This window comes from Bos mutus, chromosome X (assembly GCF_027580195.1).
Source record: "Bos mutus isolate GX-2022 chromosome X, NWIPB_WYAK_1.1, whole genome shotgun sequence".
In the NCBI taxonomy this organism is placed as follows: Eukaryota; Metazoa; Chordata; class Mammalia; order Artiodactyla; family Bovidae; genus Bos; species Bos mutus.
The window spans coordinates 26027112-26099200 of NC_091646.1; the positions used below are offsets into that span (position 1 = coordinate 26027112).

Here is a 72089-nt window from a genome sequence, read left to right on the forward strand (position 1 = left end):
TAGATAACATACTTTAAAAATCTAACGGAAACCGATTTCGTAAAACTGTTAGTAAAAAAAGATTAATTATATACAACTGAGTAAACTGATGAATATGGTTATAATTTTTTGGTTTTGCCTGAAATATTACTGGCTTTTAATCTGTGTTTTTCCAGATGTAAGGAAATCCTCCCCACTAAGTATAGTTATGACACAGAAAGTTAAAATTAATAAATAGGTATGGGAACTGGATTCCCAGGTGACACAGTGGTAAAGAATCCGCCTGCCAATGCAGGAGACTCAAGCGACGCAGGTTCGATCTCTAAGACGAGAAAATTCCCTGGAGGAGGCAGTGTCAACGCATTCCAGTATTCATGCCTGGGAAATCCCATAGACAGAGCAACCTGGTGGGCTACGGTACATAGGGTCACAAAGTGTTGGACATTACTGAGCAGGCACTCACAAGCACATCATGGGAACTGGAAGCAAAAACATATAAGCCCAATTACAAATTAGGTAGTAGTTAAGTATAGAAGGTTTCATCCAGTTCAAATAATTGTAGATAAAGAAAGAAAGAGAATTGTGCTATGTACTAAAGATTCTAAGGAATATTCACTGCCCAAGGCTGATCAATTCCTTTCTACAATCGCCTTTTATCACCCTGTTCAGCAGAAAGTAACCAGAGCTATCCCTTTCCCACAAGACTGTAGAGTGGACATTGACAGTGGGGAATTGTAATAGGCAATAACAAATCTAACTCCATATTGGATTTGTTTCTTTTACTTTATCCTTTGTATTCTATTGCTTTTGCTACCAGTTGATCACTAAAGGGACATTGCCTATCGTTTAAAGAATACATGATGGGCCATCTCAGAGAACTCTCCCCCATGCTTAAATGTTAAACAAAAATATCTCTGTTCAGTTCACAAGGAACATTCTGACCTAACCCACCAGTGAATGGCTGTTTTACAAAGTTGTTTCTTGCATTAACAAATGTGTGACTGAGCCTCTGATAAAATGACATATAGTCCCATATGAGATAAATGATTGTAATAGTGTAACTCTAGATATGGGAATAAGCAACAAGAGGGAATACTGACTTTCCTGGACCATAAGAAACTAGTAAGACAAGAGGTCCAGAGACTTTTGGCACTGTTAATAAGTCCTAGTCCAGTGATAGCACATTGAGTAGCCTATCAGTGCAATATTCGCCAGACCTGGGAATGAGCATTCCTAGCACATGGGATGAAATGCCCTCAAAGCCATGGTCAAATTTATGATGAAAGGGCTCTGCCAACTAAACATTGGCACTTGCCATCTACCTCTACAAGGGTTAAATCATGAGCCACTGCTCCTGCTAACTTTGAACACCCCCTGAAAGGAGTTCAGGGTGGAGATCAGGAATCAGGTACTCTATACTCTGGGAACAACTGGCAGAGCAGGCTTTCAGATTGTAAGATATGTTCAGAAGATTTTCTGAGCTCAAATTATTGCATTTTCTCAAGGATATGAAATCTAGGAAAGCATTAAAACCAGTAACGGTGACATTTCGTTTGGCCACTGAGGAGAGAAATGCGTTTGGAAGCAAAAATGGAGTAACTGTCAGACTCTGATGCCACCAGCCATTTTCAAAGCGGTGTCTGCTGGAATTGTATCTGACCGGGACCCTATGGGCACCTCTGTCAAGTTTATGATTGGTCTACTTATCTGAACTTTTATTCTTTTTCTTGTTCACACCTTGTTTCCTCAAGACTGAGGAGTATAAAGATGAGGGGGGATTTGTAACCAAGCAGGACCCAAGGAGGCTTCCTGGACAGAGTTCTCCCCCATACCCTCTGCTTTAGCTCCTCTCTGAAGTACCTGGATAACAGTATTTGATGCACATTTCTTGACTTGTTTTGCAGATGGTAAAAAACTCCCCCTCCCCAATAAATGGAAGATGTTAACCACTTGACGACCATGAGCACGTAGCGCCAGGCCTCCTGGAGCCTAAGGACTGACAATGTCAACCCCTGTGACACTGCCTGTTCCCTAAGCATCAGCCAATCAGAGAATTGGGCACAAACTGATCACGTTTGTACCCTGTCCTTTAAAAATGCTTTGCCGAAACCCTTCAGGGAGCTCAGGGTTTTTTAGGGCGTGAGCCACCTGTCTCCACGCTTGGCCCTGCAATGAACCTTTCTCTGGTCCAAACTTCGATGTTTCAGTTTGGCTTCACTCTACATTGGGCACACGAACTTGCTCTAACATACCCACTCAATTTCTATACTTCTTTCAAGTCCCAAATAAATTAAAAAATTCATAAACACAATTTGTTCATCAGTTAATAAGTCAGACTACCAGAAAGAGAAAATGAGCCCCTGATATTTTGTGATCTTTTGGGGATAGATTCTAGACCAGTTTTCCTTTCCCTTCTTTGACCACAAAGTTCTAAATGGCCCTTTCTGAGTAAAATTTCCTAATAAACATTTCCTGAGTGCCTGTTCTGTGTCTGTCAGGATTTGTGCCAGGTATCGGAAATACAGGAATGATTAAGACAGTTTCCCTACCCACAGAAAGTTTGCAGTTTAAAGGACTTGAGGCAAGTAATTTTACACAATGTAAAATGAGTATTGAATAGCATAGAAATCCAGAGGAGAGGCATCTAAACCTAGTTTTTAGTAATAGAGGCACAACTATTGTGGAAAGATCTGGAGGAGGTAATACCTAAGCAGAGTCTTAAAAAATGGGTAGTAGTTAGCCAAGTGAGGAAGGCAGGAATTTCCAGAAGAAGAAACAGCATGAGCAAAGGCATCGAGGTGAGTAACATGTTATGTGCATATGCTGGAAAGGACACACAAGCTCACGAGTTTGAGGCAGAGACTGGCAAGAGATGATACTGAAAAGTTAGAAAGAAGGCATAGCACAGAAAGCCATGCACAGCGATGGGGATAATATACCTAAAGCAAGCAAATAAGCAAAGACTACATTCTTTAAAGTACCTTCTGTCTTAAATTTTATGCCTCTAAACTCTGGTGGCTCAGATGGTAAAGAATCTGCCTTCAATCTAGGAGACCCAGGTTGGATCCCTGGGTTGGGAAGATCCCCTGGTGAAGGATATGGCAACCCACTCCAGTATTCTTGCCTGGAGAATTCCATGGACAGAGGAACCTGGAGGGCTACACTCCATGGGGTCACAGAGTCAGACACGACTGAGTAACTAACACTTTAACTTTCAAACTTTCCAAGTTGTTAGAAATTTCTCTACTGTATAACAGGCAGGGAAAATTGCTGATTGTTTCCCCTGCTTACCACTTATCCCTGAAATAGATAGATTCCTAGTCTCTTAAAATTTTTCTTAAATTTTATTATTGAAGTATAGTTGCTTTACAATAGTGTGTTAGTTTCTGCTGTACAGCAAAGTGAATCAGCTATATGTATACATACATCCCCTCCCTCTTGACCCTCCTTCCCACCCTCCCATCCCATCCCTCTGTTGCTGCTGTTTAGTCACTAAGTCATGTCTGACTCTTTGCAACCCCATGAACTGTAGCCCACCAGTCTCCTCTGTCCATGGGATTCTCCAGGCAAGAAGACTGGAGTGGGTTGCCATTTCCTCCTCCAGGGGATCTTCCCAGTCCAGGGATCAAACCTGCATCTCCTGTGAATCCTGCATTGCAAGCAGATTCTTTACCCACTGAGCCATCAGAGAGACTCTCCCATCCCTCTAGGTCATCACTATTCCCATAAGTTCAGGTCAGTCACTCAGTCGTGTCTGACTTTTTGTGACTCCATGGACTGCAGCACGCCAGGCTTCCCTGTTCATCACCAACTCCAAGAGCTTGCTCAAACTCATGTCCATCAAGTCGGTGGTGTCATCCAACCCTCTCATCCTCTGTTGTCCCCTTCTCCTCTTGCCTTTAGTCTTTCCCAGCATCAGGGTCTTTTCCAATGAGTCAGTTCTTCACATCAGGTGGCCAAAGTATTGGAGTTTCAGCTTCAGCATCATTTCTTCCAAAGAAATCCCAGGGCTGATCTCCTTCAGAATGGACTGGTTGGATCTCCTTGCAGTCCAAGGGACTCTCAAGAGTCTTCTCCAACACCACAGTTCAAAAGCATCAATTCTTCAGTGCTCAGCTTTCTTTATAGTCCCACTCTCACATCCATATATGACTACTGGGAAAAACCATAGCTTTGACTGGATGGACCTTTGTCAGCAAAGTGATGTCTCTGCTTTTTAATATGCTGTCTATGTTGGTCATAGCTTTTCTTCTCTTAATTTCATGGCTGCAGTCACCATCTGCAGTGACTTTGGTTACCATCTATTTTCAGTGCTCCATGTAAACAGAAGTTTGATATGCGACTTTGATAGTTTCGTAAATGCTATTAGGTTTGCTTTTCAGGTCATCCTTTCATAAAGAGGTTTATAAGTCTTCCTTCCCCTCCTCTCTTTTATGTCTGCAACAGGTTAATACAATTCCTTCATTTTAGCCTTTAGGTCATACCAGTGGCATATAACACTAATAGGTCCACATACACGTGCATGTGCATGCTCACACAGACACAAACACACACAGACATACACACCAACCTGTGCTTCATTCAAGACAAAATTAGATGAAACTTACTGATATTTTCTCCTGACTACCTTCCCACTTCCCTTATGGACTTTCTTCTGCCTTACCTGCTCAAATTCCCCAGGGCATATTTCTATTGCAAATGGAAGATTCTTGTCAGCCGGTGGAGAGCAGAGGAGCTGGACGCTGGACCCAGGACTTGGCTCATGGCTGGTTCATCCGTGTGCAGAGATTTATACTGTGCCTCATATAACTGACACCATCTTTTGCCTGGTATGATAGAGTTTAAATCCTTTGAGTTTTCTGAAGAAAAGGTGTTACCTTGGTAAACAGCATTATAATAGTACTTTCCTCCCTGGCCCAACCAGGATGCTTCCTCATAGTTTACTTTCCAAGCCTCGCCTTTCTTGCAGAGTGGAGTCCTTTGTTAGGGTTAGAATTTCCCATAAACCTGCTCAATAATTTGTTTTTGTTTGGCCTCTTTGAAATTTACACAAAGCATTCCCTGTAAAGGGCAACACTGTCCTGAAGGCTGAGAAAGGCACTTCAGACACAGGCTCAAAGTTGCTCTTTTCAGGCAGAGCCAGCTGAGTAATCTTATCTCAACTGGCTGCTTTTCAAGGTGCCCAATTCACGAGCTTTCCTCTCTGGGAGCAGTGTTTGCCCCAGGGGATCAAGTGCTTTCTAGTGAGGGGCAAAACTTTGGGAAATCCCAGAGCCCAGGACAGTACAGTCTGTTAAGGAGAATCTTGGGGAATGGAATGAACCCCACAGACCATGTCCTTCTCTGCCTCAAGCACTGGTAGAGATCAGCACTTGGCCCCAGGACAGAGACCAGACTGAGAGGTTACAAGGAAGCAGGGAACCCAGGAAAGGAGGAGAGACTGCAAAGGCAGCTGCCAGGCTCTGAGTCAAAGGCTATCAGTCATCTCTGCTCCGACTGCTCCACTCTCTCACAGCCCAGCCCTTTCCCGGGGCCGGGGCAGGGGATTGCTACATGCCAGCTTACCTGGGGAAAAACCGGAGCCTCACTTTAGTCCCTTCCGGTAATTGACATGACAGGGCAACCAGGCGGGGGAGGAGGGAGCTTCCCTTCATAAATGGTCCCACCCCTGGGCAAGGTGGCTCACTCTGGCAGCTAGTGACTGGGGAGTGTGTATCCGTCACCAGTCAAGCTCGGCCAGACTGAGAGACAGGCAGAGCAGCCCAGGGAGCCAGTGAACCATGGACAAGTTGAAGTGTCTGAGCTTCTTCAAGTGCAGAAGGAAGGAGGTAGGAGTCTGTGAGCTGCGGACCTGTGGAGGGCTTGGGAAGGGAAAACTTAAGGAGAGGCAAATCTCAGGTTTTGCTCTCTTTGGCTATTCCGTTTACCACATTTCTGTTCAACTGCCTTCAAGTGTGACTGAGATGTCCCCATAGAGGAGAGGAAACAGGACAGCTCTTACTCTGGTAGCGAGAAGACTTATGGTCGCCTCATCTTCTGCCTTGGGTATGCCCACCACTTTCTGTGTTCTGTCCCTCTCTGAACTGTGTCCATAGGTTAGAGGGAAATAAGAAAATAACCTGACCTGAGGGAACCCTTCCCTCTTCTCTGAAGTGGAGAGAATGCTGTTCCACCTGATGGGACATGAGAATTTGTCTGAATATTATTTTGTGGCTTTCAGAAAAGCACTGGTTTTACTCTGGAAAGGAACTCAAACTTCCCTGACAGCTCCAAACACCAAAACTAGCCAGCATGAAAAAGAGTCTATGATTTTTTTTAAAAGCAGAAACTATATTTGAACCTGTTTGTCAAAGAGCTCCTCCAATTTCAAGAGTATTGATTTCACCTAATTCATCTTTAAGACATTTGTACTTGAAATTTTATTTGGCCATCTTCATTTGCCTTTTATACTGGGTGCCACATGTAACCTTTTCACTAAAATTTGGATGACATAACCCAAAGAACTAGTAAAAATATCCACCTACAGAGGTTTTTTCATTTTAAAAGCAGTCATGCACAGAGGTGTCACTAGCTCTGGAAAACGTTCTCTTTGGCTATGTTTTTCAGGGTTTGTTTCTCTCTGTCTCTGTCTGCCTGTCTCTGTATGTCTTTCTCTCTCTCACTGTCACTCTATGAATTTTTGAAATTATGCTTCTGTGTAATTTTTAATAGAAAAATAAGCTGATGATATTTTTCTTTTTCTAGAATGCTGAGGTTGCACCCGAGAATCTTCATGTTAATGAAAATGATGAGAATCAGGAGCGTGGTAACTGGTCCAAAAAATCAGATTACCTTTTATCCATGGTTGGATATGCAGTGGGACTGGGGAACGTGTGGCGGTTCCCCTATTTGACCTACAACAATGGCGGAGGTACTACCCGCTGCCCCAATTTATTTCCCCTTCAGTTTTAAGGGAGGTGCTCTATGGCCTCTGATGATATTTAAGACCTAAGGAAAGGTATATGATAATATGGGTTAGTGGGAGGATGGGAAATGAGCATACTTCATTTTATTATTAGACCATGGTTTTCTAGCTCAAGTTGGAAAGCTGGTTTCATAAGATCTTCAGATATAAACTTGATAAAAGTTGCGTATTTAGCACTTTTGATTTCTCATTTGAAATCCCAAACAATCTTCATATGACTTACTCTTCTTAATTTATACATGTTCCTATAATAATGTATTCAGACTCAAGTTGTGTTTTGCCTAATTTATTGCTGAATCTAAGTAAAAGGCAGGGAATTCTCATTCTAATAGGAAATTCAAATAAATCATTTGCTTAAATAAAATAAGGCATTACATTTTGGAAACTTAAGTTTGGAAAGAGTTGATTAAAAGGTAATTAAAGGTTTTGTACGTTAAGCTGCAATATCAGTTACATATATTCCAAATTGGATTGACCAGGTAGAAGATCCTTCTAAAATGCAATAGAATTTAATTCAAGGCTAGGTGTTTAATTTCTGTAAAACAATATGGTTTATACCTCATAGATCACTAAAGAAGACTCAATTAGAACAAGGAGAAAAAAATAACTCTGAAGTGACACCCAAAAGGAAACAGAATGAATTGCAATATCCTCTAGTAATGTTGAAACAACTTTTCACTTACACCATATTTATTTACTTGTAATTACAAGTCCTATTAGAAGTGTAGAGGTGACATTCCCTTATATTTCAAAATTGGATACCAGTGAAACTATGCCACTGTAATTATTTTTCTTGGTACAATAGGATTTTGTGTGGCGATATTTCAATCTTACATTCCTTATTAATTGGTTATATTAAAACATTCATATTGCCCTTCAAAGATTTAAGAAAGGAGCTCTGTTTATGAAACACTTTAAGTGTTGGTCCATAAATTACCAACATAAATTACCAACTAGAGCCAACAGTGTTTAATCAAGAGTTTAGTATACATTTGAGCTGGAAGATGAGTCAGGAATCATATGTCCTAAGGTCAGTGTAGTTGAGAAAAGCATTCAGGTTCCTTTTCAGCCCCTTATGTTCAGGTTTAAATTAAGAAATACCCTGGGAGTTGATGTCATAAAGGGCCAGTACTTACTATAGATTTCTAGGAACTATATCAAACTAGGTTTAATATAGAATTTTTAAACTTAGCTGAAACAAAATGGCATTATTTTATTGTATGCTATTACCTCTCTCACTGTTTCCTCTAAAAATTAGCTTATCATATTGGCTCTCATTTTTAAAAGATCACATCATTTGAGTAGTGGATGATCTACTGTCTCTCAGTTGCTTCTCTTTTTTGCCCAAGGGTAGAACAGGAACACGAAATTCAAATTTGTCAAAAGTTAATAGATTAGATTTAAACTTATGGTCAGGCTTAAAAGACTGTTGCTAAAATCTGGAATCATTTTTATCTTTAGATGCTTTTTAACACTATAAGAAAGAGAAGTATCAGACTACCTTAGGGTCTAGGTCAGTAGTGTTAACTTTGTATTGCTAATCTACCAGTTATGGTTGTTATTAATAATGAAATAATATAATGGGTGAAAAGCCATTGATAACATTGAGGAAAATTGATTTTTGTGTGTGTCTACAAACCTGTTTACACTGGGCTGGCAAAATATTGCATATTGTTTTTCAAACAGATATTTTGTATTACTTTTTCTTCATATTTACCATTGGTGGGAATTAAACTTCTATTAGTCATAGTAATGATGGTATGTACATTGCAACATCTGTAAAAACATATTTGTCCTTATGTTCTGGTGACTAGTGACTTGCATGTAACAAGTACTTTATTGTGTTCTTATTTTTAGTAAAATATATTTTTAGGGTTAGAAAAAAATGTAATGCCCAGGTATGGTGTTATAGTATCATAATGGGAAAAGTATATGAAGAAAAAAATGTACATAATCCAACCCAAAGTCTAGTTTACTCACTTATTCCACATTTTCTTATTAAACATTGTTAATTTAAGACTTCTAGAATACTTAAACAAGAAATTTAATATTCTGTACCCGCTTCTACCAAAATTCTGGTCAAAGTTTTAATGAATTGTATTCCCTAAAAGTAGACAGGATAAATGTAAAATAATAAAAGGTTTAACAACAACAACAACAAAAAAACAACCAAAAATGGGACTGAATAATCTAAATGTAGGAATATTAGTCCTTATGAAATTGAATGTTAATTCTGCGTACATCTCAAGGGTTCAAGATTGTTATACCAAAAATAATGTTTCTTTAACATTGAGTGAAGACACATGACTATTTGGAGAATAATGAACTTAACTGCAATAGCTTCTACTTTGAACCACATTTAACATTTAAACCCTAAGTCTTAAAAGCAGATTGTTTTTGTTAGTTTTTAAGGAGAGAGGCGGGAAACTAGCTTTGAACATATACTATATGCCTGCCTATTTTGTGAAGTGTTTTCACATAGGCTCTGTGATTAAATCCTTACCACAAACTGATGACTTGGCATTGCTCTTCCCATTTATGAGGAACCCAAGACTGAGAGGTTAGATAAACTGCCCCAGGTCACATAACTAGTACATGATGAAGCCAGGATATAAACCTCGGTCTATCTGTCTCCAAAGCCTATGATCATTCAACTTCTTTGAATTGCTTTTTATCGGTTATTGTTTTTAATAATCACAACAACCTCATTAGGTAATACCAGCATCCCCATTTCATGGATGAGGAATCCAAGGTTTAGAAAATCAACAACTTTCTTACAGATTTGAAGCCCAGATTCAGTTCTCTCTGACTCCACTTATCAGACTGCTTTCAAAATGTTGTGTTGGTTGTCAAAGTGCCATCAAGATCTGGGCGTATAATAGTACTTTGGTTCTTTTTCTGCCTTTTCTAGGTGCCTTCTTAATACCATATGTGATTATGCTAGCCCTGGCTGGCTTACCTCTGTTCTTCTTAGAGTGCTCCATGGGGCAGTTTTCTAGCCTAGGTCCAGTTGCAGTTTGGAGGCTTCTTCCATTGTTTCAAGGTTGGTATTAGAATGTTTTCCTTGTTATGCTTATGGGTTTGTTTCTGCGTATAGCTGTCCTCACTGTGTGGATGAAAGCATTTAACATTTGCACACGATGGCCCAGGTAGTAAAGAAACTGCCTGCAATGCAGGAAACACAGGTTTGATCCCTGGGTCAGGAAAATCCCCTGGAGGAGGAAATGGCACCCACTCCAGTATTCTTGCCTGGAGAATTCCATGGACAGAGGAGCCTGGTGGGCTATACAGTCCATGAGGCAGCAAAGAATTGGACACAACTGAGCAACTAACTTTCAAAGTCACAGACATACACTGTTTTTTTTATTTGCCACCATCAAATTTAGAAATCAAATGTTAATATGTATTTCTCTTTATCTTGGGCTGCAGATATTGTTGGGGTTAAGAAGGATATGAGGAAGTTGTTTTATTTTCACCTTTTGAATTCTCTTGGCAAACAGTCTTGTGTGTTAACTTTATGGCTCTGCCTTTTCTTCTACTCCGTATGCGGTCTCTGTGATGTTGCTTTTGCCTATCTTTTACAATGCCTCATTCAGGAAAGTTGAAGGGCAGGTCACTATTTTTTTCTTGGATGATCCTAATGGAATAGGACACTGGGAACATTTTTTTTTAAATGCTTTGATTGTTATTAAACATTAAACAGCCTTTCTGTTTGAAGATTATATATCATTTTTGGTACGTGCTAGCTGCTGAAAGCTACCTGTAAAAGTTTCAATGTAACATCAAAAATACACTTATAGTGAGGTGAAGAGACTATTATGCTGGAATATTAAGTAAGCTACCTCAAAAGTTAGTCTTAGCATAGAAGTGATATTCAGTGTGCTAAGCTGCATTTTCAAACTAGAGAGTTAAAGAAATTTCAGAAGTTTAAATTCAGATAATTACAATTTACTGAATTTTCTTTACACACCTTGTAGAAATGCTGTACATTTCCCCTTAGGAAATTCTTTCAGAGGCTTTATCTTCTACTTGTCAAAATGCTGGTGTATAGATGAAGATGGGAGTATTGGTCACTGAATCGACAGGATATGAGCTTTGAAATTTTTTTTTTTTAATAGTACCCACTCTGACAAGAATTTACAGACTTAATAAGAATGAGTAAAGAACATGGCTTTTCTTTATGTGAATTCAGTGGCTTAATATAGATCTTTAATCTTAGCACCTTTTCCTGATCAACTCAAAATCTGTCTAAAAAATCAATCATCAAAATAATTTTGAGAACCTATTCAGACAACAGTACTGTCTCCCACGCCTCCAATAAAGAGAAAACATTGAAACAGTTTTCTCAGTTTAAAATAGATTTTGTGGAAATTGAGAATGCAGCTGTATGAATTAGCAAAAGAAATTTCACTTATTTTTTTAATTTTATTTTATTTTTAAACTTTACATAATTGTATTAGTTTTGCCAAATATCAAAATGAATCCACCACAGTACTTATGTTTTTAATTGTTCTCTTTTCCAGGTGTGGGGATTACAATGGTCCTGATATCCCTTTTTGTGACAATCTATTATAATGTCATAATTGCCTATAGTCTTTACTACCTGTTTGCTTCTTTTCAACGTGAACTACCATGGTCAAAATGTTCCATCAGTTGGGCTGATGGAAACTGTAGCAGATCACCTTTCGGTAAAATTCATTTATTTATTGTTAACTCTGAATCATTCATTCTTTTATATTTTCTAACAAGATTAAAGGCCTAAATCATTTCCTAACAAATTTAGGTTCAACTTTAAGTGAGCCACAGGTTACTGATGAAATCAGAATAAGTCATGTATAATGTGAAAGTTGATTAATGCAATATGTTAATTTCTGAGGGCAGCCAGTAAAGCTAAACCACTACTTGGAGTACTTCTTGCAGACCTAGGTTGTCAGTGGTAGACAAGGAAGAAAATGGGAAAGTGGTAAGAGAGAAAATCACTGTTTATGATACATAGTAGTGTTCAGGAGATGGTGAGTATTGCTAGTCTTTGGAATAATGTAGCATCAATATTGTAGACTATTACCACTGGGATTGGCTGTGTATATTGGAGAATAAATTGATACAGATTTAACACTTCTTAGGAATTTAAAGGTGTCATTTATTTATATAGGTTAAATAAGTCCACATATGAAAATTTCCCTAGAGTACTGAATCCCAATTGAAATGACTATTACTCTATAGCTGTTGTTACTGTAAATAAACTGTAAATATAAAAATACATACTGTTTAAAAGGGCAGATATTTTCATACTCACCCTCAGCTTAGTAGTAGAGAAAATTTAAGTTGCTGAGTGTGCATGGCTTATTCCATTTGTGAAATTTCTACTCCACATTCACTAAATAAGAATTTAGACAGTACCTTAAGTATTTCACCATTTAAAATTTATTTCCAGGAAAGCACTCGTCTAAAACTAAGTACATGTCTGTGTGTATTCTTTTTTTCTAATTTTAGTGACACATTGTAATGTGAGTATAAGCATAAATGAAATCTTTCAAGCGAATAAAAGCTGGGTAGACGCCAACAATCTTACCTGCATCAATGGAACTGAAGTTTATCAGACAGGACAGCTTCCCAGTGAACAGTATTGGAAGTGAGTACAGTACATTATCTACATTATCTACATCCTACATGTTAGTAAAGTTTTTTATAAATAAAATAAAAAATTGATCAGCTCCTTAACTCGTATAAGAGCAAATTATACTTCATTTGACTCAAATGTTTATCCTGTGTGAATAGTAGTAGCCTGCAAAATTAGCGCATAGCTAATAGATTGTCATTCATAAGTTAGTTATTAAATGGGCACAAGGTCATCAGTGATGATTTATATAGTGCTTATTATCTATAAGTTAGGGCATTGCTTTGAAGAAAAATATGCAATTTTTAGACTATAATGAGCAAGTTCTAATGATAAACAGTTGGGTGATGAATAATACTAGGGGCAGAATTGCTATTTAAGGCTGAAATTCTTCATTATTCATTTTGTTTATAGTTGTCGTTATATGACAAAATAGATGTTTGGGGTTATATTTGCTTTTATTAATTTTAAATGATCTCTAATCTCCTTACTGTATACCTGCCCTTTACCCTTATATAACTTCTTTGACTACTGCTGTAATGAAATCTTCCTCATCTCCATGTTACTGCTCTGTGTGACCCTTTTAAAATTTGGCCCCTGAAATGTTCTAAACATCAAGCTAACAAGTAAAACCCTATATCTATATATGTCCCTAGTGGAAATCATGGAATTTTCCAGAAAGCCTTTGAAAAAGGTATAAATAATGGGACCATTTAGCTTTGATAATAACAACAAGTATGATGAATTAGAGCTTCCCTGGGTCAGGTGGTAAAGAATCTGCCTGCAATGCTGGAGACTTGGGTTTCATCCCTGGGTCTACGTTCAATCCCTGGGTCGGGAACATCCCTTGGAGGAGGGCATGGCAACCCACTCCAGTATTCTTGCCTGGGAAATCCCATGAACAGAGGAGTCTGGCGAGTTACAGTCCACGGGGTTGCAAAGAGTCAGACACGACTGAGTGACTAACACTATGATGAATACAAAAATATTTAATACAATTTAAAATGTCTTCTCTGTCATTTTAACTTGAGAAAAAAAAATACCATAATGAGTAAAATAATCTGATGTTAATTTTTTTCCATAGAGGAGCTTTGAAATTTTAGGGGAAAATCGGAGCTAAAGGAATGAGTGGATCTTTTATTCTATGATTTGAAATTTTGAATTGGCTGCAGTTAACCAGAAAGTTTTGAGCCTGACTTATCACTGAATTATTTTTGCCCCTCCATACAACTGTATCAGTAAAAGGCTCATATGACATTGATGTCATATTAACATTAATAAATACTAATTAATATTAGTATTAAATGAATAAATATGAATTAGTATGACTATTAGTAAAATACTCATGAAGCTTCCCCTGTATGAAAGATATTACAAAATTCAATGTATTAAGATGAATGATTGTGTGTTAATCAAAGGACATCTGTGTTTTCAGTAAAGTGGCACTCCAACGGTCAAGTGGACTGGATGAGACTGGAGTCATTGTTTGGTATTTAGCACTTTGTCTTCTTCTGGCTTGGCTCATAGTCGGAGCAGCATTATTTAAAGGAATAAAGTCTTCTGGAAAGGTAATTTAGAAAACACCTTAGACAGTGATGTTGCTGTTTTCCAATTTCATTGTAGTTCAATGCCAAGTAGTATCAAACGCATGTTCTTTTCTATCATGAGAGCCTTCGAATGTGTGAAAAGCTTTCTAAGTAGGCAGCCTCACTCTAAGAAAATACATAAGAACACTGCTATTGTTAAGAATAAAACTAGCAAAAATTAGTACTAGATGTGTGTGAGTTCTCTAAACTTGGACCCTTCTAGCTGATACAGCATTCTGGGAGTATATTTTTAAAATTTCCATCCTATTATAATAAAGAAGCATGTTGAGTGGAATTATATGTTACAATTTTTGGTTTGGAAAGTCTAGACCCCTGTTACATATGTTATATAGGGTAAGAGTGTCAGCATTCCCATTATTCCACTGAGAGAGAAAGAAAAAAATAAAGCTATACAAGTGTTCTCTTAAAGCTTGCCAAAATGGACTCAGAACCCTCTCTCAGCAGAAAGTCCTCTTCTGAAAAACATTTCCTATGTCATTGTTTTATTTTTAAACTTTCAGAGAGCACTGTGGCAATATCAGAGAACATGAAATTTTCTCTGTGAGCAGCTGTACAATACCCAGAAAAATAAACATGTGTGTGTTTGTAACTACCAGACTGAAATTTTCATAAGGACACAGAACAAGAATAACTGTGGATACTATCTTTGTGTTCCTGGTACAATATCTAGCACAGTTACTGTTACATTGTAATGGACATACTGTTAGATCACAAAAATACCAGGAACATCACAAATTCAGTGGAAATTTTCCAAAACAGTGTTGCGATTGTACATTTTTTAAACCCTTGGTTGATTTTTGATGTTAATATTGAAAAATCCATGAAATTCCATTTACCCAGGCAATTAATTTTTACTGGTCTTGGGATGGTTTGTTTAAATCATCTCCTTGGGTATATTACCAAACATAGGAAATCTATGGAGCAAAGAAATTATCCACATTAATGAAAAGCTAGCCTCAAAGGCAGTCTGTTCATCTGGAACCATGTGTTATCTAGGATACAAGCAGTTCACATGTATATATGTGTGCTCTCAAACACTTTTAATGGTAGCTTTAAGGATAATAATATCAAGTGTCCAGTACTCACTTTAAAAGCTTTCACAGGATTTGAACAACTACTAGGAGATTTTCTTTCTTCTCTGGGATTGAGCATAGACTAACTACTGCAGTTAAAAGTTTACTTTTTAAACTACTTTAAAATCATTTTCCTTCCCACCTTAATGCACTAATTTACCAAGAGGTGATTTTCACTATCAGACATTTGTTGTTTAGTCACCAAGTTGTGTCTGACTTTTTGTGACCCCATTGACTTCAGCACACCAGGTTTCCCTGTTCTTCACTATCTCCTGGAATTTGCTCAAATTCATGTCCATTGAGTCAGTGATGCCATCCACCATTTTATCCTTTGTTGCCCGCTTCACCTCCTCCCCTCAATCTTTCCCAGCATCAGGGTCTTTTCCAATGAGTTGGCTTTTTGCATCAGGTGACCAAAATATTGGAGCTTCAGCTTCAGTATCAGTTCTTCCAATGAATATTCAGGGTTGATTTCCTTTATGATTGACTGGTTTGATCTCCTTGCTGTCCAAGGGACTCTTAAAAGTCCACAATTCAAAATCATCAGTTCTTCATGTTCAGCTTTCTTTATGGTTCAACTCTCACATCCATACATGAGTACTGGAAAAACCATAGCTTTGACTATACAGACCTTTGTCAGCAAAGTGACGTCTCTGCTTTTGAATTCGCTGTCTACGTTTGTCATAGCTTTTCTTCCAAAGAGCAAACATCTTTTAATTTCATGGCTGCAGGCACCATCCACAGTGATTTTGGAGCCCAAGATGATAAAATCTGACACTGTTTCCACTTTTATCCCATCTATTTGCCATGAAGTGATGGGACTGGATGCCATGATCTTCATTTTTTGAACGTTGAGTTTTAAGCCAGCTTTTTCACACTTCTCTTTCACTTTCCTCAAGAGGCTGTTCAGTTCCTCTTCACTTTTCTGCCATTAGAGTGGTATCATCTGCATATCTGAGGTTGTTGATATTTCTTCAGTCAATCTTGATTCCAGCTTGTACTTCATCCAGCCTGGCATTTTGCATGATGTACCCTGCATAGAAGTTAAATAAGCAGAGTGACAATATACAGCCTTGATGTAGTCCTTTCCCAATTTTGAACCAGTCCGTTGTTCCATGTCTGGTGCTGTTGTTTCTTGACCTGCATACAGGTTTATCAGGAGGCAGGTAATGTGGCCTAGTATTTCATCTCTTTAAGAGTTTTCCACAATTTTATGTGATCCACACAGTCAAAGGCTTTAGTGTAGTCAGTGAAGCAGATAATTTTTCTTGAATTCCCTTGCTTTTACTATTATGCAATAGATGTTGGCAATTTTTTTCTGGTTCCTCTGCCTTTTCTAAATCCAGCTTGTACATCTGGAAGTCCTTGGTTCATGTACGGTTGAAGGATAGCTTGAAGGATTTTTAATATTACCTTGCTAGTATGTGAAATGAACGCAACCGTTTGGTAGTTTGAACTTCTAGATTTACAAGCTGAATTTGGAAAAGGCAGAGGAACCAGAGATGAAATTACCAACATTTATTAGGATACATTTAGGAAAGCACTTCATCTGGATTTCAAATAACCATTGCTGAAATAGTGTTTATTTACAACATAAACCTGGGAAACATTGCCACATACATCAGAGTGTTTTGAAAGTGGATCATTCAAAGAGTGGTAAACAGAGAAAGAGGAAATTACGCCAACTTTGGTATTAGTATTATCAGACATTAATAGGCTAAACATTTCAACTGGCTAGTAACTTTGTATATAATTATATACCATGAGTTTTAAAAATAAGAACTTTTGGTTGTTCTTGGTAGGTGGTGTATTTTACAGCTCTTTTCCCCTATGTTGTCCTACTCATCCTGGTGATTCGAGGGGCAACTCTGGAAGGCGCAGCAAAAGGCATTTCATACTATATTGGAGCACAGTCAAATTTTGCAAAACTTAAGGATGCTGAGGTAAGACAATTTGGATTTCACATTATCTAAGGAGGTAAACCTTAGATAAAGTCAATACTGAAAATCTTTGATTACCTAGAGTCTTGTAATGTAATAGCTTGTAAAAGAATATGGAGTTAAATTTATTAATGTTTCTGTCCACTAGGATGCCTGATTTTAAGTGTTTAACATGACACTAATAGGTGTCTTATTGGAAGTGAGACTGTCATTTTTAGCAACAGGATTTTCAAAGTCATTTTTTTGAAACTGATCCTATTTGACCAAAAGGATTTGGGGCTTCTTAATCTGAAAAAGCATATTTCATGCATGAATACCCACAAATTGATGACCAGGGCTTCCCAGGTGGCACTAGTGGTAATGAACCTGCCCGCCAATACAGGAGACATAAGAGACGTGAGTTCAGTCCCTGGGTAGGGAAGATCCCCTGGAGAAGGGGCAACCCACTCCAGTATTCTTGCCTGAAGAATCCCATGGACAGAGGAGCCTGGTGGGCTACAGTTCATGAGGTTGCAAAGAGTGAGACACGACTGAAGTGATTTAGCATGCATGTGACTTATCAGATAAATGTGTAGTAGATTTAAAGATTACAGTTGATGGCTTAATCGTCTAATATAAACTTTGTCTTCAAAAGTTAATATTCTGAAGTTAAAACATAAATTTGAAATGAAAAATTCCATAAACAAAACTGTTATTTGTATACAAGACACATAAACATGTGCCGTGAATATGAATTGGTAACCCCTTTTAATATTAGTCTGTCTTCAGATAATGGCTATGTGTATCATATGTACATAAAATCTTTTACAATTTTAACTGCACAGGGCATTGCCAGTAAGTACACTCCATCGACTTTCCTTCTATTGATACAGGCTAATAACACTTTCACTTTTTTAGTAGTCATGTCACATTCTTAGAATACATTAAGCTTCTGGTCAGGCAAAATCCCACAATATTATATTAAAATCAAGAAACACTATAATATCATATTAGTAGTATTAGCCAAAATGGATATTAGTTTTTAGCTTGCTATGGCATTCTTTGTGGAACTCATGCTTTCAGCAGTTGCTATGTTCTAAATACTCACAATATCGATATTTAATTATTTTTTGTAGAATGTTTCTGATAACCAAGTCAAATTTATCCATTTTTAGTCATGGAAATCCATCCTTTACCTTTTTGAAAATTGAGAGGTCAGTCTCTGGCCTTTGGTTACCTTCTGTGTGTCCAAATCATTTTCACTCAGTAGTAATCACAAAAAATCACTCTAAATCATTGATCTAGGTGGCAGATTCATGTTGATATATGCCAAAACCGATACAATATTGTACAGTTAAAAAATAAAATAAAATAAATCATTGATCTAAATTGATGACTCCAAATCATTTTAGAACTATGAACTTTTATTGTTTATGTGTTGGAGATCAACGTACTTTGATGTATCCAAAGGCCACTGTTTATTTCTTCATTTTTCTCGGGCCTCACATTTTTTAACCTTGTTTGTTAATCTCTTCCCAACTAGATGACCATTTTTGACGATGGATAAGAAACAAATAAAATGGAAGTTGGGATTCATCATCTTCTCTCTGTTAGGTTATTAAACAAGATAAAATATGTTAATATACTTTGAAATGGTAAACTGTTATATAAATGAGCACACAAGTATTTTAATTATTTCTGTTAGATAATACTAAATAATTGTAGAATGCAGCATTTTTCCTAAGAAATGGACCCTCCATTTTCTTTAAACCTCATATCTTTGAGCACAGTGGAAAAGCTCCTTTGATATTCCTCTAAGTGGCTTTTAAAGCCTCAGAAACCTAGGCTTTATAGCTCCATGAGACTATCCTGAAATTTTTATGTGACTATTTTATACTGGTCTGTGTTTTGGTGTCTCTATTATCTTTAAAACATCAGAGCTAAGCCTAAAGTTCTGTATGAAACATACAGTTTAATTCTCCTACCTCCCCATCCCAACACAAACACTGCCCTCACCCCTTCTTTGGGAGTGCTGGCAATGAAAAATTTTTCTTAGATGTTTTTTTATTCCTCTCCAATTTATATTCTAAGCATGCAATCACAAGTATGTATTTTTCCTTTTCTTTATTGATATCTCTAGGGGAGTAGAGAACCACACAAATTGATAGCTAGAGGGGTCTCCAGTGATTGTTTTACTAACTCCTTCATTTTAGAGTGATAAAAGTTGAGACCCAGGAAGATTCACATTTAGTTAAATTTACATAGCCTGTTTGTGCATCTTGAATTAAGATTTCCTAATCCCTAAACTTGGAGAAGGAAATGGCAACCCACTCCAGTATTCTTGCCTGGAGAATCCCAGGGACAGAGAAGCCTGGTGGGCTGCCATCTATGGGGTCGCACAGAGTCAGACACGACTGAAGCGACTTAGCAGCAGCAGCAGCAGCAATCCCTAAACTAATAGTCTTTTATATAGCTGTGAGATGGGTAGGTATAGAGATGATAAGTATGTTTGGAACTAGGCAGCCTAGTTATATCATTCATGGTATGCATAGCATTCTTACACAACTGAGAGCTGCCACACCACCTCCAGACCCCTTCACCCCACTCACATATGCATGCATAATGTATCAAGTCAAAGCAGCTGAGAGACTAACATAAGCATGTTGTTCATCTCTTAATATGGGTTGGCCAAAAGTTCATTTGTGTTAGCCAACCTGATATGTAAAACTCCCTAAGAAATGAGTGCATCTTATTCCTCACATGATTTTCTTATCTTGTTGTTTAGTCACTAAGTCATGTCTGACTCTGTGTGACCCCATAGACTGTAGTCCTCCAGGCTCTTCTGTCCATGGGATTTCCCAGGCAAGAATACTGGAGTGGGTTGCCATTTCCTTCTCCAGGGGATCTTCCCAACCCAGGGATGGAACCCGAGTCTCTTGCATATCCTGCACTGGCAGGCAGATTCTTTACTGCTGAGTCACCACTTAAATATAACCAATTGTTAAATGTATAAGTGAAATAACCATGATCTAGCTGTCTGTCTATGCATCTATCTACCCATCTATTTATCCATCCATTTTACTTTCTACTGGCTTCCTGCCATTATAAAAGCAATTTAGTATAATAATCATCTGCTGCTGCTACTGCTAAGTCATGTCAGTCGTATCCAACTCTGTGCGACCCCATAGACGACAGCCCACTAGGCTCCCGTCCCCTGGGATTCTCCAGGCAATAATACTGGAGTGGGTTGCCATTTTCTTCTGCAGTGCGTGAAAGTGAAGTTGCTCAGTCAAGTCCGACTCTTCACGACCCCATGGACTGTAGCCTACCAGGCTCCTCTGTCCATGGGATTTCCCAGGCAAGAGTACTGGAGTGGGTTGCCATTGCCTTCTCCTAATAATCACTTAATATCAAGCTATATTCTGAAGACATAGTAAATATTTATTTACTCCTAACAACTTTATTTCTATTAAAATTGGAAATAGATTACATACCTTTCAAGGAGAAAATTATTGTTTTTAACTTCCACAAATGAAACTGAGTATCAGTTTATATTTCTTTTCCATAAAAACATAATAGCTATCATTGAATATCCCATTAATTGCTTTGCATATGTTATCTCATTTAATTCTCACATCATTCTTAGGACACATAGTTATTACTACTATTATTATCATCATCATCTCCATTTTACAGATGAAACAGGCTTGAAAATGTTAAAATAAATCAAATTCAATGAAAGTGAGAGGTATTGGATTTAGACTTCATTCTGTTTGATTCCAGAGCTAGAACTGTTAAGCCACCATGTTAACATGGCCTGCCTTCCATTAACCAATCATATTTCCAGATAGACTAAAAATACACTTTTGCCTACTTACATGCCAACCCTATTATTTGAAGTCTCCATAATTAGATTTTTCTTCAGAGTACTGTTATATCTATAGAATTTCACTATTAAGATGGATTTACCTAGGTTAGTTTCTAAGACTAATTATTGCCCTTTAGCAAAGACATAGGAGGGGTAAATTGTGAAAGGGGGAAAGATGAAGGGGTTGAATTAGATGAAGAGTGTGAGCACTGCTTAAAGAGATAAGGCCAGCTGATGGGGCTCTAATCAAAACATGGAATGAGAGAACTGGATGATTGAAAGTCAAAGTGAAGTCACTCAGTCCTGTCTGACTCTTTGTGACCCCGTGGACTGTAGCCCACCAAGCTCCTCCATCCATGGGATTCTCCAGGCAAGAATACTGGAGTGGGTTGCCATTTCCTTCTCCAGGGGATCTTCCCAACCCAGGGATTGAACCCCATATGTGGCAGAGGTGGGGATACAGATCAATGGGAAAGGGATGGACTATCCAATTGATACAATTGATATCCAAATAATATAATGGATAATATCAATTATCTTCAATTGATATTTCATTTAGAAAACAATGTATTTGGATTTCTATATTAATATGCGTTAAATTCAATTTCAGGTGAATTGAACTTAAGGATATGAGCAAAACTAAGTCTTTTAGAAGAAAATATAGGATAGTAGCTTTATGACCTTGGGCTAAGGATTCTTTCTTTCAGTCAAAGAAATCAAGGACAATACATAAAAGCAAAGATAGATACCTTCAGCTACATTAAAACAAAATCTTTGGTTCATCAAAGGACACAATGTTAAGAGGGGGGAAAAAGCCACAAATTGGGAGAAAAAATTAAGACATATAACAGATAAAGGATTAGAATCTGACTACATAAAGAATTCCTAGAGGTCAAATAAGGCAAATAACCCAACTAAAACACTGGCAAAATATGTGAACAGGTATTTCACAGGAAAAAAAAAAACTATAGAATATAAACAAATAAAAACATGCTAAGCCTTATAAATTATTTAAGGTTATCAACACTCATTTCACAGCCATTAGTTTGGACAGCATTCAAAATTTTGACTGATGTTAGCAAGGATGTGGGGGAGTGAGAACTCTCATACCATCTGGTGGGAGTGCAAACTGATACAACCACTTCAGAGAATAATTTGGCAATATTTAGTTGAATTGAAATTTCATATGGTTCAAATTGATAATGGATAAATCTCATATACTACTGAATGGAAAATGCAGGTTGTATTAGTTAACATGCATTAAGATAACTTTTATATAAACTTAAAAACATGCAAGGCTAAATGCCATATTGTTTAGGATAGTAAAAATGTGAAGAAAACCAGAGAAATGATAAACACAGTAGTCAGGATAGCAGTTACCACTGAAGTTGGAAGTGTGATATAATCAGGAAGGAGCACAGGTAGGATTTAATAGCCTAGCAACATTTTATTTCTTAAGCTCAGTAGTGGGTATTTAGGTGTTTGTTTTGTTTTTATAAGTTATTCACTTGTATATATGAAATATTTTATACAAATGAAAAATTAAGTGTTTTAAAATATTATTTTCTTTTATAGGTTTGGAAAGATGCTGCCACACAGATATTTTATTCTCTGTCAGTTGCCTGGGGTGGTCTGGTTGCCTTATCATCTTACAATAAGTTCAATAACAACTGCTACTCAGATGCCATTGTAGTTTGTGTGACAAATTGCCTTACTAGTGTGTTCGCTGGATTTGCTATTTTTTCTATATTGGGACACATGGCTCATATATCTGGAAAGGAAGTCACACAAGTTGTAAAATCAGGTATGTAATGCTATATATAGCTTGTATATAGCTCATTTAAGAAACACTGATATACTTTATAGCAATTAAAGCACTCAAGATTTAGGGTATTTTTTCTTTCTCATTTCATCTTAAATAACTTGGTTGTTTTAATCATATAATAATTCTTAGATGATCTGAGAAACAAGACTATATTACAGAACAATTGTTTAAAGTTTTTTCCAAATTTTGTTTAGTGCTTAATATGAACTACTGTTAATATGAACTACTTACAGCACAATTGCAAGTATTAGGCATCACGCTATGCACTTTACATTATCTTCATCTGCGTGTATGTATATAAATATACATACAGATATACATACATGTGTGTATTAATATATATATGAATATGTGAGAGAAACTATATATGAAAATTAATCCATGTACAATTACACTATTATATCTGAATTTTTAAAATGCACAAATGTCATATAGATTGAAACCCAACTGACTTTGCGTATACAGCTGTGTCCAGCTTTAAAGGAATCTGATTAATGAACGTCTTAACTTTAAAGACATTAACTAGAGATGCTTAATTATCCGGCTTGGTGGCTCAGACGGTAAAGAATCCTCCTGCAATGCAAGAGAGCTAGGTTCGATCCCTGGGTGGGGAAGATCCTCTCGAGAAGGGACTGGCTACCCACTCCAGTATTCTTGCCCAGAGAATTCCGTGGATAGAGGAGCCTGGCAGGCTACAGTCCATGGGGTCGCAAAGACACAACTGAGCAACTAACACTTTCACTTTTGAAGACTCTTAGGAACAGAAGTCTAGGGTTCTTTTAAGTCAGTTTTTCTTACTAAATTTCTACCTATTGTTGGTATCATTTGGTGGAGAGACTGATGAATGAGAATAGAATGTTGGGACTAGAAAGGACTTTGGAGATCATGTAGTGTTCAGCTCCTCATTTACAGAGGACGGGACTGAGCATAGAAATGTTATGTCTTGCAGAAGATCAAAAATTAGGAAGTGATAGAGCGTAGGCTAGAAGCAAATTCTCCTGACGCCTAGGTCGGTGCCCTGAGAGGTTGGAGACACTTAAAATACTTAAACTAAGTATCACATAATATGATTTAAAAAATGTTAACAAGTGTCTCGAAAGGCAACATACATCAAATAGAAAATAAGACTCAATTTATAGTTTTATTACATACAATCTTGCAGGTGTCCATATAATAATTTAAATAGCACTAAAATTATACCTGTTATCTTGTAATAACCTATAATGCAGTATAATGTGCAAAAATACAGAATCACTATGTTGTATACCAAAACTAACAGAATATTGTTGTAAATCAATTATACTTCAATAAAAAATAAGTTGGCACCACACAGCTGTGAAATGTACAGTGAAAAAAATAAATGACACTACATATTGTGATATTGGGTAAACATTGGAAAGAGAGTTGACTGGAGTTTAAGACAGTTGTTCTTCATTAACTAAAAAAAAATAAAATCAGCCCAATATCAGTGATGTAGTTAAGATTTCTTATGTGAGAAATGTACCATTTACAAAATTTATCTCACTAGCTTAATTTACAACACGTTTACATTATCATATTATAGAACAACCTACATAAACACTTTTAAAAAGTGATAGTGAAACAGTTGCTAAAGACTGTATATTATCCATTGGATTGCCAAATTGAGATTTTTCTAGTATCTTACTTTGAAAAATGTTCAAATATGTGAATTTCTTTAATTTTCTTTAACTTAATTTAAATTAAAATTCCATTAATTTTTCCTAGGTTTTGATTTGGCATTCATTGCCTATCCAGAAGCTTTAGCTCAACTCCCAGGTGGGCCATTTTGGTCCGTATTATTTTTTTTCATGCTCTTGACTTTGGGTCTTGACTCTCAGTTCGCTTCCATTGGTAAGTAATACTCCCAATGTTAACATATCCCTCTCATATTTTACTCTATTTCAAAACATCATTTTCTTACCCTTGTTGCCCCTGTCTAGCTTTTACTCTAAGAATGATCTTTCTGAAAATTCTTTTTAACTTAAATTTTAAATATGGAAAAATACAATGTACTCATGTATCAGATACTTGAAAGGAACAGACATTAATATTTTATGTTTGCTTCAGACATTTTTTAATAAAAATAAACTGTTACAGATAAATTTGAAGTCCTTTATGTTTCTTTGCCTAATACAATTCACATTTCTTCCTTCCTAGAAAGCAACTGTCACCATGGATTATATATGTTATTTGTGTACATTGTATATATATATATATCCATAAATAAGATAAAATTTTTAAATTTTCACATAAATGTGAAGTTTCATAGCATACATACCATTCTGACAGTTGCTTTCTATATGTATTATGAATCCATGTTGATACACAGACATGTGTTAGTTGCTCAATCATGTCCAACTCTTTGCTACTCTCTGTGCATGGACTTAGCGTGCCAGGCTCCTCTGTCCATAGAATTCTCCAGGCAAGAATACTGGAGTGGGTAGCCATTCACTTCTCCAGGGGCTCTTCCCGACCCAGGGATTGAACCCGAATCTCCAGCATTGCAGGAAGATTCTTTACCATCTGAGTCACCAAGTTAATTCACAATCTGCTACCATAATTATGGGCATTTGGATTATTTCCAATTTTTTTAATTAATTTAATTGGAGGCTAATTACAATATTGTAGTGGTTACACGCACTGCTGCAGTAATGACTCTTATATATGGTTCTCTTTACACACAGGAATTTTCCCTAGGGTTCAGTTCAATTCAGTCGCTCAGTCCTATCTGACTCTTTGAGACCCCATGAACCGCAGCACGCCAGGCCTCCCTTTCCATCACCAACTCCCAGAGTCCATGTCCATTGAGTCAGTGATGCCATCCAACCATCTCACCTTCTGTCGTCCTCTTCTCCTCCTGCCCTAGGGTACACAACTAAAAATTCAGAAACCATTTTTGTCATATCACACTGTTACATAAAACATTTTAATAATTTATAGGATAAAGCCCAGCCTCCTCCAGTTGACTTTCAAAGCCCTCCAAAAATTTCAAACATGTTTCTTAATCCTTTACTCATATATCCTTCTACTTTTAGCCAGTACCCTGTTTCATGAACATATTTACTTCTTAAACCTAGAAGGCCTTTCTGTAGCCGTGTGAATTCACCTTATTTCAAAGTTCTACTAAAATTCTTCCTTCCCTATAACCCTCTTTCAAACTTCTTCAGCCCTTTGGAAACTATTACCTTATAATTGCTACCAATGAAAAACCTTATAAAACAGACTAAAAACAACAAATAGAGCTGTATTTGATTTTTTTTAATCAGAACTGATGAGTGGTGACTGCCAAGAGAAAGGACCCTATGGATTTTTAAAAGCAAGAAGTTGGGCCCAGAGTATATTCTCAACATATATTTGTAAATTTGATTAATAGAAGTTGATTTCTATGATTAAAATTATTGGCAAATGAGTTGACATGTCATTTTTTTTTCCTTCTGAAGAAACGATTACCACGACAATTCAAGATTTATTTCCCAAAGTGATGAAGAAAATGAGGGCTCCCATAACTTTGGGTTGCTGCTTGGTTTTGTTTTTCCTTGGCCTCATCTGTGTGACTCAGGTATACTACAGTATTTTTCCATAGACAAAATATTAGTTGGAACGTACTTTATAATCTAAATGAGGAAGCCATGGTTTAAGAGCATGTTTAGTATAGACTTCAAGATTTTCTGAGTTTTAACCCAGATTCTTTCGCCATCATAACACAATTTCAATAGCATGTATAATTTGGTGGGGGGAGCCCAATAGTGGACAATTTCCCCAATTACAATAAAGTTACAGACTTTGTAGGCTCTAACTTTTGTAGGCTGTAATATAGTCTATATTTCTTGGCAACTACAAAAGAGCACACTACCTTTCATTTTTATAATCAACTATTCTAAATGCTTATTTTTTTTAATAGGGACTCATAATAGAATAAAAGGTACAGCCTGTTTGAGATATGTAAAGGCCCATTTGTGTTTACATTTGAAACATTCCCTTTTACATTTTGGCAGAGGTGAAACCAAGGAGCATATATTAAAATCAAATTAGTAGATTCAATCTGAGTACCTCATCAATCATAAAAGTAACTAAAACTATATTTAAAAGTAGCTGACGTTTTTTTTTTTGGTAGGCTGGAATATACTGGGTTAATCTGATTGACCACTTCTGCGCTGGATGGGGCATTCTGATTGCAGCTATACTGGAAATAATAGGAGTCGTCTGGATTTATGGTAAATAGTGACTACAGAATGATCTACACATTTGATTAAAATGACTTAGTTTTATTCCTTTTCATTATGTTTACTATAATAATTAAGTATAATATACTGGGCAAAAATTTATTATGAATAAAATGTAGTTAAAGGTATTATATGCTTCATTGCTATAGTATAGGAAAATGTTTAGACATAGAAAGACAACTTAGAGCCAGAATGATTAATGAATGAAAGTATGAGTAAGGGCTGAATGCACTCTTTATTGCTGTTTTTAGGAGGGAACAGGTTTATTGACGATATAGAAATGATGATTGGAGCAAAAAGGTGGATATTCTGGCTATGGTGGAGAACTTGCTGGTTTGTCATTACGCCTATCCTTTTAATAGTAAGTATTAACATGCCATGAATCTGGTATCAATAATATATATATTTAAACACTTGTAAGGTAAACTTGAATTATTTACATTAAATACAATAAAGAAAATTAATATCATTTTACAATCAATGATTTTCAACTTTTCATGACTGGTGCCTACAAGTTGCTAAAATTACAGTACCCTTCTTTGTTGCATTATTTATGAGGCCATAGGCTTAAACATTTACTATTTGAGACTTAAAGGTATCCTAAAAAGTACCTAGGACAAGATACTTAAAAATTATCAATACAATAAATTTTTAAAAACCAGTCATTTGCTCATTCCGTAAAAAATATGCTGAGCCACCTACAATGTTCTTAACCTCTCTGTTTAAGACCCAGTCTCTGCCTTCAAGGAATTCAATCTAAATATACTAACTGCTAAGGAACAACACTCAGTTATTAATGCATATTTTTATGGGAAGTAGTATCTGAAATTACAAAAACTCACGTGCGTCAATAGAGGCAATAGTTTATGTTAAAAATTAGTGTGATTTAGGAGCTGAAGGGAGAAGGACATGGCAACCCACTCCAGGATTCTTGCCTAGAGAATCCCGGGGACAGAGGAGCCTGGAGGGCTGCTGTCCATGGGGTCGCACAGAGTCAGACATGACGGAAGCGACTTAGCACACATGCATGCATTGGAGAAGGAAATGGCAACCCACTCCAGTATTCTTGACTGGAGAATCCCAGGGACAGAGAAGCCTGGTGGGCTGCCCTCTATGGGGTCTCTCAGAGTTGGAAACAACTGAAGCGACTTAGCAGCAGCAGCAGCAGCAGGAGCTGAAGGAACGCAAAAAATAAATTTAAATAACAGTTCAGGACAGTAAAAGGCTGAATGCCAAGTAAACACTTCATGGGACAGAAAATTACTATGGGCTAGAGATAATGGTGGGGGTGGGGCAGGGGGAAACTTTATTGAGGATGAGTTTTGGTTCTCATTGCCTCCATGCTTCAATGATTTCCCTAGAAAAGGGTATTATGTTAATTTGATCTACACTTTATTTTAGAGGGTGTTTTTAATATTTGGCTTTGACAGTGCTAAATATTGTTTTCCTCATTTGACAAGTTTCCATAATAAAATAAGCCCTTTCTCAACTTAGAAAATCTAACTAGACATTTTAGCCAGCTAATTTCATTGATTTCTAGGTTTGACAACTGGATTTACTTTAAAATGCAAAGGTATTATATATTAAATGATATACATTACCATCTATTTTGTATAAAGTCATACATATTAGACTCCTATCCCTCATCCACTCTTATAATTACATGAAATTATGGTAATTGTGAAATAAACTTAGTATAATGAAATTAAAGGAATTTTTTTTCATTTTGTTTGCTTTACAGATTTCTATATAATTAGTTTTAATGCTGCAACAGTCTAGTAGGGTTTTTTTTTAAACACTTTTTAAAAAACTTGGCCTTAAAATGTTTTAATCTTTAAGGTTCACTGTGTTACCCAAACATCTTTTTTTTTTTTTTCCAATAAGAAAGTGCTTTGGTAACTATGTACCCATGTGTGAATTGCCTGTATGTTTTGGGTGTGGAGTAAGGGGTACTCTGTGTAGTGGGAAATAAATAGAAACTACTGCTAAGCAAGGCACAAGGCATGTTCACTAAAATGTATCTTACATTCTCATTGAACTAACTGATATGCTGGCTAGCTTACAGGACAGAATGCATGCATGCTAAGTCACTTCAGTCATGTCCGACTCTTTGCGACCCCATGGACTATAGGCCACCAGGCTCCTCTGTCCATGGAATTCTCCAAACAAGAACACTGGAGTGGGTTGCCATATTTCCTCCTCCAGACAGCACAGAATAAAATCATGCTATTATAAGTGAAAGTTCAATAATATAAATTTCAGATACTATTTTACTTTCAACAGATATACTTTATGGTAAAGTATTTTACTGAAATACGTGTTGTACAAGTATCTGTATCAATGCTAATTTTTGTAAGACAAATACAAGTTATTTAGATTGTTCATTTAGAATTTGATTTTCTGGCTAGTTACCTGATTATCTTAGTCACCTTGAATGTATTTTCATCTTAATTGTTTTTGATAAGTTATTTCTAAGGAATGGAATACAACTGCTAATAATTTGTACAACTAAAACCATTAATGCAATAAAGTCTAATTTTTACCATTTTCTTTTCATATTTTACTTTCACAGTCAATCTTGATCTGGTCAGTGATACAGTTTCGTAGACCTAAGTATGGTCAAATTCCATACCCTAACTGGGGAGTTGCTCTAGGCTGGTGTATGATTACTTTCTGCATTATCTGGATTCCAGTCATGGCTATCATAAACATAATTCAAGCTAAAGGAAACATCTTTCAAGTAAGCATGTTAATATTATTTATACTTTATAATATAAAGTATTATCAAAATGAAGGTTAATATGAGATTTTGAACATGAGATCAAATTAATCACTCTTCCCCTCAGGTAACTTTTACACCTGATACAATTTATCTGTTACTATGTGTATAACATTGTATTATACTAGATGTATATTTTTGTGTCTCCATGTACTAGACTATAAGCTTCTTTAAGAAGGGGTCTTGTCTTGATTGCTGTCATATCCTCAGGCCCTATTAAAATGCTTAGCACATAAAAGTTATGGTATCTTGATGCTAGGGGTAAAGAACCCACCTGCCAACGCAGGAGACATGAAATGCGGGTTTTATCCCTGGGTCGGGAAGATCCCCTGGAGAAGGAAGTGGCAACCCACTCCAGTATTCTTGCCTGGAGAATCCTATGGATAGAAGAGCCTGGCAGGTTACAGTACACAGGGTTGCAAAAGAGTTGGACATGATTGAGAGACTGAATTGAACTGAGATGACACAAAGCAACTGACCTTTTTCCTTTATAATTTTCACTTTTAAAACTTCATCTGGTTATAATACATACTATAATAGCATGTTAAAACTGGAGTAAGTCTGGTATATTACCTTGAACCAAATCTAGACCCTGAGTTATCCCTCTTTCATGGAGGCCTAAGGGAATGGAGTTGATTATATCTCAGTAGGACAATGTCTAGGTAGGCTCAGAAGTCAGACTGGATTCAAGATTTAGGTCAGTGTTTAGTGGATCTAGATGAATGGCTTTTCCCTTTGATTCTTGAAACTTTCCAGTCATACACTGGTTTAGATCCTAACTTAACCCTTACTCTAAAGCCAGGATAGAAATTCAATGAAAGTATGTGAAGTGATACTGTTGCCTGAATGGGTTCACACACTTCCATTTTAGCTCATTTACATACTCAGTTATTTTGGCTTTGTAGTTAACACAGTTCTATTAACAATCGGTTAAATTTGAGTATCATTTTTTTCTGTAGACAATTAAGAATTTAGATGATCACGTTTTTACTTTTCTATGTTCTTATTTCATTTTGGTTAGCAAGAAGACATAACACTCTATAATGAATTTTTTTTTTTTTTTTTGCTTCTCAGCGCATTGCAACCTGCTGCAGACCAGCTGCTAACTGGGGGCCATACTTGGAAAAACATCGTGGGGAAAGATATGAAAACATGTCAGATTCTAAAAAAGAGACTAACCATGAAATATCTAATATTAGTGACAGCAGAAAACCAGAATGAGATCTATGAGCTTTATAATTTCAACAGGAATGTAATACAAAAATGTGAAACTACTAATGTTTAGCAATGTGATTTATCTATCTGTTCACACATACATAGCTGCCTCTATTTCACAATAAAAATTTTGTATCACTACAATATTTTTCTAATATACTGAAGGCTTTATTTTGAGCTGATTATTTAGAAAATAGTTATATTTTCTATTATAAAAGTTTTTAAATACTATTTGCTTATATTTCTTAGCATACAATGTTTCTTTCCCATAAATCTGGGGAAAATAAATATATTTAAAAAGAAAGTGGTAAAATTGAAAATTAGGAATGCCATACATGTATGTATATAAGGAAAAAATGAACTATGTATATGAAGACTATTGCTTAATATCTTTGATTCATGTCTAAAAACTTCATGCCTTCATAGTTCACTTTTTTAAGGTGAACTTAGTAGTTATATTCTTTATTTACAAATAGTGAAATAAGACAGAAAACTATGGCCAGTAAGTGATAAATCTAGAATATGGAATCCAGAAGCTTTGATTATTTCTTTCCCCATAAAATGTGTTCTGTAGGTTATGGTTGGAATAAATACATGACCCATCTAATTTCTACTGTGTTTCACAAAATTTAAAGTAGTTCATTATACACCCTGAAGTCTAATTTCAAATAGAACATAGAACAAAATACTAATGAGGAAATGGCTTCAATCAAATCTAAGATCTTATGATTGTAATATATAGTTAATAGATAAGTAGAATGATTTTGTTTTACTTGAATAAGTTACTATTTACAGGTGATAACTTATTTACATACTTATGGGAGATAAACTTGTGAAACTTGTCAAGAATGAGGGCACCCAAGTTAGAAAGTCCTATGTGCCAATTTCTTTACAAAAGATAATGAAAACATCATATCATTAATAGATTTATACACTGATTATATATCATTTACAACTGGTTTAACATCACAATCTAGGATTACCAAACTATGTAAGAAACTTTTCAGTTATTCTTAAGGTTCTTAACATGGGCTTCAGAGACTGTATGAGGCTGAAATTACATGTAGTATTTTTCTATATGTATGTGTATATGCATTTTTTCTACTGCAAGAGTCCATATTTTTCATCAGAATATCAAAAGAAATCTGTGACTCTTAAAATATGTTTAAGAACCACATATACTACTGCTTTTTGTTCTTGTCAAATGATGAATAAAAGAATAAATTTAAGCATTATAAATTCTACACATTTTAAATTCCTTTTCCTTTTGATTGAAGATTAAATGAGTAAGGGATTAAGGTTTTCCTTTAATTTATACTGGTAACTTATTTTGGGGGCAGGGGGCATGAAGTTAGGTAGATAGGTAGGCCTGTAATTAAAGAATCTCAGTGAATTATGTATATATATATATATGATGAACTTGTGTTAGATATTTTGAGGATTTTCTTTGAGGCTTCCCTGGTAGTTCAGATGGTAAAGCATCTGCCTGCAATGCAGGAGAACTGGGTTCAATCCCTGGGTCAAGAAGATCCCCTGGAGAAGGGAATGGCTACACACTCCAGTATTCTTGCCTGGAGAATTCCATGGACAGAGGAGCCTGGCGGGCTATGGTCCATTGGGTTGCAAAGAGTCAGACACGACTAAGCAACTAACACACATAAGATGAACTTATGTTAGATATTCTGAGGGTTTTATTTGAGGGTAGGTCAAATGCTGTTAGTGAATGTCAACAGATTACTAGATTTTATAAAATATTTAAAATAGATTGCTAAATACAGCATATAAATACTTTAATGTTAAACCATATTATATTATATACATTCTACCATTATATTTTGGTGCTATTTGAGGTGTGGGTTTTTCCCAAATAAAAAAAATGCATATAATCTTCTACAGGTGACTTGCAATTCAGGGAAGATTTAGGCACACTTCTAATGAAATATCTAATTAGTAGCAGAGGTGGTGCTGGAAAAGTAGTCTACTTCAATAGCTGACTATGAAGAGTAGTTAAGAGTTTCTGTGACTATCTTTACAAGTATGTAAAGCACAGATCTTAACAGAGTCCCTGGCACATTTTAGGGTGCTCAATGATAGCTCTTAGTATTATTACACAGATTCAATAGTGTTAGACTATTCTGCATAATGGAAAAAAGTTCCATCAAATCTCATTTACTTTAATGCAAACTTGGAGACATTTACAGTATTGTATTGTAAACCACTAGAAAAAAAAAAAAAACTTTCACAATTCAAATTAAAATCACTATATCTCAACTATATTCTTTTTACTGTAACTAATAAAAAGAAAACAACTCAAACTGTTTCTGTCTCTATTGTGCTTTCATTTCTTCTTCAGTAAAATATGTTAGCAACATAATCAACTCTCTAAATGTAAGCAAACTGACAGTGTCTGGATTCTGTATCTGACTTGGCACCCCTCCCCTTTTAAATAATAATTCATTTGGTATAAACACATATAATCAAATGAATCCACTCAAAGTCCCTTTAATGATTGCCTCAATTGTTATTACACTTCTGTAGGCTTGTCAGTGGATTTCCGGTTAACTAATGCACCATTTAAACCCTTAGTAACTAGGAATTGTTCCAGTTCAGCCAGCTTGTAGTCCACGATCCTGAGGTTTACCAATATTCGCCTCTGCATGGCTATTGAGTGTGGGAAATTAATTAAGATATCCCGAGAGAGACTGTTGACCAAAAGACTCTTATCAGTATTGCTCTTAGTTGACTGAGTAGAAGAGGATGATCTTACTAGTGCAAGAGAAGTTGAATTTGATGACATTTCACCAGTGTTTCTCTGTAAGGGAAGGAAATTAAACATATGTAGTTTATTGACTTTAGCAATGTCCAAATACCACCAAATAATAACATTCTTAGTCTTGGTTTACCAAAATGAACTGATTGACCTCCCCCAAGATTAAAAATCTGTTGATTCATTTTGATATTTGGCAAAGCTAATACAATTATGTAAAGTTTAAAAATAAAATAAAATTTAAAAAAAGACAAAAAAAAATCTGTTGAATGAATACTTTAATTTGGAAATATGTCTTTCCCAAAGAGTGAGAAAAAAAAAAAAAAGAAAAGTAGCCTTCTGATACCAAAATGCCATAGCCTTGGCTTACATTTCTTGGGCATTCCAGTAGGTCTTATACTTGGACCCTGTTTCATTCTTATCTAAAAGCACTTCACTTGGAACTTTAAACATCACCAGGAAACCCACATTTTGACCTTAGTTATCTGTGATGCCCCCTCCCCCATCCAAAGCTGTCATAAAGATGACTGAAAATGAAAATACAAGGGAGGAAGAGGCAAACAGAATTACATGGGGGTAGTAAAAGCCAGAGAGGAAGAGAGTAGGTACACTTTCTTAAAATGGGAGGCGGCAGATGGACACTTTCTGCTGTACTTTTCAAGTGGATGAAAAACTGACCCCATCACCTAGTGACGTGGGGCTTTTCACAACACAGTACAGCTGTGGAACTACTGGTCAACATGGGAGAAGTGTGAGGTAGAGTCAACATCTGAGCCCTTTCAAAGGAGAAAGGAATGGGGTGACCCCCGCCTTACTCTTTCTTTACTATCTACTCTCTTAAACACACCTCCCTCCCCAAGCCATGTATTTGTCGAGCTTCATCTAATTCCAACTGCTCTTACACACTTTACCTGAAACCAGGTTTTCCAGAAGACAAACATGAAGGCAAACAGAATGCTGCTCACTAGTAGGAACAGGAAGCTCATGGTGCCTCTTCAAATCTCTTCCCTCTTCTCGGGCACTGAGGCACACAGCTGGCAGTTGGGAAGCAGGGGGCCACTAGCCGCCCGGGAAGCCACGGGCCAGGACGCTCAGCGTCCCTCACTGCCTGGTGCAAGTGGGATACCAGGCAGCGTCCAGCCTTATATACCGGAGAGCGTGTGACCTCACAATTGAGCACGCACAGGGGGCGGTACGTCACAATCTGATGACGTAACACCAGCTTGAGGGGAAACCAGGCAGCACATACCGCACACCTGATTACAGTTAGGATAGTTAGAGATGGTGGGAGAGTTTGGGATTTTGGGGAAGCTGAACCACAGTAGAAGTAAAACACCAAATTGACTGGTTAAATGGTAGATTTTAGAAGTGCTCCCCCCCGCCCCTTTTCTGTTAAGAATTTTTCTTTGCTGCAACCACTTCATTATTCATTTCAAAAACAAGTTCAAAAGCAAGGTAGAAATACACTGTAAAAGTAGTTACCTACATATTGTGAGTCGTGGCCAAATACCTCCTTACCACCTCTGCTGCTATTTTAGGATTCACTCCAACTATATTCACATCAGGATAATGTACGTTTGTGCCACTGTACAGTTTAAAAAGTAATTCCAGGGCCATTTCTCCATATAGTTCTCACAATAATTTTGTGCTATAGGTATCTTTAATGGTGTGTCTACTTCAGGAAATGCAGAAACAGATTCAGGTGTTAAGTAAACTCATTTGAAACTAGTAGCAAAAGCACAGCTTGAATCCACAGAGTTTGAGTTCTGAGATAAACTCCCATTCCCTCATCCTCATCCCCATCCTCAGGACTTCTACCTACACTTGTGAGCCACAAATATTTACTATTCTTCACCCAAGGAATGGAACAGTATATTTGGATTAGTTAATGAGAAGGGACAGATACAGAAATCATTGTACAAGTTAGAAGTGTTCAAGAAATTCAGGTAAATGTACAAGATGACACTGAACTAAAAGTCAGTACTAAAGCAATAGCCAGTATAATCTCAAGATAAGTGTCAAACTGTAACCCACTAACTCTGCTTGGGAAATAACTCACATCTTCATAAAGATAGGAAGGAGAGGAATTACATTTATGCATTTTTATATCAAACTTTTTTCCCAGTTATGAGTTCAACTTTAAAGATTTATTTAACATGTATTTATTAAACACCCATGCAAAGGGCCAGAGAAGGCAATGGCACCCCACTCCAGTACTCTTGCCTGGAAAATCCCATGGATGGAGGAGCCTGGTAGGCTGCAGTCCATGGGGTCCCTAAGAGTCGGGCACGACTGAGCGACTTCACTTTCACTTTTCACTTTCATGCATTGGAGAAGAAAATGGCAACCCACTCCAGTGTTCTTGCCTGGAGAATCCCAGGGACGGGGAAGCCTGGTGGGCTGCCGTCTATGGGGTCGCACAGAGTCGGACACGACTGAAGTGACTTAGCAGCAGCAGTAGAGCATGTAAAGGGCAGGCACTGTGTTGTATTCTGGGAATACGATTATGAGCAAAACTAAAGTCTCTGCTCACCCAGAATGTGCACTCTAGTGTGAGAAATAGTAATCAAATACAGAAATAATGTAAAAGTATTAATGAAATAACTGATAACAGGAGGTACATCATGGCACAGGAGCATATAATAGGATGTGAGATGTAAAGGAGAGTGAAGGTCCTGGCTTTATGGCTTACTCAATCAGATGCATGGCAAATAACCAAGTATGGGGATGCTGATCATGAATTTGGTATTGGGCATGTTGAGTGTGACATGACTTTTGTCAGGTTGGTTTATTTCTCTTCCCTTTGTTCTTGTTTTGTCACAACAAAGAATTGGAGTGATGAACCAAAAGATGTAGAACATTCAACTCAAGCAGACAGAGCTTTTCTTAGTCCAACACTGCCAAAAGAGTTGCCCTGATCCTTCCTGTCAAACCCTCTTGGCTTCCCCCATCTATACTTCCAGTCTCCTCCTTTTGGTTATGCCTGATGCAAAGTAGGGCTTGCACCCACCACCAATCAATGAAAGGGAATGCTAATGGGCGTATGCTCAAGGCCAATTGACAATTATATAACAGCAAGTTGTATTATTTATGTCTTCCCATAATTCTGTAATAATTAGATGTAGAATATTCATGAGCCCTTAATGAGATCCTAACTGCCTAAAGTTACTTGGAGAAGTCCCTGTGGTCATTTTGTATCCACTTGTGCCTAGGGCGCATGTGCAGGAGTAGAAAAGTATAGTTATTTTGTAGCATCTGTGAGCTCTCCTGGGTGTTTCTTGGATGGAGTTCAGAGATAGGCTTCCATCCCTTACAGCCAGGCCTCCTCTGGTTGCTCATGTCTAACTTCCAACCTAATACTTTGAAACATGAATAATTGACCTCAGTGAAATAATTGAAGACATAGGTTTATGAAGCATCTGCATGTAAATAGCAATTGAAGCTCTAGATGTGTAAGAAATTCCCTCATGTCACTGTAGGCATGTAATTGTGGTTAACACTTAATTTCTTGTTTCATCAAATAAAATTGAGTGAAGCCCAGTAACATTGTCTCCAACAATAGAATTTTGAATTTTGATCCTACTGATATCCAAGGGAGCACTTCAGAGATTTTGGAAAATATTCTCATCACACACATTGTTGCTAACCATTGACTTTTTTGCATTTTTTTTTGTAGTAAAGTATATAAAACATAGAATTTATCATTTTAACCAATTTTAGGTGTACACTTCTGTGGCAGTAAGTAAATTTGCATTGTTGTACAACCATCCATCTCCAAAACTTTTTCATCTTTTCCAACTGAAAATCTGTCCTCATTAAACACTAAGTTCCTTTTCACCCCTCCACTCATCCTCTGGAAACTACCATTCTACTGTCTGTCTCTATGAATTTGAATATACTAAGTATCTCATATAAGTGAAATTACACAATATTTGTTGTGTTGTGACTTGCTTACAGAATGTAAGTATGTCTTTAAGCTTCATCCATGTTGTAGCCCTTGTCAGAATTTCTTTTCTTTTTAAAGTTGAAGAATATTTCATTGTAACAATAACTTAAATAAACAGAGTTGATTAAAAGACAAGCAATTCAGTGTGGGCAGGGGAGATTCATAAATGTATTGGGAACCCTGGTTTGTTATACTCCTTTGCTTTGTCATCCTCAGTATGACAAATTGTATTGACGAATTGTTCTGTTACCAGGCTGGTGGAAAATGTGAAGGATGAGCCTCCTGTCTTTTAAGCAGCACATGATGCTACCACTTTCATTATGGGCCAGAATGTAGATAAGTGGTCAAATCTAGCTACAAAGGAGGCCAAGAAATATAGTTTTTGTTCTGTGTACTGAGCCAAATCAAAATTTATGGTTATGCTACTGAGAAGAAGAAAATGAGGAGTTATTGAAGAATGTCTGTCAATCTCTCTGACACCTTCTAGAGAAGATTTAGATTTTGTCTCAGGATACCAACCCATCCTTGCACCCATAAGATGCACATGAACTTCATCATTTATAAGGACTTGGCTGATATTTGAAGATTAGGGAAAAGGAGAGGGAGGACAGCAATCTGGCTTGTTCAGAATTCCATCTTTCTACCTTTTCCACCTTGCCTTAATTGAAATTGTCTAAAAATGGTTCTTCCTTTCCAATTGTTGTTCTTCCAGAGCGAGTTTCAAGTAGATCACACCTATTCAAGGCTGTGTGACTGGGCCTACTGCATTAACCATTTATAAATGGATACTTTTTCCTTTTAACTGACATAATTTTGTGCTGAATGCTGTAAAAACAGAAGAATATAAAATGCTTATTTTATGGAATTCAATTAGAACACAATTTAGAGAAACTTAAAAAAAAAAGAACTAAGAAACATGTTGAATATTTTCTCTCTAATCATACATTCTCTAGTCACACATTTCATCAACAGAGGGCATGGTAGGTTTGTTTCATTTCATTTTTTTTCCTGGTTGCTTTGTACTTTTCAATTATAGCTTCCTTTCATTTGGAATCACATTGTACAATCCAGGGTCAAATAAATGAGTGGTATGTTAAATATACCACAGATCATTGATCACTGACAGCATAATCCAGACTTCACTACACATAAATTGCCATAGAATTTTGCTGAGAACATGCCCTTTAAAATTAATCAGATTGAGTCAAAATTTCTACACCATATTTCTTTTCTTAAAAAGAGAAAGGATAAAGATAATATAGTTATGATCAACCCTAACCTGAGATTTTTTTGTTCCTCTACCCCCATATCACCCCTGATGTTGTAATAGAGGCAAAATAAAAAGATTATATAATCTGAATGATGATACTTAAATCTGGTATTTTATTTTCAGTGACATTGTTTTCCTTTAAGTGACATTTAGAGCTTATTTTAAATGACCTTTAGATCTGTAATCTGTTCTGGAAAGTATTAAATGGCTTAGAAGAAGAATTGCTTTTAGCTTTTTTACTAAGAGAATGAGCTACAATGTCCATCTCAAATTGAGACTTTAACAATTCGTTATGTTTGTCACTGAAACTTTGAAATGCCAACCTGAAAATTGCATTAAAATATAATTTGCAGCCTTTTTATAACTTGTAATAATGGAAAATGTTGATAATTGTTATTAATGTCAGTGGGTAATTTAAGTACAATGCAGATTTTTCTACTGATATTTATATTTGAGTTGTTTATTTATAATAAACCTTTTTTTTTTTTTTTTGAGGAGCGGTGTGTGTGTGTGGGCGCGTGTGTGTGGGTGCACGCACATAAGTGATGCCCTGAAAGAGCTTTATAGAGCAAAACACAGGATACATCAGGAAGAAAAAAAAACCTTCCAAGTAACTCTATTAAATGTCCAGGGAGACTATTCATTACTTTCTATTTTTTCAACAAACATTTACTGAATACCAGGCACTGTTCTAGAACAGTACGGATACAGTAGTGAACAAAACAGATAGTAATTCTCCTTGCAGCTTATATTCTATCGGGAAGCTGTATTCAAATTCCCACACTGATTTGTTGGTTTTTCTTTTCAGATTTTCATGAAGTATTTAAATAACCAGTGATTTAAAAAGTCAGATCATGACAAATGCATTTTTTGAGGCTAATGTAACCCTGACATAAAATCTTACCAAGTGTAACATAGAGGATTTAAAGAATGATACTCTTAAAATGAAGAAGAAAAAAAAAAAACCTAACACAAAGCACTAAGCAAATAAAATATGGACAATATTTTAAAACTAATGTCATCAAATATAGTTTATTTCAGAATATTAGGAGGACAACGTCAGGAAATCTCTAATATATCATTTCCATAGGTCAAAAGAAAATGATATAAGACTATCTCAACAGGTGTCCAAAAGACTAATTTGCTAAATTTCAACATCCATTTTTGGATTAATTAAACCAAGTGTTAATTTTTTAAAAGCCTGGGCATAAAAGAATAGGCCCTTAATATTATGATAGAACAAAACAATAACCAACATCTGTAACAACAACACACTGGGGACATGATCAACATCAAGAACAAAACAATTGTGTTGCATCACTATGATTATTTAATAGTAGTATAGAAATTCTAGTGAATGCACTAAGAAATATCTGCACAGAAAATCTAAAAGATTCTAAATAAAAAATCTTAGAACTAATGACTTTAGTAAAGTTCCAGGAAGCAAAGTCAGTGAACAGGTTAAAGAGCTTTCTTATATACCTATAACAAGTGGGGAAAAAAAGTGAAAGTGTTAGTCGCTCAGTTGTGTCTGACTCTTTGTGACCCCATGGACTGTAGCCCTCCAGGCTCCTCTGTCCATAGAATTTTCTAGCCAAGAATATTGGAGTGGGTAGCCATTCTCTTCCTCCAGGGGCTCTTCCCAACCCAGGGATCAAACCTGGGTCTCCCAAATTGCAGGCAGATTCTTTACAGTGTGAGCCACCAGGGAAGTCATGTACTGATAATAGCTAGTTAGAAAATGAGACCACTTAAAATGACAACATAATATACAAAATACCCAGAAACAAAAAACTAAAAATTGGCTGAAGAAAATTACAAAACTTCACTAGGAGAGATACAAGATTTATGTAAATATAGAAGAACATGTTCCTGGATAGGAAGACTAAACAATATAAACATGCCAAGTTTTCAAAAATTCAGATGTAATTTACCTGTGAAAGAAAGTGAAAGTGAAATTGCTCAGTCGTGTCCAACTCTTTGCAACCCCATGGACTGTAGCCTACCAGGCTCTTCTGTCCATGGGATTTTCCAGGCAATAGTACTGGAGTGGATTGCCATTTCAGATCAAAATCCCAAGAGGATTTTTGAAACGTAAGAAAGTGATTTTAACATTCATCTGGAAATTTAAAATATGAGACAGCTGGGAAATTTTTGAAGAACAAAAATAGAGAGAAGATACTTGCTTATATAAAAATGTATTAAAAAAAAACACTTTTAAAACAATGTGGTGTTAAAACATGAATATGTGGATGTGGAAAGAGATTGGAAAACAGAACAAAGATGAATGGTCTAGTATACAATTGGTAAGAATATTAAAAATGAAGCAAAACAATTGACAAAAATTATGATAATAATAATGCTGTGGGCTGCACTCAGTCACTCAGTTATGTCTGATTCTTTGTGACCCCATGGACTGTAGCCCACTGGCTCCTCTGTCCATGGAAAATTTTCCAGGCAAGATTACTGGAATGACTTGCCATTTCTTTATCCTAAAGATTATACCGAAATGAGAAAGAGGGTGGACCTTGAAGTCATGGAAAGGCAAAAGATGATGGTGAGCAAAGAAGTGGACATATGTGTGGCCAAAGCTTATTCAGTTCAGTTCCTGCCCCCAAACCCTCCCAGCATCAGAGTCTTTTCCAGTGAGTCAACTCTTCCCATGAGGAGGCCAAAGTACTGCAGTTTCAGCTTTAGCATCATTCCTTCCAAAGAACACCCAGGGCTGATCTCCTTTAGAATGGACTGGTTGGATCTCCTTGCAGTCCAAGGGACTCTCAAGAGTCTTCTCCAACATCACGGTTCAAAAGCATCAATTCTTCGGCGCTCAGCTTTCTTCACAGTCCAACTCTCACATGCATACATGACCACAGGAAAAACCATAGCCTTGACTAGATGGACTTTTGTTGGCAAAGTAATGTCTCTGCTTTTTACTATGCTATCTAGGTTGTCAAAACTTTCCTTCCAAGGAGTAGGTGTCTTTTAATTTCATAGCTGCAATCATCATCTGCAGTGATTTTGGAGCCAAGGAAAATAAAGTCTGACACTGTTTCCACTGTTTCCTCATCTATTTCCCAAGAAGTGATGGGACAAGATGCCATGGTCTTAGTTTTCTAAATGTTGAGCTTTAAGCCAACTATTTCACTCTCCTCTTTTCACCTTCATCAAGAGGCTTTTTAGTTCCTCTTCACTTTCTGCCATAAGATTGGTGTCATCTGCATATCTGAGGTTATTGATATTTCTCCTGGCAATCTTGATTCCAGCTTGTGCTTCTTCCAGCCCAGCGTTTCTCATGATGTACTCTGCATATAAGTTAAATAAGCAGGGTGACAATATACATCCTTGACGTACTCCTTTTCCTATTTGGAACCAGTCTGTTGTGCCATGTCCAGTTCTAACTGTTGCTTCCTGACCTGCATAAAGGTTTTTCAAGAGGCAGGTCAGATGGTCTGGTACTCCCATCTCTTTCAGAATTTTCCACAGTTTATTGTGATCCACAGAGTCAAAGGCTTTGGCATAGTCAATAAAGCAGAAATAGATGTTTTTCTGGAACTCTCTTCCTTTTTCAATGATCCAGCAGATGTTGGCAATTTGATCTCTGCTTCCGCTGCCTTTTGTAAAACCAGCTTGAACATCTGAAAGTTCACGGTTCACATACTGCTGAAGCCTGGCTTGGAGAATTTTGAGCGTTACTTTACTAGTGTGTGCTGCTGCTGCTGCTAAGTCACTTCAGTCGTGTCCAACTCTGTGTGACCCCATAGATGGCAGCCCACCAGGCTCCACCGTCCCTGGGATTCTCCAGGCAAGAACACTAGAGTGGGTTGCCATTTCTTTCTCCAATGCATGAAAGTGAAAACTGAAAGGGAAGTCGCTCAGTCGTGTCCAACTCTTCGCGACCCCATAGACTACAGCTCACCAGGCTCCTCCATCCATGGGATTTTCCAGGCAAGAGTACCAGAGTGTGTTGCCATTACTTCTCTGTACTAGCCTGTGAGATGAGTGCAATTGTGCAGTAGTTCGAGCATTCTTTAACTTTGCCTTTCTTTGGGATTGGAATGGAAACTGACCTTTTCCAGTCCTGTCACCACTGCTGCATTTTCCAAATTTGCTGGCATGTTGAGTGCAGCACTTTCACAGCATCATCTTTCAGGATTTGATATAGCTCAACTGCAATTCCATCACCTCCACTAGCTTTGTTTGTAGTAATGCTTCCTAAGGCCCACTTGACTTCACATTCCAGGATGTCTGGCTCTAGGTCAGTGATCACACCATCGTGATTATCTGGGTCATGAAGAACTTTTTTGTACAGTTCTGTGTATTCTTGCCACCTGTTCTTTATATCTTCTGCTTCTGTTAGGTCCATACAATTTCTGTCCCTTATCGAGCCCATCTTTGCATGAAATGTTCCCTTGATATCTCTAATTTTCTTGAAGAGATCTCTAGTCTTTCCCATTCTGTTGTTTTCCTCTATGTCTTTGCATTGATAGCTGAGGAAGGCTTTCTTATCTCTCCTTGCTATTCTTTGGAACTCTGCATTCAGATGCTTATATCTTTCCTTTTCTCCTTTGCTTTTGGCTTCTCTTCCTTTCACAGCTATTTGTAAGGTCTCCCCAGACAACCATTTTGCTTTTTTGCATTTCTTTTCCATGGGGATGGTCTTGATCCCTGTCTCCTGTACAATGTCGCGAACCTCCATCCATAGTTCATCAGGCACTCTATCAGATCTAGTCCCTTAAATCTATTTCTCGCTTCCACTGTATAATCATAAGGGATTTGATTTAGGTCATACATGAATGGTCTAGTGGTTTTCCCAACTTTCTTCAATTTAAGACTGAATTTAACAATAAGGAGCTCATGATATGAGCCACAGTCAGCTCCTGGGCTTGTTTTTGCTGATTGTATAGAGCTGCTCCATCTTTGGCTGCAAAGAATATAATCAATCTGATTTCAGTGCTGGCCATCTGGTGATGTCCATGTGTAGAGTCTTCTCTTGTGTTTTTGAAAGAGGGTGTTTGCTATGACCAGTGCGTTCTCTTGGCAAAACTCTGTTAGTCTTTGCCCTGCTTCATTCTTCATTCCAAGGCCAAATTTGCCTGTTACTCTAGGTGTTTCTTAACTTCCTACTTTTGCATTCCAGTCCCCTATAATGAAAAGGACATTTTTGGGGGGTGTTAGTTCTAAAAGGTCTTGTAGGTCTTCATAGAACCGTTCAATTTCAGCTTCTTCAGCATTACTGGTTGGGGCATAGACTTGGATTACTGTGATATTGAATGGTTTGCCTTGGAAACAAACAGATCATTCTGTCATTTTTGAGATTGCATCCAAGTACTGCATTTCGGACTCTTTTGTTGACTATGATGGCTACTCCATTTCTTCTAAGGGATTCCTGCCCACGGTAGTAGATATAATGGTCATCTGAGTTAAATTCACCCATTCCAGTTCATTTTAGTTCACTGATTCCTAGAATGTCAATGTTCACTCTTTTCTTTTTCTTTTTTTTAATTTATTTTAATTAGAGGCTAATTACTTTACAATATTGTATTTGTTTTGCCATACATCAACATGAATCTGCCATGGGTGTACACGTGTTCCCAATCCTGAACCCCCCTCCCATCTCCCTCACCATACCATCTCTCTGGGTCATCCCAGTGCACCAACCCCAAGCATCCTGTATCCTGCATCAAACCTGGGCTGGTGATTCGTTTCTTATATGATATTATACATGTTTCAATGCCATTATCCCAAATCATCTCCCCCCTTCCTCTCCCACAGAGTCCAAAAGACTGTTCTATACATCTGTGTCTCTTTTGCTGTCTCACATACAGGGTTATGGTTATCATCTTTCTAAATTCCATATATATGCATTAGTATACTGTATTGGTGTTTTTCTTTCTGGCTTCACTCTGTATAATCGGCTCCAGTTTTAACCATATTACTCAGCCATTAAAAAGAATACATTTGAATCAGTTCTAATGAGGTGGTTGGTCAACGTTCACTCTTGCCATCTCCTGTTTGACTACTTCCAATTTGCCTTGATTCCTGGACCTAACATTCCAGGTTCTTATGCAATATTGCTCTTTACAGAATCGGACTTTGCTTGTATCACCAGTCACATCCACAACTGGGTATTGTATTTGTTTTGGCTCCATCCCTTCATTCTTTCTGGAGTTATTTCTCCACTGATCTCCAGTAGCATATTGGGCACCTACCGACCTGGGGAGTTCCTCTTTCAGTATCCTACTATTTTGCCTTTTCATATTGTTCACGGGGTTCTCAAGGCAAGAATACTGAAGTGGTTTGCCATTCCCTTCTCCAGTGGGCCACATTCTGTCAGACCTGTCCACCATGACCTGCCCGTCTTGGGTTGTCCCTCGGGCATGGCTTAGTTTCATTGAGTTAGACAAGGCTGTGGTCCTAGCGTGATTAGATTGACAAGTTTTCTGTGAGTATAGTTTGTGTGTCTGCCCTCTGATGCCTCTTGCAACACCTACTGTCTTACTTGGGTTTCTCTTACATTGGACGTGGGGTGTCTCTTCACAGCTGCTCCAGCAAAGTGCAGCACTGCTCCTCACCTTGGAGGAGGGGTATCTCCTCACAGCCACCCCCTCCTGAACTTGAACATGGAGTAGCTCCTTTTGGCCTTCCTGCACCCACGCAGCCATCACTCCTTGGACGTGGGGTTGCTTATTAGGCATTGCTATTAAAACTCATACTATGATGAATACTTTGGAGGAATTTAAAAACAAGGTGGGACTTCCACTTCTAGGAAGTAACAATTTAAATCTTTCCATATGACAAAAGACAAGGTAAAATTAGAAGATATGACTGTGAGAAGACAATGCCACAGGTATAACCAAAACCAGTTGAGGGGTCAAGAATCCATAAAGAACTCCTTTATATTTGTTTTTTTTTTTAATTGTTATTAATAAAAGATGGTCAAAGAATATGGACAAGCAATTCACAAAGGAGGAATATGAATAGTCAGTATCCAGAAGGATCATATAGTACATCTATTCTTAATTTTTTTGAGGACCCATCACACTTTTCCAACTGTCTGCATCAATTTACATTCTTATTAACAGTGCTCGAGGGTTCCTTTTTCTCTACATTCTCACCAGTGTTTGTAATTTGTTGTCTTTTTTATAATAGCCATTTTGACAGCTGTGAGGAGATAGTTCATTGTGGTTTTTATTTGCAATATGGTGGCACTACTGGTAAAGAGCCCGCCTGCCAATGCAGGAGACATAAGTGACATAGGTTTGATCCCTGGGTCAGGAAGACCCCCTGGAGGAGGGCGTGGCAACCCACTCCAGTATTGTTGCCTGGAGAATCCCCATGGACAGAGGAGTCCGTTAGGCTATGGTCCATGGAGTTGCAAAAAAGTCCATCACTACTGAAGCGACTTATCACAGCACACCCCTATGTTTATTGCAGCATTGTATACAATAGCCAAGATAGGAAAATAACCTAAGAGCCCACTGATGGATGAATAGATAAAGAAGAATGAGTATCCACATTATCATCATTGAGGATTTGTATCTTTAAAATGTTAACTAAATATATACACCACATTTTAACTTTTATTTCTTTGATTGCTAATTGGACAACAACTAATCTTGTTTTCACTGTTCAATTTATCTTGATCAGCACTTTACTCTTTTACTTTTTTCATTTATTTTATTTTTTAACTTTACAATATTGTATTGGTTTTGCCATATATCAACATGATCCGCCGCAGGTATACACGTGTTCCCCATCCTGAACCCTCCTCCCTCCCCATACCATCCCTCTGGGTCTTCCCAGTGCACCAGCCCCAAGCATCCAGTATCGTGCATTGAACCTGGACTGGCGACTCGTTTCATACATGATATTATACATGTTTCAATGCCATTCTCCCAAATCTTCCCACCCTCTCCCTCTCCCAAAGAGTCCAAAAGACTGTTCTATACATCAGTGTCTCTTTTGCTGTCTCATATACAGGGTTATTGTTACCATCTTTCTAAATTCCATATATGTGCGTTAGTATACTGTATTGATGTTTTTCCTTCTGGCTTACTTCACTCTGTATAATAGGCTCCAGTTTCATCCACCTCATTAGAACTGATTCAAATGTATTCTTTTTAATGGCTGAGTAATACTCCATTGTGTATATGTACCACAGCTTTCTTATCCATTCATCTGCTGATGGACATCTAGGTTGCTTCCATGTCCTGGCTATTATAAACAGTGCTGCGATGAACATTGGGGTACACGTGTCTCTTTCCCTTCTGGTGTCCTCAGTGTGTATGCCCAGCAGTGGGGTTGCTGGATCATAAGGCAGTTCTATTTCCAGTTTTTTAAGGAATCTCGGCTCTAATCTTTCAACCTGAGGATTCACGTCTTCCTTACATTCTGGAAAATCCTTCCTTATTTTCATATTGTTTCTTTATATTTTCTATTCTCTTCTTTTGGAATGCTTGTCAGGTGTGTCATTCACACTTCTATGTCTCTTAATCACTCTGTAATATTTTCTATCTCAATTCTGAATCAATTTAGTTTTTAAATTTAGTGACCTTATTTTTCTTTATTGAAGTTTTATAATTATTGTAGTTATTTTCTTCTTGTAACTTCTATTCCCTTTAGTGCCTTTAATCATGTTATATATATCTTTAGGGTTTGGTTTGGGGGAGGGAGTTAGTATTGTTCTTTTATTTCTGGATTACTATTTCTTGTAGCTGCAGAACTTCTTAAGGATAGATCACAAATTTGTGTTATTTGCATTGTATGTTAATTGTTGAGAGTGTGCATGCATATTCCTCTGTGGGAATCCTAGGCATCCTGGTTTTTTGAAGATACATCTAAAGAATAAGTTTTCCATTTGTTTCAGGTAGGGGCATCAGGGATTTCACACACTGGGGAGCAGTTTTTAAAGTTAGCAACCTCAGAAATCATAACATTTTAGTTAAAAACCTAATTTTAACTAAATTACACCCACACAAGGAAAATAAATTATCTAAATTTGAGAAATGATACAAAGCAAATCACAGGTTATTTCAACCAAAGATACACATGCTATATGACATGTATTCATTATACAAAAATAATATGAGGACTGTAATCAAATATGCTTTACAGTAGCATAGGCAATGGTACCCCACTCCAGTACTCTTGCCTGGAAAATCCCATGGATGGAGGAGCCTGGTAGGCTGCAGTCCATGGGGTCGCAAAGAGTCAGACACGACTGAGTGACTTCCCGTTCACTTTTCACTTTCATGCATTGGAGAAGGAAATGGCAACCCACTCCAGTGTTCTTGCCTGGAGAATCCCAGGGACAGGGGAGCCTGGTGGGCTGCCGTCTATGGGGTCACACAGAGTCGGACACGACTGAAGCGACTTAGCAGCAGCAGCAGCAGCATGAGTATGATCCCCTAAAGCCAAAGTTTTGTACTTTAACATGCCTCTGTATGTTTGTATGTTTGAGACTGAACCAGAATAAGCTCTTTTTCCTGTGAGAAATGTAAAACTAACAAATCTTTAAATATAATAATCATTAAAGCAAGTAGACATTTGCAGAGATGTGGATGGACCTAGAGTCTGCCATACAGAGAGAAGTAAGTCAGCAAGAGAGAAACAAATATCGTATATTAACACATACATGTATATATGGAATCTAGAAAAATGGTACAAATGAACCTATTTGCAAAGCAGAAAGAGACAAAGATGTAGAGAATGAATATATGAACACCAAGGCGGAAGGAGATTGGTTTGACATGTTCACTTCCACTGAGTAGCCTGGAGATCTAAAATGATGGGTGTGTCATACCAAGCACACTTGCAAGTTAGAGAAATCAAAGTGAGCAAATGCAAGGAGAAACTGGGAATATAGACCAGAGCAGGTCACAAGCAGAAGACAAAAAAGATTGATTATAAGTCATTAGCTCATCAAAAGATTGGGAATTATGGCTGAGATGGAACCGAAACTGCCCCAAGCAATCTTCAGTTAGTTTCTAAGATGAGGAGCAGAACCCACTGTTTCTATTGTCTGGAAAGTGCAGTCTTTACAAAATGTCAGATGATGCTTTAGACACATACATTCTATAGGATTGGTACAGTTCACTATTTTTTCCATGAAAGCCTGCTCTGGAAGGCAGAGGTTAAGGTGGATCGAATAGTGAAGGTCCTGACCTGAGCTAAATAAATTTGAAAGGAACTGCTGTCCCCTAGTCTCCACATTAACTTAGGCTGGTAACTATTTGAATATAGACTGACTGTGAAAAGTGGTTTAAAATATGGGTATTTCTGACTTAGGATAAAAACTATTTCAGCTAAATTGAAGTCATTTCAATTGAAAAAATATTCTTGCTTATGATTATTACTAAATTTTATATGTGTTTTTAGATGCTAGTTGTTATGTTTTGCTTTATTTATTCAGCTTCAAGAAATGACTGTGGCTGACTGTATACAAAGAAATAGGAACTGCACCTTGAAATAAACTAGATTTTTTTTTCCTTCCCATTACATCTTATTTATTTCTTGGTCTCTTTCAGTCCTAAAGCTGATAATGGGCACTATTATTCCAGACTCTATTTTAAGATCAGTCTACAGTACATTGGACTTGGAATCCTACTGTTATTATTGTTCTCTGACTTTAAATTATATTTCAATAATTCAGTAGAAAGTATATTAAAATTGTACTAAAAAGAGTAGTCAAGCTTTAAAGAAATAGTAAATGAAATCCTACAAATTGATAAGAAAATACGGTGAGATTGAATGCTGGAAAAACATCAATAAACCTCCAAAGATAGTAACAAAACTATCCTTTTAAGGTTATTGCTTAAATTCATCTATGAGTTTTGAATGTTGTTACCTTTTTTGAATCAACTTTACCAAGGTTTGGAGATATATTTGAATACGTAATCTAAAGTTTTTGCTTTTAGTAATATTATGTGCACATGTGTGTGCATTGTTACGGAATGAAATAACAAATGCCCCTTTCCCTTCCCCCAGAATCTAGTTGCATTGACCTGATAATTAAATTTAAAAAAATCTTAAGCCCCCTGAAGGATTTTTTAGCCTGTTTGTGACTATACATTTCTCTAGTTGCCAGGTAGAAACAGTTACATTGTAGAAAGAGCACTGATTTTTTTTTTTTCTAGTCAGAAAAATAGTTTTAAATCCTCTTTGTCTCCAATCCAACTTTTATGACCTCAGGCCAGTTATTTGATTTCACTAGAACTCAATTTCCACATCCATAAAGTGGGGGAATTTTAACCTTTGCCTAGAGTCCTCTAATTAGTAGGCCTGGCCATTTTTATAAGCAAAGCATCTTTATACTTTGTCACATGATTTAAGGGATTCAATGATAATTATCCCTAAATATTTCTTCCATTGATATGGCTGTAGTATTTAAGATTCCCATATTATATTTGCTTAAGAGTTATTGAAGGTTTACTTTAAAATGCACATTTTTCTGAACAAGGTAAAATTTTGACACCATTATTTGGTAGTAATAAGTTGATGAAAAGCTTTTTCTCTCCCCTAAAACCTTAATATTCAAAGTGCTGTCTCCAGAGTAGCAGATGTGGTGGTCACCAAGGAGCTCATTAGAAATACAGGCCCCAACCCAGCCCTACTGTATGAGAATATGCATTTTAACAAGAGACCAGTGAGTCACATGCACATTAAAGTTTGAGAAGAACTTATCTGAATAATATGGGAAAGTGGTTCAAGTCTGGGCAGGAGAGAATAGAATCACCACAGTAGAGGGCATATACTTTCAGATAACAGCAGGAAGACAAAGACCAGTAAGAGGGGGCAGAAAAAGGGTTCCAGAAGGGACATGCGGCCTATTTCCGAACTCCTAGGGCAATATATCTTTGATGACAAAGAAAATTGATAATCTGGAGGAAAAAAACAAGAAAACTAAACAGAGTGAGAACAATAGAGAGAGAGTGCTTCGGTGCTACAGGGACAAATTTCAGTTTTATTTAAAACTTTATCAATTTAAAAGAACGATTTCTTCTAGGCTAGTAAAACATCCTAGAGGCCTTAGAACCATGAGAAAATTTACATGTTAGTTCATGTTCATCTGACAAAGCATAAAATGCCTGATCACTTTGGTTAACAAATCTAGGACATATTCTACTCTAAAAGCCTTATTCCTGAAAAGCTATTGACTTTGAGCCCACTTATGTAAAGGTACTTGACTTCATCCAGTCAATGAGACATATATCTTTGTGTAAATCTTTCTGAAGTTTTAATACTCATTTCACTCATTATATAGCAAGGCCTTCTTTTTTTCTTTTTTGAATTTTGGTCCACAATGTGAACTGATTCATTGGATGAGAGCAAGTTTAAAATAACCAAACTTTGGAAGTGACCTCTGGAAGGTCTACTTGAAGAAATGCCAAAAATTTGCTGCTCCAGTGCTATTTTCTCAGTGATTCACAGCATGGCATCATCAGCATTGCTTCTGGAGAAGGCATATCATCTAGTTTGCTCTGTGAAAATGGATGAATTAGGAGTCAGAGTGTGAAGTAAAATTGAGTGAATGACAAAAAGGACTTGGGATTTTTTATTAGTGAAAATCCTGTATATTGAAACCATATGAGTTCATATATCCATGTCTAACACCTATTTGCTGTTATTCCATCACTAAGTTGTGTCCAACTCTTTGCGACACCATGGACTGCAGCACACCAGGCTTCCCTGTCCTTTACTATCTCCTGAAGTTTGCTCAAACTCATGTTCACCAAGTTGATGATGCCATCCAAACATCTCATCTTCTGTCACCTCCTTCTTCTCCTCTAATCCCTACAAGCTATATTTATCTTTATGGAAAACAGCAGTTGTCTGTGTATAGTTTAATAGCTTTTGTAGTTAAGGAGGAGATGTTCTGATAGCAGTATATTCACAGGCAATCTTGCTCTTTGTAGAATAGTAAAACATTTATTTTTTTCAGCAAATATATTCTCTACCACTTACTTTACCCAAAGAACTAAGCTAAGCATTTTGGTAGATACAGATTGTCTTAGAAAAAGAATAGATGATTATGGTCTGGTAGGGGAGAAAAGGCATCCTAATACAATGCATAACAGCTATAAACTAAGGGCTTCAAGAGCTCACAAGAGAGTGAGAAATCAATTCCAGCTGAGGAGAAATCCCAAAGCTCAGTGGAAGAAGTGGCCTTGGAATGAAACCTTCAAAAATAAGGATTGTAATTGGCAGATGTGTGAGGTAAGGGCATTCTAAGCAGAGAGAACAGTACAAATAAACAGGAAAAGCAGATGGTATTGAAGGAATTGCTATAGTCCTGCTTATTTGTAGGGCAGCAGAGAGAGACAGGGCCGGAAAGGTGTGTTGAGAAGATGGTTTTCAAACCACTCTACACATCAATCTTCTGGACAGCTTTTGGTCATATCAAATTCCTGGACCCCATCCTAAGTTTTGATTCAAGAGGCCTGGGATGGGGATCCCAGAAAGTTTTCTATTGGAAAAAGCCTTCCAGGTGATCTGAGGCCCACTGTTTGGAAATTACTGCATTAGAGACATATTGCAAATGTAGATACTGAGGTAATTTAAGAAAGATTACTCTGGCCTCAATGATTAGGAAGGATTGGAGAGTAGAAAAGGCATAGGTAGGATCAAAAATTGAACACAGAGGTAATAGTTCAGCTATGAGGCAATAGCCCAGAACTGTGGGCAGCAACAGTATGTGTAAGATTTTGCTCTGAAAAAGGATAGGATATAGTAACTGAAGGAGGCTAAAAGAAGTCCAGAAAGAAGGTTAGATCAATGATGATTGTAAAACTCAAGTTTGGGTGACTGAATAAACAGGCGTGCCATTTATCCAACTTAGAATATTAAAAATTAAACGAAGCTCTTCTATGGGTCACTATAAAGAGATAAGCTAACAATAAGCATTTCCTGACACCCATGACTTTATGCTAATATCCTATTACACAGTTTCATAGCACCTTGTACCTTGACTTTTAGTATATCTTAAAGTGCAATTTTATGTTAATCTGCATGGCATTTGATTAATATCTATGTGTCCTATTTGATGACTAAGTCCATGAGGGCAAGGAACCACAACACCTGGAAAATCATAAGAACTTAGTACATTTTTTTGTTGATTCAGTTTTTCTACATAAGTGGTTGAGTAGACAGGAAAAATGAACTTTTCAGTAACTCATTAACATTAGTACTATATATTACTGGTACAAAAATATTTACATAAAAAAGATTTAATTGTAACCGAACATATTTTTATTCCAAATACTTCATAAAATATAATGGTAAAATTGTGCATTTTCTCTCAGTTAGTGGTACAAAACTTGAGTACACCAGTTTTGATGAAAGGCTCTCTAAATGAGGTTATGTATGCTTACTTGAACAAGAAAAATTCCAAGCATTTTAGAAGTTCCATCTATCTGAGTATTTGCTTATTGTAAGAAAAATATGTGTACAATAGATCTGTTTTTATAATTTGAGATTATAGCATATGATTCTGTGTGAATTTTGTAAATTCCAGATTGTATTTTTATAAAATAAAACAAAATTATGCAATGAATTATGTAATTAATTACATCCACTCCTCATCAAACCATAAGACTTAGGGTCTCTGTTAGTGTACAGAGAAGATGTACATCTTCAAAACTGTGTACATTATCAAAACTGTGTCCTGCATCATCTAAAATAAAAACCCAGAGGAAATTTACAGAGATAAAGTTCTTTTTTTGTTCAAGAATAACTCAATCCTCTGTCTTACCATTGAATAATGCACCATTATTCACCTTCCTCATTTTACTCAGAGGAAATGGAAGCTAAGAGGGTTAAAAGACTTGATGAAGATTCACATGTAGTTAGTACCAGAACTATACAATTAGAGAGATGAGACGATTATGGCTAATATTTATCAAATGTGTGTAGTATGGGACACTTTAAACATATTTCTATTTTAATGTCACAGCTCCTATATGTGATAGGCGTTGTCCCATTTTTAAAGACAAAATATTGAGGCTCATGATAATATGCACTTCCTGTGCTGTATAGTAGGTTGCAGAGTATTAATCTACTTGATTCCAAACCCGACATATATTTTCCCCATAATGCTCTATTTTCAATTAAATAGAAAAACTAAGAATTAAATAAACCAGGTGCTGTGTTGTAGTGACAATAATATTTTATATAATTATTCGTTATACTTATTTGTCAAATTAAGGCAACAGATCAGGTAGAATGGCAAAAATAAGCTATCTCTATTTATAATTATAGTATTCTCCTTTATCCAGAAATCCTTATCGAGAAATAATTGCTGCTGCTGCTGCTAAGTCGCTTCAGTCGTGTCTGACTCAGTGCACCCACCAGGTTCCCCCATCCCATTAGCTATATGTAAAAGGTCAGATAACTAACAAAATTAAAATTTGTACAATTTTAAAACTTGAAGTATAGTTGATGTATTGATATAATATCACATTAGTTTTAGGTGTAGTATATAGTGACTCGATATTTACATGCATTATGAATTGATGACCACAGTAAATTTAGTAACAATTTGTCCCTATACAAAATTATTACAATATTATTGACCCTATTCCTTTTATTGTATATTACATCTTTGTAGCTTATTTATTTTATAACTGGAGGTTTGTACCTCTCAACTCCTTCACCTATTTTACTCCCCTACCCTCTCCTTTCTGGTGACTAACTTTTTGTTCTCTGTATCTATGAGTCTGTTTTCATTTTGTTTTGTTTTTTAGAATCCACATATAAGTGAATCACGTGATACAAGTCTTACTGTATGTTATATATCATACATATATGTACGATACGTATATGTATCAATGACACATACATATATGCGTGCGTGTGTGTGTGTGTGTGTGTATATATATATATATATATATATATATATATATGTATCTTTATCCATTCATCTAAACTCCGTGCTTCTTTATAACATATTGTACCCTAATTCTGTTTATTTCCACTGCAGTGTTCCAAACTTATCTTTTTGGGAAACACAGAACAATTTCAGCAGAAACATTTTCATCCAAAAGGTGGGTATGTTCCTACACTGTAAACAGACTGAGAATTTACATGATTATTGGCAAGATTGAGGAGATAGTGTAGGTATCATTTGAGTGATGTGCAGCACTGACTCAGAAAAGCCAGACTTAAAAGAGGCAGAAAAATGTAGCTCTGGGTAGACAGAGCATAGCGAGAATCCCTACACAATTAGGGAGAGGTGGACTGCAAGTCAGTAGATGAGTTGGAAAGAACAGTTTGGGGTCAACCAAAGATGACATGGTCTTCTCTGTGATTTTTTTCCTCTTCTTTTTTTCTAGATACCTTCTTTTTTTCCTTAATGTTGTGAAATATACAACGTGAAATTCACCATTTCAAGGTGTACAATTCAATGGTATTTAGTACATTCACAGTGTTGTATAACCATCACTACTTCTATTGCTATTTCTAGAACTTCATCATCCTAAAGGAAAAGTTCATACTCATTAAACATAGATTCCTTTCTTCTTAAAGTCAAGTTAGAGAGCAGCAGTTCAGGCTGGGATAAAAACATTTAGCTGTGAAATAGCAAGGTTTCTGCTGAAAAACTGTCAGAACCATCTCCAAGTTTCCCAGTCATTCAATATTTTCCCTCTGCTGTAATGTTCAGGGTAGAACTGTCTCTTGAAATCCAGCCCCTAGACCAAAGGCAGCCATTGGAGAAGCCATTTTCTCTGGTCAGCCCACAGGCACAGACTGACAGCTGGAATTTAATAAACCAAGTTGGTTAAGCACCCATTCTTGGGGTTTCTCTGGTGTCCAGTGGTTAGGAATCTGCCTGCCAAAACAGGGGACACAGGTTCGATCACTGGTCTGGAAAGATCCCACATACTGCAGAGCAACTAAGCCCACACACTGCAACTACTGAGCCCACACTGTTGAGCTGGTGCTCTGCAACAAGGGAAACCGCCATAGTGAAACGCCCGTGCACTGCAACGGAGAGTAGCCTCACTCACTGCAACTAGAGAAAAGCCTGTGTGCAGCCACAAAGACCCAGTCCAACCAAGAAAATTTTAAAAAGCCAAAACAAAACAAAGCACGCATTCTCGTCATGAACAAAGAGAATACCACTCAGAACACGATATAAGATTCTGTCAGATAGTCGGTGGAAATTTGCTCTATGATGCAGGAAGCTCAAGCCCAGTGCTCTGTGAAAACCTAGAAGGGTGAGATGGGGTAGGAGGTGGCAGAGCGGTTCAAGAGGGAGTGGATATATGTATACCTATGGTTGATTCATGTTGACATGTGGCAGAAACCAATGCAATATTGTAAAGCAATTATCCTCCAATTAAAAATAAATTTATTTAAATTTTAAAAAAAGAGTGTTGGGTTAGTATACTTTGTCATTAAGACCTTCCCTACCCACCCATGTACTTAAAAACTCTGACAAAGCTTGGTATGTGTGGGCGGGGGTGAGGAGGAATCTCTTGTAGTTATTGCTTCAAAGGAAAGATAGAAATTTGTGATAAAATGTTAACTTATAATTTAGTGTTTCTACACAAGAAGACGGAGAAGGCAATGGCACCCCACTCCAGTACTTTTGCCTGGAAAAATCCCATGGATGGAGAAGTCTGGAGGGCTGCAGTCCATGGGGTTGCTAAGAGTCGGACACGACTGAGCAACTTCCCTTTCACTTTTCACTTTCATGCATTGGAGAAGGAAATGGCAACCCACTTCAGTGTTCTTGCCTGGAGAATCCCAGGGATGGCAGAGCCTGGTGGGCTGCCTTCTCTGGGTTCGCACAGAGTCGGACACGACTGAAGAGACTTTGCAGCACACAAGAAGAAATAAAGCATCTACAGTGCTTAAGAAATATTGCACAGCAGTGTGTAAGGGGAACAAATGAAATGAGGACAGAATTGAATAAGGAAAGCTGAGATGTTTGAGCTTACATCTTACTGAAGTTAGTCCACTGGAAGGTTTCTTCAATGGAACAGAGCAATCCCATTTTCAATAGAAAGAGAAAAAGAAACTGATAATTGATACTTCCCCAACAGTAACCGGGCAGGGTATTATCTGCAGAAACCCACCAGATGGTCTGAGTGAGAGGGAGAATAAGCAAAATAATGTGAGAGAACACAGATCAGTCACTTTTATTGCAGCATTGCTTGGAGTTTGATGGGAATGGCAGGCAGACAGCACGAGTTTTTTAGTATGCATTTAATATTTTTCTTTTGGGAACCAATTTATTTTGATATTATACCTCAAACATCTAAATTATACACAGAACTGAAGTCTCTCAGCAGGCCTTCTTAGCTTATCCCCAGAACAAGGTCAGATTCGATCTCTCAGCCTCTGAGATTACAACTCATTAGAAGGCAGGACAAGATGATTAACAATTTGACACAAATGGACCAAATATTTTAAAATATTCCACAATTTTGCATACACTTCTTGGAAAATGTCAGTAGGCAGAGGAGAGTATAATTTTCACTTTAATATGGGTTTAATACGGTTTTCTTAGTGGACAGAATAGTCTTAAATATTCCCCTTTCAGAATATCAGCAAAAAGGGCCTTTATATCTTCCCAGAAAGAATCATGATATAGGAATTAAGGTAGTCCTCAACCTAAGAAAATAGGTGGGCTCCAGTATTCCACTGTATGTTGGTTGCTTAAAATTTGTAATACATTTTTCTTTAAAGACAATTTACAGAATAAATAAGTACACAGGTCAACTTCAAAGCCTGGAATGAAATGCAATGCTAAATCTAAGGTCATGGTTTTGGGTCATGAAATAAAGGAATGAGAAAAGAGAGGGAAAATACCCTCTTTCCAGGGTGAATGATCAGTTCAAGGTAAACTTTTAAAACAAGCAAGTTTGATCTTTGATTTGCGGTACATACCAGTGTCCTCACAGCCACACAAAGCTCAATGCCCTCAGGCTGCCCTGCATAGACCCCTGCCCACAACTGTGGGATTCCAAACAGACTTATCCTGCTGCTTAAAATGCTGCAAGATCCAACATCATCTATTGTATTTGTCTCTAATAAAACTGCCATATGTTCCTTTCAGAGAATTCATTTTATACCCCAATGTCAAGAAGAAAACAATCTGCTTTAAGTCCCTTTTAATGCCTGGATGATCAATAATCCCTTTTTTGTTGGCATCAATGCTTAAATTACTCAAAGAGAATTCATGTTAATCCAAAGATATCACTAATTAATAGACTTCCTTTGTGTTAATAACATGAGGTGAAACTATTCTAGTAGTGTAGGCAGAAATTTTTCCGAGTTGGAGGCCAACTAACCAAACAGGTTAGTTATTCCTGAATGGTTCCCTCAGGAGACATTTTCTCTAAGATGTTGCAAATTTTTAGTTTCTTCCTCTTGTTACTTTTGTATTAAAAAAACAAAAGAACCTTTTTTATAGTGACATTGTGACTCAGGCAGCATTGATGATAACATTAGAAGCAGGAACTTTAGCAGAGATGAAGCCAGGACAGGAATAGTGATCCTGATTCATGAGGGAGGTGTTTTAAAAAGGAAAAATTTACTGTATCCCTTCTTAGGATCAAATTCACTAGTTTTCAAAATGATTTCAACAACACATAAGAGCAAGACATTCACTCTTGTCTAAACCCCAGTGAATCATCAGCAGTACAAAAACAGTACACACAGCATTTGACAATAATAAACTGTAAGATGATAAAATAATTTAATGTAGATCTTGTGTGAAACAGACTTGTTTTTCCTCCATGGGGTGATTTTTGCTGGGATGTGCTGGAGAAAGTCATGAATAGGCAACATAAACATTAACACCTGAAAACTTGCAAGGCTAACACAGATTTCATTGGTGGTATGTGTTACTGAGCAACACAATTGGAAGTTTATAAAAAAAAAAGAGAGAGAGAAATCAATTGCAATTTCTAGGAAAACATGATTGAAATTCATTTACTTGGTGTCCTAACTCCTGCCAAATCCTTAAAACTTTGGTATTGAATAGAAAGCATAGATAAAGATTAACATTAAGCAAGTACAATAAGTATAAATTTACCACTCTGAGATGCATCAGCTAGGCAATAGACAGGCCAGAGAAGTGGATAATATGTCAGAAAGTAAGCAGGAATGAAAGTTTTCTCTCCAAGGACAAAAGGATCTATTCACTGTGAACTCTGGTTCTTTAAGCATGGCCAGTTTGGGGGAAAGTCTTAACCCAAATGGTCATCCTCTGAGGACAGTTCTAGCTATTGTGTAGTAGATATTTCCCTTCCATTCTCAATGAATCATTCTGAACCTACAAATGTAATCTTACTAATAATAGACAAAATATATCATATATTAAATATGTGCTGGGTTTGGCAGCAATTGTTTTACACACATTATCTCATTTAATTCTTATAACCCCATGAGATAAACACTTTAACATCTTCATTTTACAGATGAGAAAAACAAGATTTTATGAGATTGTGTCTTCCTGAGGTCACACAGCTGGTAAGTGGTAGAAGAGAAATTGGAACCCAGATCTGCCAGAGTAAATCCATTCTCTAAATCCATGGCCTTAAAAGTAGATACAAGCACTCTAGCAAGTGTGCAAGAAGATTCACTTGGATGCTGGAAGTTAGTAATACATTGTCTATTTACATAAAAATAAAAAATGAAAGTTTGCCAAAATTTAGTATTATAGGCTGATATAGGCACGTTCACTAGATGCACATGTCGATACTGAAATACTACAGGTGGTAAGTCACATTTCACTATGTGGAGGGGAAGTCAGTAGCACCCTGCTGCTTTTGGCATGCATATATCCCCTCAGTTTTGAACCACCGTCCCATTCCCTGCCCCATTCCACCCCTCTACATTGATACAGAGCCCCTGTTTGAGTTTCCCGAGCATACAGCAAGTTCCCTTTGGTTATCTATTTTACATATGGTGATGTAAGTTTCCATGTTACTCTTTCCACATCTCACCCTCTCCTCCCCTCTCCCCATGTCCATAACTCTATTCTCTGTTTCTTCATTGCTGCCCTGTAAATACCATTCTTCTACTACCAATCAGTACCATTTTTCTAGATTCCGTATATATGTGTTAGAATACAATATTTATATTCTTTTTCTGGCTCACTTGACTCTGTATAATACATTCTAGGTCCATCTACCTTATCAGAACTCACTCAAATGCTATCCTTTATATGGCTGAGCAATATTCCATTGTGTATGTATGTGTACCACACCTTCTTTATCCATTAATCTGTTGATAGACATCTCGGTTACTTCCATGTTCTCAGTTCAGTTCAATAGCTCAGCCATGTCCAACTCTTTGTGACACCATGACTGCAGCACACTAGGCCTCCCTGTCCATCACCAACTCACGGAGTTTACTCAAACTCATGTCCATTGAGTCAGTGATGCCATCTAACAATCTCATCCTTTGTCGACCCCTTCTCCTCCCACCCTCAATATTTCCCAGCATCAAGGTCTTTTCCAGTGAGTCAGCTCTTCGCATCAGGTGGCCAAAGTATTGGAGTTTCAGCTTCAGCATCAGTCCTTCCAATGAATATTCAGGATTGATTTCCTTTAGGATAGACTGGTTGGATCTCCTTGAGGTCCAAGGGACTCTCAAGAGTCCTCTCCAACACCACAGTTCAAAAGCATCAGTTCTTCAGCACTCAGCTTTCTTTATAGTCCAACTCTTACATCCATACATGACTACTAGAAAAAACACAGCTTTGGCTAGATGGACCTTTGTTGGCAAAGTAATGTCTCTGCTTTTTAATATGCTGTCTAGGTTGGTCATAGCTTTTTCTCTAAAGAGCAAGCATCTTTTAATTTCATGACTGCAGTCACTATCTGCAGTGATTTTGGAACCCAAAAAAATAAAGTCTCTCACTGTTTCCACTGTTTCCCCAACTATTTGCCATGAAGTGATGAGACCAGATGCCATGATCTTAGTTTTCTGAATGTTGAGGGGTTTTTTATTTCTTTTTTTCTTTAGTATAAATTTATTTGTTTTAATTAGAGGCTAATTACTTTACAATATTGTATTGGTTTTGCCACACATTGACATGAATCCACCACGGGTATACATGCTTTCCCCATCCTGAACCCCTCTCCGACCTCCCTCCCCATATCATCCCTCTGGGTCATCCCAGTGCAAAAGCCATGAGCATCCTGTATCATGCATCGAACCTGGACTAGTGATTCATTTCACATATGATAACATACATGTTTCAATGCCATTCTCCCAAATCATCCCACCCTCACCCTGTCCCACAGAGTCCAAAAGACTGTTCTATACATCTGTGTCTCTTTTGCTGTCTCTCATACAGGGTTATTTTTACCATTTTCTAAATTCCATATATATGCATTAGTATACTGTATTGGGGAGAAGGCAATGGCAACCCATTCCAGTACTCTTGCCTTGAAAATCCCATGGATGGAGGAGCCTGGTGGGCTGCCATCTATGGGGTCGCACAGAGTTGGACATGACTGAAGTGACTTAGCAGCAGCAGCAACAGCAGCATACTGTATTGGTGTTTTTCTTTCTGGCTTACTTCACTCTATAATAGGCTCCAGTTTCATCCACCTCATTAGAACTGAGTCAAACGTATTCTTTTTAATGGCTGAGTAATACTCCATTGTGTATATGTACCACAGCTTTCTTATCCATTCATCTGCTGATGGACATCTAGGTTGCTTCCATGTCCTGGCTATTATAAACAGTGCTGCGATGAACATTGGGGTACATGTGTCTTTCAATTCTGGTTTCCTTGGTGTGTATGCCCAGCAGTAGAATTGCTGGGTCACATGAATGTTGAGTTTTAAGCCAACATTTTCACTCTCCTCTTTCACTTTCATCAAGAGGCTCTTTAGTTCTTGTTCACTTTCTGCCATAAGAGTGGTGTCATCTGCATATCTGAGGTTATTAATATTTCTCCCGGCAATCTTGATTCCAGTTTGTGCTTCATCCAGCCCAATATTTCTCATGATGTATTCTGCATATAAGTTAAATAAGCAGGGTGACAATATACAGTCTTAATGTGCTCCTTTTCCAAATTGGAACCAATCTGTTGTTCCATGTCCAGTTCTAACTGTTGCTTCTTGACTTGCATACAGATTTCTCTGGAGGCAAGTCAAGTGGTCTGGTATTCCCATCTCTTTAAGAATTTTCAACAGTTTTTTTGTGATCCACACAAAGACTTTGGCATAGTCAATAAAGCAGAAGTAGATGTTTTTCTGGAATTCTCTTGCTTTTTCCATGTTGTAGCTATTGTAAATAGTGCTGCAATGAACAATGGGATTCATATGTGTCTTTTTCAATTTTGGTTTCCTCAGGGTATATGCTTAAGGGTCCTAGTTCTTTAAGGAATCTCCATACCGTCTTCATAGTGGCTGTATCAATTTACATTCCCACCAACAGTGCAAGAACGTTTGCTTTTCTCCACATCCTCTCCAGCAATTATTGTTTGTAGTCTTTTTGTTGATGGTCACTCTCACTGGTGTGAGGTAATATCTCATTGTAGTTTTGATTTGCATTGCTCTAATAATGCAGAGAAGGCAATGGCACCCCACTCCAGTACTTTTGCCCCATGGACAGAGGATCTTGGTGGGCTGCAGTCCATGGGGTCGCAAAGAGTCGGACATGACTGAGTGATTTCACTTTCACTTTTCACTTTCATCATTGGAGAAGGAAATGGCAACCCACTCCAGTGTTCCTGCATGGAGAATCCCAGGTATGGGGAAGCCTGGTGGGCTGCCGTCTATGGGGTCTCACAGAGTCAGACACGACTGAAGCGACTTAGCAGCAGCAGCAGCAATAATGAGTGATGTTGAGCATCTTTTCATGTGTTTGTTAGCCATCTATATGTCTTCTTTGGAGAAATGTCTATTAAGGTCTTTTTCCCACTTTCTGATTGGGCTGTTTGTTTTTCTGGCATTGAGTTATATGAGCTACTTGTTTATTTTGGAAATTAATCCTTTGTCAGTTGTTTCATTTGGTATTATTTTCTCCCATTCTGAGGGTTGTCTTTTCACCTTGCTTATAGTTTCCTTTGCTGTGCAAAAGCTTAAAAAGTTTAATCAGGTCCCACTTGTTTACTTCTGTTTTTGTTTCTGTTACTCTTGTTCTATGGGTCTATATTTCTGTTTTTGTGCCAGTACCATACTGTTTTGATGATGGTAGCTTTGTAGTATAATCTGAAATCAGGAAGGTTGATTCCTCCAGCTCCATTCTTTCTCAAGACTGCTTTGACTATTCGGGGTCTTTTGTGTTTCCATATGAATTGTGAAAATTTTTTTTCTAGTTCTGAGAAAAAGGCCATTGATAATTTGATAGGGATCACATTAAATCTGTATATTGCATTTCGTAGTATAGTCATATTTACACAATATTGATTCTTCCTACCCAGGAACATGGAATATCTCTCCATCTGTTTGTGTTGCCTTTGATTTCTTTCATTAGTGTCTTATAATTTTCTGTGTACACTTCTTTTGTCTACTTAGATAAGTTTATTCCTAGATATTTAATTCTTTTTATTGGAATGGTGAATGGTATTTATTCCTTAATTTCTCTTTCTGATTATTCATTATTAGTATATAGAGATGCAAATGACTTCTGTGTATTGATTTTGCATCCTGCAACTTTGCTAAATTCACTAATTAGCTCTAGTAATTTTCTGATATGATCTTTAGGGTTTTCTATGTACAGTATCATGTCATCTGCAAACAGTGAGAGCTTTAATTCTTCTTTTCCAATCTGGATTCCTTTTATTTCTCTTTCTTCTCTGATTCCTGTGGCTAGGACTTCCCGAACTATGTTGCATTATAGTGGTGAAAGTGGACACCCTTGTTTTGCTCCTGATCTTAGGGGGAATGCTTTCAGTTTTTCACCTTTGAAAATAATATTTGCTGTAGGCTTATCATATATGGCCTTTACTATGTTGAGGTACTTTCCTTCTATGCCCAGTTTTTTGAAACAGGTGCTGAATTTTTTCAAAGGCTTTTTCTGCATCTATTGAGATTATCATATGGTTTTTAATATTTCAATTTGTTAATATGATGCATCATATTGATTTATTTGTATATATTGAAGAATCCTTGCATCCCTGAAATAAACCTAACTTGATCATGGTGTATGAGCTTTGTGATGTGTTGCTAAATTCTGTTTGCTAAAATTTTGTTGAGGATTTTTGCATCTATGTTCAGTGATATTGGCCTGTAGTTTTCTTTTTGTGTGTTGTCTTTGTCTGGTTTTGGTATCAAGGTGATGGTGGCCTCGTAAATGAGTTTGAAAGTGTTCCTTCTGCAATTTTTTAAAAGAGTTTTAGGAGAATAGGCATTAACTCTTCTCTAAATGTTTGATAGAATTCTGTGAGGCCATCTGGTCCTAGGCTTTTGTATTTGGAAGGTTTTTTATAACAGCTTCAATTTCAGTGCTTGTAATTCAGTTGTTCATAATTTCTATTACTTCCTGGTTTGGTCTTAGAAGATTGAAGTTTCCTAAGAATCTTTCCATTTTTTCCAGGTTACCCAGTTTATTGCTATATAGTTGTTCATAAGAGTCTCATAATCTTTTGTATTTCTACATTGTCTGTTGTAACTTCTCCTTTTTCATTTCTAATTTTGTTGATTTGATTCTGCTCTCTTTTTTCTTGATGAGTCTGGCTAAAGGCTTGTCAATTTTGTTTATCTTTTCAAAGAACCAGCTTTTAGTTTTATTAATGTTTACTATTGTTTATTTTCACTTCTTTTTCATTTATTTCTCCTGGGATATTTATGATTTCTTTCCTTCTACTAATTTTGGGTGCTTTTGTTCTTCTTTTTCCAGTTGTTTTGGGTGTAAAGTTAGGTTGTCTATTTGATGTTTTTCTTGTTTCTTGAGGTAGGATTGTATTGCTATAAACTTCCCTCTTAGAACTGCTTTTTCTGCATCCCATAGGTTTTGAGTTGTCATGTTTTCATTGTCATTTGTTTCTAGAAATTTTTTGATTTCCCTTTTGATTTCTTCAGTAACCTCTTGTTTGTTTAGAAATGTATTGCTTAATCTCCATGTGTTTGTGTTTATTAGCTTTTTTCTTGTAATTGATATCTAGTCTCGTAGTATTGTGGTCGGAGAAGATGCTTGATACAATTTCAAGTTTCTAAATTTATTGAGGCTTGATTTTGTGATGTAAAATGTGGTCTATCCTGGAGAATGTTCCATGTGTAGAGAAGAAGGTGTGTTCTTCTGCATTTGGATGGAATGTCCTGAAGATATCAATGAGATCCATCTCATCTAATGTATCATTTAAGACTTTTGTTTTCTTATTAATTTTCTGTTTTGATGATCTAGCCATTGGTATGAGTGGGGTGTTAAAGTCTCCTACTATTACTGTGTTAATGTCAATTTCTCCTTTTATGTCTGTTAGTGTTAGCCTTATGTATTGAGGTGCTCCTATGTAGGGTGCATAGATATTTACAGTTGTTATGTCTTCCTCTTGGATTGATCCCTTGATCATTATGTAGTGTCCTTCCTTATCTCTTGTAATCTTCTTTATTTTAAAATCTATTTTGTCTCATATGAGGATTGCTACTCCAGCTTTCTTTTGCTTCCCATTTGCTTGGAACATATTTTTCCATCCTCTCACGTTCAGTCTATATGCATCTTGAGGTCTGAAGTGAGTTTCTTGTAGACACCATAAATATGGGTCTTGTTTTTGTATCCATTCAGCCTGCCTGTGTCTTTTGGTTGTAGCATTAAATCCATTTACACGTAAAGTAATTATTTATATATATGTTCCTATTGCCATTTTCTTGTTTGGAGTTGAAGAAGATTTATATACATTAAAGATTAACTGCAAGGGAAAAGAACAGTAGGAAAAGCAAACAAAGGAATAAATGTAGAAAAAATATAATAGGTTTTAAAAAAAATTTTAAATTAAAATTATAAAAAAAAAAAAAAAAAAAAACAGAAGAAGCAAGAAAAATAGGAGAAAACGGAAAACTCCACAGAACAGCCAAAGCCCAATGCAGAGGCAGAGGTTTATAACAACAATAAAAAATGTGACTGAGAAAAAAATAAAAGCTCAAAAGCTTAATAAGATTTCACACTTCCAGTAAAATCAACAACTACAACGGGGTGGGGGGGGGGTAAGAAAAAAAGTCCAAAAGAATCTACAGAACAAGTCAAAATATAAGAATAATAAATCTTTTCCTCGAGTCATTGGTGTCAGAGTCCTTTCCCTCACTGGGAGTCATAGTCCACCTCACCTCCCTAGAATGTCCTTCAACACTGTGCTGATCTCTGGACCTGCTATGCACTTAGCTTAAATTCTAATCTGGTCCTACTCCTGTGTGTTCTTGCCTCCAGTGTCCATAGCTATCAAAACGAGTGAGTTTTCTTTTATGGGAGCTCTCAGTGACCTTTTATATATTCCATAAACACAAAGTCTGCCTACTTGATCATGTGGATTTAATCTGCAGTTTGTACAGTTGGTGGGAAGGTTTTGGGTCTTCTACCTTAGGCACACTGCCCCTGGGTTTCAATTGTAGTTTTATTTCCACCTCTGCATGTGGATCATCCACTGGGGTTTGTTCCTGAGGCTGCTTTGGAGGACTTGGGTTTGCCCCTGTGAGGGCCAGGTGTGGAGGTGGTGTAGCTGCTTGATTGCAGGGCTTCTGGCAGCACCAGGTACTCAGGGGTGTTGGCGGCTAGGGCAGCAGGACATATAATGCTCTAAAAGGGTATGGCAACCAGTATTGGCCAATACGCTCCAACATTCTTCCCTGGAGAACCACCATCCCTGACAGAGAAGCCTGGCAGGCCACAGTCTATAGGGTTGCAAAGAGTCTGACACTACTGAAGTGACATAGACACAAGACATTTTTTTGCCTGTGGCAGCTCTGCCCCAGTGAGAGTTGAGCATGAAGGTGGCACAGCTGCTTGGATTGCAGGGACCCTGGTGGTGCCAAGTGTACAGGGACACAGACTTCTACTGCAGGAGTTATGACCCTATCAGAGGTTTTTTTGAGCCTCTTGTGGCTGGCAATCAGAAGGCCTCTTTGGCCAATCTGTTGTTCAGCACATCAGGCACATAGAGGGTCCCCCCCCCCGACTGGGGTCATGTAGATCGGCACATCAGTCACCTAAAGGAGCACCCTGGTTGGGGTCCTGCTCTGTAATTCAGTGTGTCAGGCATGTGATGGGCCAGCCTCTCTATTGTTCAGCTGCTGATGCTGGTGTGTGTGGGGAGAGAGAGGCTATGGTGATGGCTCCACCCCCTATGCGTGACTCAGCAGTATCGCCTTGCTTCCATGGCTGTCTGGCTTTCCTCCACAGGCATTTCCCACCACAGTCTCCTCCCTCACATCCCCTTGATCCAATCCGTCTCTCCACAGTCAACAGCAGCCCTAGCCCTGGGACTGCTCCACAATCCCTAAAATCCAGCTCCAAGCTACTGCATCTTCCAGGAGACCTGTGTCCCTGTCAGGGGTATGTATGGCTGTGGCAAGGACTGTCTGATTCTCATTCCATTTAGGCTGCTACAGATCAGCTGTTTCACTTTAAGCCTTAAGTGTTTCTTCCCTGATTCAGACAACTGCCCCAATGTGGGGGTCAGACTCCTGCTTCAGTTCCCCCACCTGCAGAGGGCAGGTCCAGTCCTACTAATGCTCCTGTTTTCCCCCCTAGTTTCTTAGTCCTATGGAGTTTTGCGTGGTTCTATATATTCTTTTCCCCTGGTCAAGTACTCCTGCCACTCTCAGCTGGTGTTCTGCATGCACTTCTGTGTCTGAAGGTGTATTCCTGATGTATCTGTGGAGAGAGATGTACTCCACGTCTACCTACTCCTCCTCCGTCCTGTCTTCCTGAACTATTTTTTTTAAACTGATCTGGGTGCATGATTCGGAGAAGACAATGGCACCCCACTCCAGTACTCTTGCCTGGAAAATCCCATGGACAGAGGAGCCTGGTGGGCTGTAGTCCATGGGGTCACACAGAGTCGGACACGACTGAAGCAACTTAGAAGCAGCAGGGTGCATGATTAAAAATGTTTAGAGAGCAGTTCTCTAAATCACTAATTGCTGTTTATCTAGCAAAAATTAGGCTTAAAGTTGTTGTGTGAAAGGACATTTTGATATTAAGAGAATTAAAACAGGGTGCAGGAGCTTGAATTCTCAGTGACCCATTTGAAACTTTAGCTTTTAGCTTTTCCTTCAGTCTCCCATTTTTCTTATGCTACATAATCTGCTATGTTTTTAGTACAGACTTATGCATCAGAACTACTCAAAACAATCCTGGAATTATAGTTTTATCATCCTATTTTCTTGAGGCACTGCCTTTTGGAGTACTATTTGACATATAGGTGAACCTGTCTACTATAGCATGTTTGTAAAATCTTATATTTTTTTGCCTTATTGTCTTATTTATTTCTCAGAGGCTGGTTTTCTAGGTTGCCAACCCTATGAAGCACTTATCAGCTGATTTTCTTCTGCAGTTGTGAGTTAATAAATATGATTAGTACATTAACACTTTTGTGTTACTATATCAAGCATATTTTAAAACATAATCTAGGTCATGTATATTAATTTCCTTTTCTCACAAGTGACAAAAGAACTTCTTGAGCCAATTTCAACTAATAGCAGTGCTGTCATACACCTGGTGGCAGTTCCTTGAATTGCAGCAAAGAGGTAGAGTGGATGTCTAGCTCACCAAAACAGTGGAGGAAGAAAATTTTTAAAAGATAGGAAAACAAATGGAAAAATAAGATACAATATAATTTATATTTACCATTTTTAAATTCAGTGACTTTTTATTCAAGCTATAAGAGTAACTCCAAAAATAAGTTGACTCAACTGCATTAAAACCACAATTAATATTTACAAATTGTTTAGAATTATTTTATAAACTAGAAATATAGGGGAAATTGACATTAAAAGAAAATAGCACGATACTGGCAGTGAATATTTCATCTAGATTTATTTTAAATTACAATTGGAGTCTTTTCAAGGAGTATACAAGATTCAAGAATATGCTTTAATCTCTGTGACTAAATATAACTTCTAGACTGTGAAATGATTGAGAAAATTGAAAAGTTCCATACAAATTTTCATTAGCTGTAATTAGAGATTTTTATTATCTGCTTGAATCCATCAACCCTGGCTTTAAAATCACATGTCATTTTGAGAGTAATCTCAGCTCGGATAGGACCAGAGAATGTGTGTGCCTACGCACTGGAGGATGGTAGAATTGCTAGTTAGCAAGGAATAAGAGGGGCAAGAGAAACATATATGTATGGAGAAGGGACAGTTCAGGGAGGTGAGATGTGTCTCAAGAGAAAGAGCAAACTCAGGGATAGTCTGTACTAAGGCTGTGCATGCCACTGAGTTGAGGAGTGTTTATGAAATGGTAGGGGAGGGTGGTGAGGGGAGGGGGTTTGGTGAGAAGCAGATACTCAGGAAGGACAACATTTCCTCAAATGCCTTAGGAGATGAGATAAATAGCTTAGATTGGCAGATAGAAACAGGAGTACAAAATCAAGAGAGGACAGTGTAAACCCACAGATGAAAATAATGGAAATCTCAAACAAGAACAAAGTATTAAAAGCAGGAAACGTGGACTTCCTGGTGGTACAGTGGATAAGAATCTGCCTGCCAGTGCAGGGCACAGGGGTTTGATCCTTGGTCAGGGAAAATCCCACATGCCCCAGAGCACCTAAGCCCATGTGCCACAGCTATACAGCCTTCACTCTAGAACACCTAAGCTACATACTTGCAGCTGAGCCTGAGGGACTAGAGCCTGTGCTCCACAACAAGAGAATCCACTGCAACGAGAAGCACCACAACTAGAGAGTAGCCCCCACTCTCCTCAACTAGAGAAAAGCCTGCGCAGCAATGAAGACCCAGCACAGCCAAAAATAAAAAAATAATTAAGCAGAAAACACTAAGGATCTACACTAAGTAAACTGAACATAAGTGATAAGTGAGATGTTGTATTAATACCTGTAATTTGACTATTCTGTAAATAGTTTGGATCCTGAGAGCTCCTGTCCTTTAGTAAAATATGTCATAAATATTTAGTTAGACATAATCTAAAAAACACTGATGCTTTCGAACTGTGGTGCTGGAGAAGACTCTTGAGGGTCCATTGGACAACAAAGATATCAAGCCAGTCAATCCTAAAGGACATCAACCCTAAATATTCATTGGAAGAACTGATGCTGAAGCTAAAGCTCCTATACTTTGGCTATCCGATGGGAAGGGCTGACACATTGGAAAAGACCCTGATGCTGGGAAAGGTTGAGGGCAGGAGGAGAAGGGGGCGACAGAGGATGGGATAGTTGGATGGCATCATCGACTCAATGGACATGAGTTTGAGCAAATTTCCGGAGATGGTGAAGGACAAGGAAGCCTGGTGTGCTGCAGTTCATGGGGTCACAAAGAGTCAGACATGACTTAGCAACTGAAACAAACAAACAAACAAACAAAAACACTGTGGTGGGCACTCTGAAGTTTCAACTGAGAAATGTAAGAAATGGTACCTACTCTTCAGATGGTAGAAACAGAAAGGTAGATACTATTAATCATTATTTCTGTATATAGTGTGTTCTTTAATTTTGTAGGAGATATAACTAGTTTACTGATCATGATCACTCTGATCTTGGTGGGTTACAATTATAGAAATTTTGTTCTCTCTCATCATTGGTCCCAATTGTGCTACTTCTGATATTCCTTCCATAGTAGGTGATAAATACCTTAAAACTATCTTGACAAGATGCTGTAGCTTTCTGATCACTACCCAATTTCAGTAATTTTCATAAGTCATCTAACTTAAAAACTCCAATACTGACTCTCATATTGGATTCAATGCTTTCCTCAAAGTGATAGCAAGAGACATCTCTCCACCACTGACAGGAAACTGGACTTCTTCCTCCTCAAGCAAAACTTCTTTAAGATTGAGAGATGGAAAAATAAGAGAGATTGCATGGATCATCTCCCATAACAAGTATTCTATCACTTGCTGGTGACTTTTGCTAATCCATCATTAATGGAGTAACAGGATTTTCTAGACTCTGTTACAGTAATAAACAACTCCAAAATCTCAATGTCTTGTGGGGGAAAAAAAAAAAAAAAAAAACCTTTTTCAATAATCTTACAAAGTCTTCAGGAGTCTAGGTGACACTTCAGTTCATACTCCTCTATATGTTGGCTCAACATTCTAGGATGTGTCAATCAATATGGTATCTCAATAATAAATGCTTCTACAGGTCCTGCAATGGGCAAAAGTAGGCTGTAGCACCAAACACTGGCAATTATATCCTTCAATATAGAAGACATGCACGCAATTTCTGCCCACATTTCATTTCACACCATTGTGTGTGAAATGAAAACTGGCCACATCACACCACTGTGTGATGTGACCAGTTCACACCACAGGGCCACATCACACAACTTCAATGCACAACTGTTTCATGTGTCCAGAGGTCAAAGTAAAGTGAAAGTTGCTCAGTTGTGTCTCTTTGCGACCCCATGGACTATACAGTCCATGGAATTCTCCAGGCCAGAATACAGGAGTGGGTAGCCTTTCCCTTCTCCAGGGGATCTTCCCAACCCAGAGATCAAACCAAGGTCTCCCACATTGCAGGCAGATTCTTTACCTGCTGTGCTACTAGGGAGGCCCAAGAGATCAAAAGACTTTGAAGACTGATAAATAATGGTAATGCCCAACACAGGCATTTTTGCTTTTTTCTTTCGGCTATGTGGAGGGTGGGGCAGTGTACATAGTACAGTGTAACCTCTCTGAGCCTTCTATCTGGCTGATAAAATGTTGTAGATCCACAGCCCAAGAACTTCTCTGGTTCAGATATTTCCTAATTTATTGGCTGCCTAGGTAGCCCCACTGTATTTGTCTCTCCTGTACCATATAATCCTTTGTGTAGATTCAAGGGAACAGCTGAGGCCCTTTTCTGTACACCCCAGTACTATGGAGTACTGGTTAGTATTCTGTTTGAGGACTCTCCCTTTCCTACCAAGAACACTACAGGGCATCCCCTCTTTGT

At 37.4% G+C, this 72089-nt stretch overlaps 2 protein-coding genes across 5 annotated transcripts; one reads left to right on the top strand and one right to left on the bottom strand.

Moving 5' to 3' along the window:
• The first annotated feature begins 4412 nt into the window (after window positions 1–4412).
• On the top strand, window positions 4413–33362 carry SLC6A14 (solute carrier family 6 member 14). Of its 4 annotated transcripts, XM_070366473.1 has the most exons (15): window positions 5395–5807; window positions 5933–6024; window positions 6724–6889; window positions 9855–9986; window positions 11467–11631; window positions 12437–12575; window positions 13996–14128; window positions 17043–17183; window positions 22603–22831; window positions 24599–24724; window positions 26314–26432; window positions 26988–27087; window positions 27348–27457; window positions 29669–29836; window positions 30950–33362. In XM_070366473.1, exons 3-15 carry the CDS (start codon window positions 6820–6822, stop codon window positions 31094–31096), a joined length of 1779 nt encoding a protein of 592 aa, XP_070222574.1. In that variant the 5' UTR covers window positions 5395–5807; window positions 5933–6024; window positions 6724–6819; the 3' UTR covers window positions 31097–33362. The 4 variants fall into 4 exon arrangements, with proteins under 4 accessions (XP_070222573.1, XP_070222572.1, XP_005899401.2 ...); XM_070366472.1 differs by lacking the exons at window positions 5395–5807; window positions 5933–6024 and adding an exon at window positions 4413–4808; XM_005899339.3 differs by lacking the exon at window positions 5933–6024 and having other exon boundaries at window positions 5393–5807.
• Window positions 33363–33572: 210 nt separating this feature from the next.
• CT83 (cancer/testis antigen 83) lies at window positions 33573–34843 on the bottom strand. Its single transcript, XM_005899340.2, has 2 exons — window positions 34769–34843; window positions 33573–33902 (listed from the first exon to the last, which is right to left on the bottom strand). The coding sequence occupies exons 1-2, from the start codon at window positions 34841–34843 to the stop codon at window positions 33615–33617; spliced, it is 363 nt and encodes a 120-aa protein (XP_005899402.2). The 3' UTR covers window positions 33573–33614.
• Window positions 34844–72089: the final 37246 nt, after the last annotated feature.

Bases quoted from the DNA above. Each gene is read 5' to 3' on its own strand.
- SLC6A14 (XM_005899339.3), top strand. From the start codon at position 5,760: ATGGACAAGTTGAAGTGTCTGAGCTTCTTCAAGTGCAGAAGGAAGGAG. The intron at 26,433-26,987 runs GTATACTACAGT...TTTTTTTGGTAG, and splicing joins GCCTCATCTGTGTGACTCAG to GCTGGAATATACTGGGTTAA. The intron at 29,837-30,949 runs GTAAGCATGTTA...TTTGCTTCTCAG, and splicing joins CTAAAGGAAACATCTTTCAA to CGCATTGCAACCTGCTGCAG.
- CT83 (XM_005899340.2), bottom strand. From the start codon at position 34,843: ATGAGCTTCCTGTTCCTACTAGTGAGCAGCATTCTGTTTGCCTTCATG. The intron at 33,903-34,768 runs GTAAAGTGTGTA...CTTCCCTTACAG, and splicing joins TCTGGAAAACCTGGTTTCAG to AGAAACACTGGTGAAATGTC.